Here is a 65277-nt window from a genome sequence, read left to right on the forward strand (position 1 = left end):
CACCCTTTCTCCGTTCCACCTCTCCATGTTCTAAGATTGAAGTTTTAATATCAAAGGGTTCTTAAGTTATGGTTTGGAGGTGTTTTTCTCAATTTGCCTTGAATGAAGAAAGGAGTCAAGGTCAAAATTTTTATGTAAATAACTTCTTTCCATGTTACAAGTTTTGAAATCCTAATGTCAAAGGGAACTCAGGTTAAAACCTGGACTATATTTTGATATAAAGATTGACCTTGAACTTATCAAAAGGCCATGGTCAGAAATGTTTGGTGGCCTAAACTCCACCTCCATACCGCTCTCAATGTTCCAAGTTTGAAGTCTTAATGTCAATGGGTTGTCAAGTTATGGCCAAGACAAAATTTGATTGAAGAACATAACTTACAAAAATAATATGTAGACTACTAAAGTCTACTTGTCGCATCAAAACTGTAGGTGGAGTAGAGTTTTGAAAGAAGAAAAAAAAATTGCTTCTACATGAGGTAATGAAACTTTCACATAAGATTCAACTTTTCTTACCCAGTGGTTCTTGAGAAGAAGATTTTTGAAGATATTTTTTCTTATACAGTAAAACATGCTTATATGCAACACGCTTATCATGAATTGACGCTTACAGCAAACCAATTTTCATTCCCCATGACTTTTAGATACTTTTATATTGAAAACTTACTGGATATGACCGATTACACTTATAACGAAACAAAATCGTCCGTCCCAGACAGTTATAAGTGTTTTTTTTTTTTTTTTTTTTTTTTTTTTTTTTTTTTTTTTTTTTTTTTTACATTCCCGTATTTACAAAACTTTGATCTCCTTTCATGGCCCCAAACTACCCCTGAAGGTCATGATTTGGATAAAGTTGAATCTACACTAAGTAAATAAGTTTCACATAATTTGGAAGTTTTCTGGCCCGGTGGTTTTTTTTAGAAGATTTTGAAATACCCTTTAATTTTCACTCATACTTATCTTCCCTCAAAAGAAGGTTTTGACATTTGTGAACGATTGCTTTACACAAGAAAGAATATTTTTCATAAGAAAAAAAACTCTTTGTGTTTCAGAATATTTCATCACACCTCCATTGTGTTTCTTGTTACATATTAAAGTAACCAAGATGATGATGATTTAATCCTGACTCGTCAATTCTGTACATGTTTATGTCTGATAATTATACCCTGGGGTTATGTTTACCTGTATTCAACAAGTCAGGTGATTGTTCAATGTACCTTTCACAAATTTAGTTTATATCTGCCTATTCAAAACACTTGGACTGTCATGTTTTTCATTCTAATAGATTTGAACTTGCATGATTTTGAAAAATAGGAGTTTCATGTAAAATTGGTAACAAACCGCAAGAAAAGACATATGTAATTAGATGTAGATCAAACACAAGATAGTGAGTAAACTTACATTTTTTTCTATATATATTTTTCGGGAAGATATATTATTCTAGCTGCATTATGAGTATATTAGAGCAAAATTTGATCGATTTAAAAAAAAAAAAAAAAAAAAAAAAACTTCACTTATAATTCAATTTCAGCAGGTCCAGCACAATCTCTTGATTTAGCTATATAGCTTGAAAAAACCTATATACAGTACCGACCAGAAACAACCTAACAGAAAGCGAACCCAGAGCGCACCCCGGGTTCGTTCTCTGGGTTCGCCTCGGGTTCGTTTGGGGTCTGCTAGGGCTGAACCCGGAGCGCACCCGTAGCGAACCCGAAGCGAACCCAGAGCGGACCCAGAGCGAACGGTGAAAGCGAACCCCAAATTCAGTAGCGGTCCCAGAAAGCGATCGCGCGTTCGGTGTTGCGTAACAGAGCTGTCAATCAGGATTAGCAATTACCTCAGTAGATGTACGTCCCCACCCACCCCTCACCCCCCCCCCCTTTGTAAAAAACTTTAAAAATAACAATTTCATTAATTGATGTTTATTGTGAAACCTGTTATACTACATTACGGATATTGTATTTCAGATGCTCAGCTCTAATCACATTTCCGTCAAGGATAAAAGCAGCGAATATGCACATTTTAATGATAAATTGATTTTTTTTTCGGGGGGGGGGGGGGGGGTACAAATTCACAGGTACTTGGGTCTTGGTTTATGAATATGTTTGTGCCTTATTAATATGTAAAAAAAATGTACTTTATACTTTTTTTACATATCAATAAGGTACACACATATTTATAAACCAAGACCCAAGTACCTGACACACACAGGTGTATAAATTAGCTTTTAACGCCCTCTTAATAGGCGGAGAATTTGATACAAAAGACTGTATTCAGAAAAAAAAGTGAAATGCATTGATTAAAGCACAAAATTTTACATCTTTAATTGTATTTGAACAATACCTCATTCATTATTATTTTCTTTTCATGTAATCAAGTTTATTACGAAGTACAAATTGTACTTCGGTTTCTTTGCCACGATGCTCTCAGTAAGGAATATAATACAAATTTTACCGATAAATTTATTAAGGAAACCTACTACATACATGTATGTGTAATAGTCTTTCGATATGTAAATATATTCACAACTTATAGTGTGTTATCAATGATTTACCATTATTTCAATGACCATTCACACAAAAGCTTTTTTTTAATGTTTATGCAGCTATAAAATTTAATCGTCTCGATTTTCTCTTTAATATCGGGCTCGATGCTTTATGATGTTCTAGAAGCTTCCGTCAATATTAAGATCGGTGAATGGTGAGAATAATTTGTACATTTCCCTTTTTAATCGGTTATTACAGCTAATTTCTTTAATATCATTTAAATCAAGTTTTGAATGAATAATTCAGTGATGACGTTTTATGAAATAAATAAACGATTGCTTGTTGTCAGTTTCATTAAATATTGCCAGTAACTTAGATCCGCCAACCGGAAACGCCACCGTACTCACGTTTTTGCTATTTTATGGCTGTTTAAAGAAAATAAAAGTAGACTTTTAATTTAATGTACGATACTTACAATGCGGGTGAAATCTAAATATAGTTTACGGACAACATCTTGTATCCAGTGCATTGTTAGAGGAGTAAGTAAGAACTCTGGTGCACCCGGTTCGGAGTTTATTTGCAATTTTTTTTTAAATTTATAAGTATAGATTCTCCAGACAACAAGCAATATTCAAACATCTATTTTCATTATTTTTTATTTTTAAAATCTATTAATACATTATATATTTTTTTTATTTTCCAGGTAGCACGTTACATGTTTAGTTACATATTTATTTTCTTTATATTTTTAAAATCCATTAATATATAAATATACATTGCGTAATTTATCAGACAATAAGTGCTTTAATTCATAATAGAAAAAAAGAAGATAATAATGGTAATAACAACTGTTACTAAAAAAAAAAAAAAGAATAATGAAAAAAAAAAAAAAAAAAAAAAAACTGGTCTTCGATAAATTATAGAATTTTAATATCTCAAGATACAGTATAAGAACATGTACATGCTTTAATTTAATTATTTTTTTTATTTATTATTTCAATTTACATTCACGTTTTAATTTATCCAGATCAACATCGAAATTATCGATCTTAATAATTGATCATGAAAAAAAAAATGTACATTGTACAGTATATATGTGCATTATATCAATACGTAAATTGGAGGAAAGAAATCATATTTTAAAGAACTCTGATATTTTTTTAAATTAATCTTTTACCAAAATTTAATAAATAGCTTGATTTAAATACATGTATATAGGGAAAGATTATTTTGTCAATTTAATTATCCTACATATAGACCTTACATTGTATGTTTTTGAATTTTTGTAACTACTTGCAAGTCAAAAAAAACAAAAACAAAAACAAAAAAACAAAAACAAAACAAAACAAAACAAAACAAACAAACAAACAAAACAACGCAACAATGCTTACCACAGGTGTACATGTTCACGAACCTCTTACATGTACTACATGTAATTTTCGAAATACTTTATATAGATATAAAAAAAAATAATAATAGACGTGTACGTTTTGTACTTGTGCATGAAAAGTACACGTAATTCCAACATTAGTAAATTTAACTTGCAAAGATTCCTTAATACGAAAACGTACAGATATTAATTCATTACATAAGTACCAGTATTTAAACTTTTATAATTGTCATAATTATTTAATTTTAACACTTAAGTAATTATAGTTTCAAATCGAAGCCAGGGTCATCACGTGTCGGTAATCATCCACCTGTTTCGAAGGTATTACGGGTGCTAAGAGCAACTGCGGAGGGTTTTGTTAATTGACACTTGCTAGCTGGATGTATACTGTCTCCATGGTCACGGTATACCTGACTATATACCCCCCCCCCTCTTACATTCGAACCTTTCATAAACCCTTCATGCCCCTTAAGTTACATGTACCTCACCTGGGCACCTTACAATGAGAAATCCAATTATTATTAATTTTTTTGGTTTGATTTTTGAATTTGGAAACGTCAAAGTTCTTGGGTACGTTTCATGAAGAGGACATGTTTGTGTAATTTGCTGCCACCTGAATGCTGAAAATCAGTAAAATAGCTTTACGAGAGAGAGAGAGAGAACACTGTATATTATTTGAAATTAAAACAGCTACAACCGGCTCAAAGAAAACAATTCGAGTACGGAGAGGGGTGGGTGGCTCATCGAAATGAAAAAAAAAAAATTAAAAATAATAATAATAATAATAATAATAATAATAATCGGGCGTTATTATCTTAATTTCATCTACTTAATTATGGGAGTTTACAGTTTTCGAATTCTTGTTTTGCTTGTTTTCTTTCTTGTTTTTATTTATTTTTAAACATTTAGAATTTTGTTTGTCAACATGCCGCTCCAATATGTACATGTATGTAGTTGGGCGGAGGGGGAGGGGGGGGGGGGGGTTACATCAACCACTAAGGAACACAAACTATTCAAATGATCATTTATTTGAAAACAACTTAAAAAGTAATATATTCTTATCAGTGGACCATTTATTAGTTTTTGTTTGTTTGTTTTGGTTTTTTGATTGTTGTTTTTTTTTTTTATAAGTCTTCCGTTGAACTCGCCTTATAAAACAATGATTTATAGCATGGAAGTAACTTATAAATGATCTGTAAATTGAAACTCAAGTTACACTGTATGAGAATTTTTAGTGATTATCACTACCTACATGTACATGTAATGGACGACAACCTAGCTTAAATGTAAACTGCTAAATATGAAAACTTAATATTTTACGTGTACAGTATGTCTCAGCTATTTCGGAGATAAGATCATAATTCAGTTGTTTGTCTTTTAAACATTTAAATTACGATATAGCAATTGCAATTACAATTGGAAGTTCCAACTGATTATAAAACACATGAATAATGTAAACAAATGAATTTGAAAGCTTTTTTTTTATTAAGATACTCTTATCAATTTCACCCCATCCGATACATTGAAAATAAAACCCACATTATAACAGAAGAAATACCCCCCCCCCCTTTTCCACCAAAAACAAAAATAAATAAATAGAGGTCTTGAATTAGATTAAAAAGTAAGACTGGAAAATATTTTTAATGCTTTAATCATAAATATTTATTTCAGACATCCTACAAATTACACAATTTTTAGCCACCTTCTATACATTATAAGTAGTACTCTGTCAACCATTTACCCAAGACTAGATTCTTTCAGGGGTGGGGGGGGGGTCTGTCCTTCTCTGTACCTGAGCTTGCATTTAGTCCTTTTTCACATTAATTTTGTGAATCTTTCAACTACATGTTTTGCAAAACTATTCCGCATTTAAAATACCCCCACACGTGGACGCATTTCATGTACGTATATATCCTTTAAGCTTCAGGTTCACGTCTGTTAGATCGTGTAAAAAATAAGAATCTTATAAAATGTACTTGCATACAGCGGTTTTATCAAAATTAAAAAACTTTCACTCATATTATGCGACTATCGTCGCAAAAAGAGAGTTTTGTGTATCTTCTTTGGCTATCTGATGCAAGATTCGCTTGTTATTGCATCAGGCCGCTAAGAGATCGTGGAATACACGCAAAACCTGTTGCTTGTGGGGGAATTTATCACTTGTTTAACAGTATTTTGTTTTGCTCTAGCTATAAAGTGTACTAGCCATTTTCTTCGATATAGAAAAAAACATTGAAGCATTTTTGTCTCAAACACTTCAAGAGTAAAGACCTTTTTCCCAGTCCAAACAATCTATGCCCACGTTTTACTTTGTCGTCTAAAAAGTCGAAGATCAGAGCAATCTATAAGTTATAGAGGTCGTGTCATCAGTCAAACACTGATCGGAAAGTGTGCATGAAGAAGCGCACTCTCTTAGAAGAGAGTAATGTGGTTTTGGTTTTGATTATTGTTTAACATCTCTCTTTAGAATTTTCACTTATATGGAGACGCCATCACTTGCCGACAGAGAGCTGCAAATTTTGACCTATGCTATCACTAAGGGCCATTGAGCAGTGAGGGATCTTTTTCTTGCCAGCACCTACTGTGAGATGGGACCTCGGTTTGTACGGTCTCACCCAAAGGACCCGTCTCCACGTCCAACAGTGGGATTTGAACTCCCCACCTACAACTCCTTACTCCTCGACTCTAGAGCAGACGTTCTACCACTGCGCCACGCGGGCGACAGAAAGTAACATGGATTTCGTTAGAACGACTCGTCTAAATATTTTCCCCAGAATTCCAGTCTACGCAAGCGCATTTGCAGTTTCATCATAACGTAATTAGTCAGCCCAGGGGTTGACTAAAAATTATTTACATAATATCACAATCACCCGAAAGACAACTTTCAAGTCTTCTGCCAACTATACAATAACCACTCATGTCGCAAGTCAGAATTCAATCACCACTAGGAAAGAATGTAATCGATTTTTCATAACTTGTCGGAATACGAGGCAGGGATATTCGGACAAGACGCTAGGCAGAGCAATCTACCAATACCAGACTATATACATGTAATAAAGGAAACCTCACTCGCAACACCACACCAAATTCCCTTCCCACACAGTTACAGTGGCAGAATTGATTCATGGTGATCCTCAAGTGGTACCAAGGTCAGGACGTCTGTCCAACACCGACAAAGAGACAGGTAGTGTCTCGGGTGAGTCATACATTTTGCTCTCTCCTGTTGACATTAATACAACAGACAAGTAGTGTCAATTTGAGAGCCCCTCATTTAATACATTCTTGACAACCAACCCGTTTAAACTCCCAGTTTCATCGACCTGATAGGCGTCACTGTCCCTCTTAACTCAAGCAAAACATTTGAGAGGATAATCTTATCAATCTGTCCAGCCTCATGAAATCGTTGCGGAAAAAAAAAACTCACTTAGACACACTGCACTGGAGTAATTTATACGGAAAATGTTTACTATTACATCAGGCAGATATCAGAATTCCGCTTTATACCATATAATGAATTTATTTCGCGATTTTAAACAGTATACAGTAAAACTCGTTAGTACGAACACGGATACAGCAAATTTAAGGATACAGCGAAGTTTTTAGCAATCCCCGGAGAAATTCTTAACAATTCCTTGTAAAATTATACCGTTATAACGAACTCGGATATAGAGAATTTACGGTTATACAGAACTGATTTTGTGTAAACCTAGAAATTAAAAATAACAGAATTTGCATCTTTTATAGGGAATTTTCAAAGATTTACATTTCTAAAATATCAAACTGATATAATTTTGTAGTTATTTATATTTGAAACTCGATTCATTAAAAACTTTTGAACTCCAATGTATATTACGTATTTTGTACCTCCCTAAATACATTTGGTAATCTCATGTGAAGGAAAAAATATCTATGTTACGAATTCGCTATATATACTTTAAGGAATTCGTTATACAGATATAACGAAATACGGATATAGCAAAGTAAATTCGCATGTCACCAGAACTTCGCTATAACCGAGTTTTACTGTACAAGTATTAAACGTACGTACATCAAAACTTTTTACTGCATTCATTTTTGTCGCTACCTAAACCCGATACAACAAGTTTTGATCGCAATGAACTTGTCTACGTGACGTCTTCTTGATATAACTTGACGCATGTTATGTGCAGTGATAGGGGGGTCAATACCAATGCAATTATTTTTAAGAAGGTATTGAAATAGTTGTATAGTGTTGTGTACAGTATTGTCACGTTATCGTAGAGTTGCCTTGATGAATTGCCGTTTCGTAAGGACATACAATAAATAGATTTTAACCATTTTTGGATATAAATAAAGATAACATTCCTTAACTTGAAAAGGAAATAGTTGTAAACTTGAAAAGGTAATCAAGGGAATTACTTAATAAATGGTTAAAATACTTTGTATAGATCACACACAATGTCATATTTCAACTTGAGCTCAATTACTTGAAATTTAAACTTTGTCTAATAAAAAATAGTTTTGTTTAAAGCAGCAACACTTTCGGGAAACTAAAATACATGTAGAAACAATTTATCGCTTAATTTTTAATTTGAACTAGGGCGTGCCCTTGTGATATCAAAATTATGCAATACGCATTATATGTATTCATCATGTGACTGTCTAATTAGGTAACGGAACAAAATTCAATTCAGAATGGGCTACACTTCTTTTATTCAATTTAAATATAATAATAGCTTTACAAAAATACATTCAATTTCAAAAGTTATCTATTTAAACACCTTTATATTCCATTGAAAAGCATAACGATGACAGAAGCCCTTAGATCTGGGAATGGTAAATATAATTTTATGATGTCTAAAGGTACTGTATCTAAGGATGTACGTTTAGTATACCAGATAAATCGTATTACTATTATCTACATATTCATTTATTTTCAATAGGTTCAAATAGCATATGTCAGATCAATCCAAATTGAACATTATATAATTTCACTAAAGATAAAACAAACTCTCTAGATACAGCAGCATTAATATCTTCAAAGTCAATAGTAACTAGAACAGGCCATAAGTGCAGACTACAGTGATATGTTGGAGAGTTCACAAGACATAAAGCCACTACTCAATTAACTAGGTACTGAATATTCATCATTGTATTTCATCTTTGTAACTGTCAATGCCGTGAACTTGTGCCATTAATACCCCAGTTATTTATGCAGTATATGGTATCATTATTATGATATTAAATATGCATCTTTGTTGAATTTAATTAAAAGAATGTGATATGATCTGTGCGAATTGTTTACGGAGACTTACGTTTTATATTTAGTGAATTAGATATGGTAGATTCTGATGTAATTAGAAATGGAATTGAATTAAAATATCTGACCTGCGATCAAGGCAGGGCTTGAAGAGGCAAATTACGACTTTCTTTAAGTTTCTGCATTGCGAAAACTTGACAACCATCATGAACTAATAGCAAGAAGGATCTTGGCATAACAGTATAAAATGTAAACTCATTATCACGCAGCACTGTTAAGGTGTACTACGCAGAAATGAACGGAATATATATACCTTTCAAACTGCATTTATATTTGTAAAGCTATTATATTATGGCATGATTTCAATATTAATTGAAATACCATTGTATACCCCTTTCTGTATTGAATTTCATTTATTCAGGTTATTTGACAGTCATGTGATAAATGCAAACAATGTGCACTGTGTAGGTCATAAACAGGTTTCAATATCGCAAGGGCATACTCTAGTTAAAATAAAAAAAAGTAGGGCATACCCTAGTTAAAATAAAAAAAAAGTAAACAAATTGTTTCTACGTTACTTGCAGTTTCTGGAAAGTACAGCTGCTTTAAATAGAATTCTTATTTTATTAGTCTACTTTTCAGGTTGGCTCTAGTTGAAATATTTGTGACCTGTACCAAGTATTTTATGTATTAATTAAGCAATGCTATCTTTTTCAGGAAAGCAGCAGTACTTTTCAAGTTAAGGAGTATATGCTCCTGCGCTAAGGAGATATAATGATGCACCTCCATGTGAAACATGCCAACCCTGTACACAAAAACACGGTAGAATTAATTCAATATATTCTATCGATGGCTATTCAATAATGGCTATTAAAATGGGTTTCACTTTGGTATAAATTGTATATCAAACGTCTATATATAATATAATATATATAATATAATCTTTAATAATTAAATGCCTTTTTCACTGCGAAAAATTATTCAATCCTGCTCTCACTTCACAAAAAATGCGTCAATGTTTACCATTATGACGCCATGTCCAGAAAATGCATTGCGATCAGTGACCTCTTTATATCTTGCTGTGTCGAATGCAACTAGCGACAAAAATGAATGTAGTAGTAAGTTTTGATGTTGATAATTATTCTTATGCAGTTTAAAATCGCAAATTATTTCATTTTCTGTTATTGTGGAGAATTACTTTTTATGTCCCAGTGAACATTTTATAAATAAGGCCCCGCCTCCCTAATGTAGCCTTCACTGTTCTCCATAAGCTAATATGTATGCTGAAAATTGCTAACCCTTTATGTATACAATACTTATATATCAACTGTTTACATCAACTGAACCTTGCACCCTACATATACTTTATGTTTCATCATTTCTCCGTCGCGGATTCGAGGACACCCAAAGTTTTCGCATTGCAGAATCTTGATGAAACTTGAAGTTTCATTGCTGAAACTTTGCGGAAACTATAAGTTGCGTTGGGTTTACGCAGAGTTTCAGCCACCCGGGTACTTTTTTTTTCATCCAGTGGTTTAATTATAAATATCTTATATTTACTTTAAAAAGCATAATTAATTACAATTAAATGCAATGTATATTATCCCATCCATGCATCATTCCCCTCGATATCTTAGCAATTAAACCTTTTACACATCTCTTCCTTTACGAGGTGCATACATATATACGCATTGGGTAGATACCATTGCACTTTTGAACGTTAGAAAAAGAGCCTTATCATAATAAGGTTAAATATTTAGGTTATGCTTAACGTGTAATTAGGATAGCATAAGTTTACAATTTTGCTTACACTTGTAAATTTCCGTTGAAAGGTATCCAATGGAACAATTTGGTTTGAAATTAGTACAGGGTTCCAAATAGTTGTCTTGGATCACTAGCCCCTTTTCGTCATATTCAATACAATATCCTTAAATAAAATAAATATGTAACATTACAAATTAAATCAGAAAATTCAAAAAATAAATAATTCGCAATCAACTTGGAAAGGATAAAATAGATAGCAAACCTGCACTTCTTCTCACAGGCGCACATACTTCTATGAGTTTTGAAAGATGTGAATCCCGCACACAATGGTACTTAAACTTGTCCTCAGGCACGCAAGTCTGAGATAGAGAAGAACAGTTTTTTGAATCTGCCGAGACCAACCATTCTTCCGTTGTATTTGGACATTTCTCTACGACCTCCACTGTCTTTGAGGAATCATTACACTGTGCATATGCATGAATGATCTGCACAGAACAAACATATTGTATATTGTTGAAATGAATGCCAGCAGCTGTATCTTTGTTAACAATGTAATATATTTTATACACTCATTTTGTTAAACATGTAAAAAGGATTTATTCTAGAGGTTTAATGATATATTAAAAAGTGAGTTTAAGCGTATGTACCATTCTCCGTTAAGGTTATATGCAACGTAGCTTACACTGTACCTTACTCTTCGATAATTTTTCATGATATTCTTAATTAAAAATCACAGTACCAACAAATGTTTTAACATAATTCAGTATACATATTTTTCCGAAATATGTAAAGCAATGAAAATATTCCTGTTATCAAAAAAAAATGCAAATATTACAAACACATCGTTTTTGCAGGATTTCCCTCAAATTTACTTTTAGAAGAGGTGCACAGAATGATAACGCAGGTATGTTAAGGCAGTACCCAGATCATATTTCGGCGAATTTAGACTTTTTTCGTAAAATGCAACATTGATAAATCGTAAAAACCTTAGATAAAACATTTACTATAATTATCCATTGTGTAGACGTCATTGAGTTGTAGGCTAAAAGAAACAAACCACTACGACATCATCACGTGACCTCTATAAATAGAAAAATTGCCTTAATGAAAAAGTGAAAAGTTCAACACTACCCCGGGGATAATTCATTTCTTTTAGTGAAAATAATTATGTAAAAACATCACTGGGCCATGAAAAGTGCTGCTAGAATCCTACTCACCCGACACAGAAAAAAATATTCCAAAGTTTCGCATGAAACCTTACCAAAATTTTTACATTTTATACATACGATCAAGGAATTGTTATGAATTCATGTTAAGGGAGTATGGTACTGACAAGTCCTAATTTCAGAGTAATTAAAACTCTAAAACATCCACATAAAATGAAAGAAGTACCTTTATATATTTCATAAAATATTATAAGAAAAGGTTCTAGTGAGTAAATCTAAAATTATGATGCACTAAAATAAGGGGAGTAACTCTGTATGATAAAGTGATATTTTTATAACCAATTTTTAAAAAATTGAGAACAACAATAAAAACAACATAAAATTTTTTTTTGAAAAAGATGTCATCCACAATATTGAAATTTTAATTTCAAAACAAAATAGTGCAAGAAAAAAGCCAAAAAGACAAATTAATTTTGATTCATTTATATCATGACAATTTATTGGGAAAATGGGTTCATGTATATGTACAACGTATTTTTTAATAATGAAAGAATAATTAAAAGTTTGATATCTTATGCTATATTTATAGTGATTTGCTTGCTTTACAAATTGCTAATAAAACATTATAATGTTAGTGTGTAGTTTTGGAGAAATGTGCTCCCGAATTTCCTGACCCGAATTTCCTCTGCTCAAAAAGCTGTTATAAAATGTTAAAATAATGAGATTGCAATTTATTTACTTGCTTATACTTTCTAACTCTCCTGATTTTGTCGTTTTAAACTCAAATTTTTATTATAGTTATTATTTTTCTCTTGTGACACGGCGGGCAATGCTTTTCACCAGATTTTTGCCGAACAATCTGAAAAGCTTCCGATTTCCCGGTTTGGTTTTGTACATTATCGTGTACACGTCACTTCCAGTTTGCAACTCGTACACAAAATGCCGAATCGGAATCAAAGTTGAAAGTAGACTTGGAGGAGGTGTTTACAATTATCTATGAATTGTTTTGAACAAAAAAAAAAATAGAATTTGAAACTCCGGCTTATAATTTCTAACGTTTTAGTGGAACGGATGAAATAAAGTGAATTGACGAAGACAGAATGCTCGAGGCTTATTGTACATTCGTTCTAGTATATCTGATATGTCTCCATGTTTAATTTTAATCAAAAATAAATCTTTGTCTTGAATGAATATTTTCCATCTTCAGCAATATTGAAAGATTAGATATGATCCAGTAACTATTAATTTACCAGCTATTAAACCCAGGTCCGTAGAATGCGGGGGGGGGGGGGGTCTGAGTAAAGTATATTGTTCTAGTAAATTTTCCCTTAGATGCTAGTTGCTCCAATGTCAAGCACTAGCAAATTCCAGGATTTGGATAGTGAAATTAGGTGTTTTTTTTAATATTTGCTTGTCAGATTTTTGAGAAATATTGCCCCCTTTTTTTGGTCTTTTTTTTCCTTTATCAGATTTTTTTGGGAAGTTGCCCCCCCCCCCTTTTTTTTGAAATTGTTGCTACAAGTCTGACTAAACCATCATACATGCTGTTGAAGCGAGGGAAAATAGTGACACCACCACAATATACTACACTGTACTTTGCTATGCATGTGTACAATATGGTGTAGAGTAACAGCAATATTTAACAAAATCAGATAAAGTTTTAAGAGGTAAAACCACAAAGTACAAAAATAGTCCTTCACTAAAATAGATGAACTTATGTTTTATAATTTGAAGGGTTTTAAACTATTTATCTTAAATATCTTTTTCTAGTTTTCTTTTTATGGTTAAAATAACCTTTGTTTCTCTAATAATAAGTATCATAAGTTTACAAGTCAAGCAGCAGGCTTGTAGCAACGGTTTCAAAAGTTGGGGGGGGGGGCACCTTCCCCAAAAAAAATCTGTCAAGCAAAAAAAAAACTAAACTCACCAAAAATAGGGGGAGGGGCAACTTTCCAAAATAATCTGATGGGCAAAAAAAAACCCAAACTAATTAAATGTCCATTTCGTGGAAATTGACAGTGCTTGACCTTGTAGCAATGGGGGAGCGGCAATCACTATAGCAAACTACTTATACTCGGAAAAAGTAGGTCCCCCAGCATTCTACGGGCTTGAGCAGCTTTGTAATACTGCACCTGACATAACTCTCACACACTGACAGGAGCTTATAAATGAAGATAAAAACATACATTACATGATGTGAGGCAGCTTATTACCTCCTCAATGTAACCATATGCATGAGGGACAGGAGATTATTAATACAAGAAAGTTGTAGGAGATTATACACTCATGACATTGGGTCAGATTATGACACAGATTTGAGTCATAAGCAATTTTTGTGTCTAGTATCAACTACCAATTAGCCTCCATTTGAGAGTAATAGACCAGGTACAAATAATAACCTTTTCTGCCAGAAGCCTTGAACTTGCTGGAATGACCTTGAGTCAAGGTCAGTTACTCAATACACACATGTAACCTTAGGTTATATGCAATATTTATGATCAGTATGAGCATCTCATGTTCTCCATACAAAATACAGGAATTCAATGTTATTCTTAAAATGACATTTAACTTGATAAAAGGATCTTGAGTCAAGGTCATGGCATGCATTTGGGTCATTAGCAGTCCTTGTGTGCCATTTTCATCATTTTTCCAATGGAAAACCTTGTTAAAAATAAGGAAGATGAATTTCCCAGGTTCTACTCTTTTTTTTAACATGCAGTGTATTTAGCATCTGTTCATACAATGATATGGTAATGAAATAATTTTTATAATGAAACGTATTTAATATTGCAAAATTCATGAGAATCAAAATACATTAACATATTGAAAACTTATTTGCTCTATCTACAATTAAAAAAAAAAGAAAAATAATTTGTAATTTGACCAAACTTAAATTAATGAAAACTTATTACATTTAGTACCAAACACTGACATTGTATCTAAAAATGATGCTACAGACATGGCAAATTCTGATAACACCAATAATGTATCCACAACTGATGTCATGGACATTTCAAACAGACTGAAGATATATGACTCTTTTCATATAAAACTCTGGGGTCTTTCAACTGAAAAAGTCTGCATTCTGAGATAGAATCCACTTTACTTTTTATAACGAGTCACACACAGTTTTCAATTCATTTCTTCCATCAATAACTCCATATCGAATTTGTTGATAATGCCAGTTTTAAACTGCATTCGATAATACTGGGACATCATAGGAAATGGTAGTGTATCCAGTGACTACACTTTTCTTGTCGTTACTCAAAACTTTAGTCTAATTCTGATTGTTACAAGAGAAACTTCTATGTTCACTTGTTATTGTACACCTTCATTCCATTTATTTTTAGACCTGTAATTTTGTCTGCCTGTTTATTGATTGTTCTTTGTGGAAAAAGTTGAAAACTTTTCTCGTCTCATTGCTGATATGATCATGATGTTCCCGCTCTCTGTAAGAAACAATAACCTTGTTTTAGTTATTAGTTCAGGTGATAAAATAATTTTCATTTTAATAACAATCAAATGATCTTGTCCACCTGATCTAGTCAATACAGGCTTACAGAATGGCTGTGTGTGTTGGGGGGGGGGGGGGTCTGTCCTCCTAACTTTTTTCTGAGAATAGTATTTGGCTATAGAGTAAATTTTCATTAAGATGTTGGTTGCACACACACACCCCCCTTTTCTTTTTTACTAGAGGTCTGCATCAATAAACTTGTTACATGTATATGGGCAGTTAGTGATTTCACATACCTAAACCTGTTGGCTTTATTTCAAACATGAAATGTTTAATAAGTTAATAACTATGAAACATACAAGTTGTATGTCCCTATGGTACTATCACCAAGATTTTTGAGTTGTCATGGGTGATAATTCTGAAAAAGATGACCAAGGCTCTGAATAAATTTTACGTTCTTTATTGTTGAGTTTCCAGGAAAAAGTGACGCGCTGGGCACTCGAAACAAAAATCGGCCTGGTCAAGGTAGGGCTCCCCAGAGGGATAATCATAAAAACCACACAGGTAAACAAAGATACATATACCCAAATTTCCTCTCGAGGGCCTCTTGAAGAAAACAAACTTAAAAGAGCAGTTTGGACAAAGGATCCTAATCCAATGACATGACACTAATTGAGTCGAGTGGACATCAAAAGAATCACTTAATTGAATTGCATGGCTTTGCGTAAAAGTTATTTGTTGATAAATAAAATGGAATTTCACCTTGCCTAAAAATGTGTGATTATTTACAAAACTTCTTAACTTTATGGCTTGGGGATAAAATAAGTGTAAATGGTTCTTTGCAAAAATGAAGAAAGGATTAAATGAGGAAAGTTCTGTAAGATGTCAAATGGAAATAAATTTATTCTAAAAATATATCAAAGGGTCAATGAGACCTGATGATAGTACTATAAATAAACAATAATTAAGTATGTTTGTATTTATGTATAATTCATAATATTTAATGTCAAAAAATTTAGAGTACCAGTAGGTACTGGTAGGCATATTTTTAATTTTTTTTTTTTTTTTTTTGCGTGGACTTTTTAAAATAAAACAACCAAGTAACACTGATGTCCAGTCTATGCGAAAGTTTTTTGGACCACACAGGACATTGGGTCCTTTGTAATCAATGAACACACAGGACCGAATCAATTTTTGTTGGACCAAAAAACCTAATGTAAAAAAGTGAAACACGTGAAAATGCAGAGTAGTAAGCCTAACACCTTTTCTTTTACAAGGGATTGCTCCCGCATAGTACTGTAGATGGTCCATACAGTTTTAATCACCTTCATTTACGTATTTGGATTTGTGAGAAATTTTTTACTTATAACAAACATTTACATGACTCCCCATCAAAATAATAATGCTCAAAACTGGACATAGACACATCGGACATTCTGGTCCGGTGTAAAAAATGACGCATCGGACCAGAGGCACTGCACATCGGTCAGGTCTGACGGTCCGATGTCTTTTGCATAGACTGGATGTCAAAGAAATAGTGTTTTATTTATGGTGGAAATTTTTTATACATGCTATTATTGGGGAATTTAAAATGAATATTCATATTTTTCTTGAAAAAGCATTTTGAAAAATTAGGGTCAGCTACAAAATAGGGTGGGTTCACTGGGTTGTGAAAGTGGAAACAATTTTGCCTAACAACACCACAGCCTAACATTTTGACAAATGTAAATGTACCTTAATGATAGCTGATGATCCATAAGTTAGGATATCCACAGCATGAAAGAGCTGCTGAAATGGCATGGACATTTTAGAGCATCTGTCATATCACTCCCAGTTCCATAACCCTCCTTCCAAGTTTCCAGATAGCAGATATTAAGGGTTCCAGATCCTGTTCCATCTCAACTTCATGTTCAATGTCCACAATATTAGGGATACCTACATGTATTCAAATAATATACATGTACTACTAAATCTATATAGCTGAGATTTCTTCCCTATCACTGCATATATGTAAATGTAGATGCAGTATATACAAAATGAGTGTTTTATTTTATTTTCATATTGTGTGGTCTACATGATTATGATTGAGTTTCACATACTCTATAATATGTATTGATGCTTTTAGCTTTCATGAACTCAGAAGAAAATTCAATTAAAAAAAATGATTATAGTCAAAATTGCAATTCAGACACTCCACCATCAACATAACTTGGAAATTAATAAGGAAAGAAATAATCTTAATAAAAAGAAAAGTCCTGTTTTAGGCCAAAGAATTTAGTGGTAAGTATCTGGTTTATGGATGATTATCTTCCTTCATACAGAGCAATACTTAGAGCAATGAAAAATAACAACTCATGTGATAATCTCGCTTTACAAGAAAAATCTGTTTATGAAAAAGTACATGCTAGATATTGTAAAACAGTTCTAGGACTCAACAAAACAGCATGCAACATTTCATCATTGTGTGAACTAGGTAGACTTCCAGTTTCTTCTTTTATTAAAACTCAAGTTATGATGTACTTTGTACGACTAAACTCTCAGAATGTAAACCCCATGATTGAAGAATCATATAATATCAATATGTCTTTGCATGAAGAGGGATTTTACTCGTGGCATACCCTCGCACTGTCTATATTTAAAGAAAATAATTTAAATAGCAATGACTACAGGAAAAAAAAAAGATAAATTTGACAACATTCGAAATTCGGTTAAAAAGAAGTTGAAGAAAATAGTACTAGATAATTATAAAGGCAAAACTATGGAAAAAATATCCAAATTCACAGAAAACTCCAAACTGTATTTGTACAGTAAATTAAAACACAATCTTAATATGGAAGAATATCTTATGCTTGAAAATAGTTTCAAGAATAGACAATTACTAACCAAGTTTCGAACAAGTGACCACTGCCTACTGATTGAAACTGGTAGACATAAGAAAATACCACGACAACAAAGATTATGCACTTCATGTAATGCTATTGATGATGAATTTCATTTCTTTTTACAATGTAATTTGAATATACAAGCAAGGAATATACTTATAAAAACCATGTTAGATAATTGTTCCTCATTCTATCTCAAATCACCCATACAGAAACTTGAATATATACTTAGCCCAACAATTGAAGTTATACCGGCTGTTTTCACTTTTATAAAACAATCATTAGAATTAAGAAATAAAAGGTCCACATCGGTGCAATATATAAGGAGTGAATTACTTAAATTGCGCCTATTGTATAAATACATTCATTGTTCTTTGTTTTGTTTTTTTCTTTTCTTATTATGAATTGTATTGCTTGACCCATATGGGTGTATTATGCAATAAAGAATAATAATTATTTTGTGTTGTAGTGTAGTGAATTTTTTATCTAGTATGTTTTGGAAGAAAATATTGTCTAGACAGTGTCCAACACCTTGCATCTGGTTACCTTCATATTTCATTGAGTTATAACTGTGTCTCATATGACTTGACATTTATAATAAATTATTGTTTCTTTTAATATATTTTCTATGTTTGCTAAATTTAAAAGCATCAATGCATACATGTAGACATGATACAGTACATGAAACTCGAAACGTTTTTCCAAAATCAAGCGCAGCTGAATAACATCAATAACTTTTTGAATTTTTATTGATTCACCAACATTCCGGAATGCAATCATGTCACACAATATAAAAATAAATTACAAAACAGAATTGTATATAAATCATGTAAATTACCCCCTCATGTGTGCACTGGTAACCAGTGTTATTGTTTTTATTATAATATAGTGTAGTGCTCTTTATCCCTTTTTCGAATCTATATTGCAAACAACAACTAAGGAAGAATATAACAATTTTTAATCTCAAAATCTCTGTGTGTTTTTTTTTTTTTTTTTTTTTTTTTTTTTTTTTTTTTTTTTTTTAAAAAAAAAACTTTAACATGAATCGTCACTAATTGATAATGTTGTGTGTTCAATCTTCTTCTTCTTCTTCCTTTAAATCACAAGCCACCTTTTGGTGTAATGTCGTGATTGTCACTATGTACACTTGCCCAAAGGGAAACAACGGTCTATTTACAGTACATAAAAACCATTCATGCCCCCAATTCAGAAAAAAGTACCCAGTTCACTCATATATATATATCTTATCTAATACCGGTATTTTGCTGAGCCACAATCACTTTTACTGAATTTCTGAGGTAATGTTAGTTAAATGGTGTCAAATACATGTACTAGAGACAAACCTGGGCAGATCGTTTTTGCTAGGCTAGAGTTCTCATGCGTTTGTGATTCGAATGATGGGTTTAATCTTTGCACAGTAATTTTCAGTCAGACGCAGCTCACCATCGCCTTTTTGAGTCAAAGAAGCCTTGCTGTACCGCTGAATAGATTTGGTTGACGAAAATCCTCGTTTTCTCCGCATTTCATTCTTTTCGAAACATCCGTTTTGTTTACATTACCGAAAAGTAAAATAAGTCGTAAAATTACCTCGACTTGTTGTTAGTTTGAATCCAAAGAAATTTTAGTCACATTTTATATGATTTTATATCAAGTATATCTTTAAAATAAGTTGCATTGTAAATTTTATTTCCAACTCTACTAAAGAGATGAACGACATAAGATTCATTTACGTCATTCGGAGTTGCGCGGTGGATTCAAAATCGTCACTACCATACGTCCTTAAACACACGATTCTAGCAGCACTTTCCAAGTACTATAGACTACAAGCTTTCGATACGAACAAAAATTATGTTTCAAAGTATGTGGCGTAGTGTTGAACTTTTGCATCTTTGTTGTTATAGAACGACAGAAGAAAGGCTGATCGGAATTTATAGCACTGCCTGTGTTCATTATAAGAAAACATGATAAGAATATATCAGCGTACCTGATTCTTAATCTTTAATTCCTTATGAATCACTTATAACATTCACGGTATATGCTTTAAAACTCCCATTTCATCTATTTGTTTACATGAATTATCATCACGTTTAATTTCACTCGGCAAATATTTGATCAATAGTTATGACGTCATGGGTTTGGTATTTAACCCCCGTGCTAAACACTTAGCTATTTATACCACCCAAAAACGACAAGTTTTAGTTTATATTATGTTTTGAATGATTCCATTCATTTCTTGGACCTGAAATTAAACTTTAAATATAGATATAAAGAAATCATTATTTCTAAAGTTCACGTCATACAGCTTACTATGACGTCATATTGTAAAGGCAAGTAGGATATCTCTGGGTGTAGCTTTAACATACCCGCGAAGGCGCTATTGAAAGAAACATATCGGTCCTTCAATAATTGATATTACAGAAAATTGAAAAAAAGTTTAAAAGTACGTTTTGTATATCCTTAGAATAATATACAAATGATTTTACTGTTAACCTACTGAACAGACATGCTCTACAAGTGCATATGCATTCAATATAATATATTGATAATTAAGATAAAAAAGACAAATTTATTTTTATAAGGAATATTTTGGTAAAGTCCACTTTGTGTCAGTGGTCTCCTTTTCTGTTTTTTTTTTTACCATAAAATTTTAATCCTCGAATTATGCAACCGTAAGGATCCTGATCCCTCTTTGTTTTATTTTTTTTAAATCTAGAGGTACTGTGATCTCCGCCATACTATATACATGTACGTCCACATACGAAGCGGAGGGTATAACAGAAAAAAATATATATTTTTGATGTTATAACGTTAAATAAAAGACTTTTTTCGTCTCTTCAATTTTATTCTAACTGTTTTTTTTAAAATCATCATTGTATCTTTTAATTCCAGCTCCCAAATTATATCTATCAACGGTAGGTACTCATTTTTGCACACCAGGAAACTCGGATTCTACGTGGAGACCCTTGTTAATACTGTTTGTATACTAAATGTAATTTGAAGATGATATACATTTCATCAATCTGCAGTAGTGTACAGGACTCTGATTTTATATTTTAAGGGTATTTTTTAAATTTATTTATTGTTTTAAGAGATCTCATCTAGTACGTAATTGTCTGGCCCAGGATTTTAAAAAAGAAGGTTTGAAATAAGTTTTGACGGCAATTGTTAGTACTTGGTCCAATATTGAGCTTTAACCTAACTCAAATATGCTAATCTGAAAACATATGCTGGTCATAGCATTGATTATGTCAATATGACAATTTATAATGGCAAACTGTGAATTTTTAAATACTTGAAGGGTGTATTTCTCAGCCGCTGTACGGAAAATAAAGGAAAACAAACTAATGCTTAGGCTTTAAAATGAATTGAATTATGGCTAATTATTCAATTCCTCCTTTTCAGACTTTGTTTTAAACAACTTAATATGTTTTTAAATGATCCGGATCTAGGAATGATGAGTTTTATAATTTGGACCATTTTTTTATTATCTACTATGACTTCATACTAATTATCTGTATCACTGAGCTTCTTAATATACAAAATATTAATATTATTCAATTATTCCTGTTTTTGATCTCAATACCATGATTTAGATACCCGAGGATAACGATATTCACAGAGCAAGAGTGTTCATAATTAAAAGTATTTTCTGATGATGATTGCAAAAGAACAATAATTGTTCATAAGATAAAGTGAAGCTGCTCGTTCAGTATACATTGTCAAATTAAAAAAAAAATCCAAACGTTGTCTTTTGGTTTCTTTTTTATTTTTTATTTTTTTTTTTTGATTAATTAATTTTTTTTTTTTTTTTTTTTTTTTTTTTTTTGAATTTACAAAATTGGGAAGAGATGATCTATTTCAAATTTTCCTTTGATTTTTTTTAGACGACCTTACACTGTACAAACTAAGCGGGGCAGTGCAGTGCGTACGGAATATCTTGCCGATTGTCACAGGTTTCTTGGAGAGATTAAACAAGGAAATTTCGAGGTGAAGATAAGTCCTGGAAAATTTGAATCCAGATCAAAGTCAAGAAAAGCTGAACACCACCAATAAGAAAGGCGGTGGTATAGTGGGATTCACTAGACCTCAGCAAGTGGTCTTCTTCTACACTTAAACAAATCATATACAAGTTTTCTTACCAGTTATCTAAATGATGTGATTTCAGATGATAAGTCTTTAGAATTCACTTGCTAAAGAGATGAAAACTGACTTTTCTTACGAGGGAAAAAAAATAATCAATGTGATCAAAAGTTGAACACCATCGATCTCTTAGGAACTTTTTAGCTTTACTCAGCGCATTTGACCCAAGACATTTGAATGTTTTGCTTTAGATCGTTTAAATGCAAACAGAGAAGCAGGTATCTTAGAGGTCTTACAAAAGGAAATAGCCAATAAAAATGAACTTAATCGATTATAGTTCTATCTAGGGTGAGACAATTTCTTTTCACTTTTTTTCCGGCATCTTATTTCAGGCCTACAGTATTAATTTTGGACTTATATACTAGAAATATTATACCTTTAGAGGAATTGTCCCACTGAATTAAATGGAACTCTTGTTTAGGTACACATGATGCAACTTCCTGGATGGTGTGTAGGCTGTTTGTCAACATGTGAACCTTCTTGTATTTTAGTGTAGGTATGTTTACGGTCATTTTTTTCTTCTTAAAAGCCGCATCTGGCGTACTTTTTTCTGATCTAAAATATTTTTCCAAGCATTTTCTTTTTCATTAATCATCTGCTGAAAGTGTAGTAAATTAAATAATTCAATTAAAGCTATAAAGCATTATATAATGAAATTATTTCCTTGCTTGAGACCTTAACATTTCCTTTACAGAATTTAATTTTATTTTTTTTTTAAAATAATTTAATTTATTCATATTCATTTTGTTTCATTATTGTTCTGTTAATTAGTGGTTCAGATTTGAATTGAAACAATAAATTGAAATGACTCAATGGAATTTCCTGGATATTGCATCAATAGCGTAATTATTGGACACATTTGTATATATTGAAAAATATTAACGCACGCTTTTTACAGTACATCTTTCAAAATGATGTGTGCGAGTCTATTTAGGAAATACTATGCATGATATTAACAGAAAATGTGAAATGTTTCGTTATAACAAGCTGGACATACCCGCTGTATAAATAAAGCCATCTACGTAGCATTATCTATATTTAGAGATAACTCTTCATGCGTCATGGGTATTTAAATGACCTCGATTTAGGAAATAATCACGAGTTTCTGCAACACCCTCTTTAGGTGGACAGGGATTGGTTCAGGGCTTTCAATACAGTCGTATAATGAAAACATTTGAAAACCCTTTAGCTGAGTTGTTGTCAGGTGTCTTCAGGAAAATATTGTTTTTTTTTTTTTTTTTGTTATGCAAACAAGATGTTTTATTTAATCATTAATGAATTTATACATGTAATCACTTTAATCAGGAGTACAACAAATTGAGGACCAACACTTAGTGGTGTAGTAGAAATAGAAATTGAGGACATAGAAAGACAAAATCAATTATGCTGCCCTGTAATTTGTGGAAATACTTTTCCAACCTCCTATAGGGAAAAACATTACATCCAGTGCGTGTGTATGTATGTATGGGGGAGTGAGTTTCGTGTGCAGAATAATAAAAATGTTGTGAAATTTCTTTGCTTAAGGTAACAAGAATGAATCGGTTCTTCATTCCATACAATGTTCCTGAAAATCCACTTGTCCTCTACATGTAATTATCTTATATCGAAGTCTCATTCTTACTACTATATAATCAATGTTACAAGAAGTAAACAGAGAGTTGTGGGTTGTAGCTGGCATCTATTTAAAGCTTGCAATTATCTCTTTTTATGTAGTGAAAAGTTCGTTACACTCATACATTAACATGATGTAACACCTGGTGCATATCAATAAAATCTTCGTTGAAGGTGTACAGAGACAACTGGACAGCTATGCGTTTATAGAGGATTAACAAGAGGGAAAATAACTGATTTAAAAAGAAAAGAATCAAAGAATGTAAAAAATTGTCTTAAAGCTGTTTTACTAAGACACCATGTCCCCTAACGTGCTTCGAAAATATTTAATAAATCAAACATCCTTGAAAATATGCCTCCAAGTAATGATGCGCTCCGTATGCGTTGTGAGCGAGCAAAAAACATGTATTGGTATTAGTAAGTTCTCTAGGACCACATTACGTCAAACAAAATGGGATAAAAGTTGAACAATGTTTTTTGCTGGAACTTTATGATAAGCAATAGGCCTTAAGATGGGTTTACCTAGATTTGATAACCTAAAACTGCACATCAATGTTGAATATTGATTTTTTGATGGAAACATGCCAATCTGTAGTGTATATACATTTTCAGAGGTTAAATCCTGCACATTTAAATTGTTAAAATGATATATTTATATTGTAACAAACAGGAAGAAATCGAATTTTTGGACAAACAGCAACAAATTATGAAATAAGTGAATTTATAAAGAAAGTGTACCATTTTTAACTAAATTATTGTCTGTGAAATTGTTCAATTTTTTTCGTCTAAACAGCATTAGGAGAGAATTATAAAAATTAATCTCCGCCATTCTGAGTGGCAATTTTGTCCCAATTAATGCCGTATTCATGAGGCAGGGTATATTATCGGACTAAGCATACTCAAATAAGATTACAAAAACATGTTGGACAAAATGGTTTTTTCCCTAAGAAGTATTTTCCTGTAAATGGGACCAGGCTATAAAGTGTTGAAAACAGACAGAATGACCGAAAAACCGACAGACGGAAAGACGTTTTGCGAAAACGGGGACAATGATCTATACTTTCTGATGTACATTAGAGCGGAAATCTAATTCTTTGCTATAGCAGAGTGTATTTTATTACCATTATTTTATTTTTTCTTAACAAAGGCTTATGTCCCTGCAAATCTTAAATCGATTAAATCGAGATTATTTCCTTATCACTTCTTTGTACACCGTGAATATTGCAGGTCCTTTCTTTCATTTTCTTTCTTTTCTTTTTTGTTTGAAAAATCAATTTCAGTATCACATTGTAGCGAGAGAAAAAAAATGTATCAAGTGCAAACAGTTATATCGTTCTAGTTATACGCATCAGTTTTTAAACGAAACTCTCCCGCATACCAAACACTATATCACAGGCGCATGAAGAATGGCACTTGTGCCTTTCCTATTGATGTTTTATTGTTGCAGTTATTGATTCCTTCTTTCTTTTTCCTGTTATTTTTTTTTCTTACATCGTGAACTATTGGGGATAGATCTTTTAAAACATTTGAAGAACAGTTTTTTTTTTTTTTTTTTTTTTTTTTTTTTTTGAAATCCCTTTCCATTAATTGAATGCAATGACAAACGTATGATATTATCGCTGTAGTGATTCGTTCTGGGAAAGAAACTTTTTTTTTCAATTAATGTTGAGGTACTAAAAACAGATAGGCCAAAATGTTCTTCAAATTAATGTTTTTGGAAACGTTTTTACTAATGTAAACTTTTTTGTGTTATGCAAAAGAAATTTAACCAAACATTTTTTGTACACATAGTTTAAAATCATAACATACCATTGTTAGAAGAGAGGGAATTAGACATTCATCATTTGAATGTCTCTTGTTTAAGAATCGCCATTTGAAATGTACATACGATTTAGAAATTTGTGTGATGCTGTTCTTAAGAATATTGTTATACAACAAGAGGCCCAAGGTCGTTAACGGTCACCTGAGTATAATACAACAATTTAGAAGTTAAATACACTGACAGATGAAGCTTTGTTGCCCTAAAGCAAGAGAAGTAGGAAGATCAGGATCACCAAAATAATTAGTCTAGTATTCAGTATCAACTCAAAACTTAAGTTCTAATCTGTCCCCCACTTAATATTATCACCATGCAGACTATTAACAAACTATTAGTGCTTCTGTACTATTTTTAAACCCATCATAAGACCTCTAGCATTGACCTCTCTTATGGTCTTTGAAGAACTTTTAATAAGATAAGTTATTTTTGTCTCGTTTTTATTTATCTATTACTTACAGGTCTACCTGATTATTAAAACTAAGAAAGTACTTTTTGAATTATACAATAAACATTCTTGCATAATTATCTTATTCTATTAACCTTTCAAAAACATTATTTACAGTGATTAATTATCAAAGATGAATGGAAAAGGGGAATAACTTCTCTCAGTAGAATACAAATTAATAGAGCCCTGCCCAGGACCAGAATGCTTAGACGAATTGTCCAGATGTTCAAAAATCTGGTAGAAATACGCTTACTTATATAATCTAAACTTTTACTCAGTTTGCTTTCGATATGCCCAGAAGCAGAGAAGAATTTCACAGGTACAATGCATTTTCACTACAGATTCAACAAAGCCTTACCCTAACACCAGAACCCAAGACCAAAGGTCAAGAAATTTACAAATTTGGAAGAGTTACCCTCATCATCATCACTATGGACTTCAAAGAATTAACACTTTTCCACTACATTATCAAAAGCCCCCCCCCCCTTCCTCGTTATGCCAGAACCCCTGACCCTAGGACCACAAGATTTAAAAATTCTGTTCGAAGCTCCCATCTTCATCATAGCTAAGCAATTTATTTATCAGCTCAACACTAGGGAGCATACAGGATTAGTTAATGATTAATTAATAGAATTAATGCATTTTCACTATATAATCAATAGAGCCCCCCTCCCCCCCCCCTCCTCAAGAACCCCAAAAACTGAGGCCATGTATTTAAAAATTTTGGAAGAGGCATCCTTGCCTATCATAATCATGCACTTAGTTTGTTAAAATAATCTCCAGTAGCAAAGAAGAAGATTTTCATAGAATCAATGCATTTTCACTATATAATCAATAGAGCCCCGCCCTAACACCGGAACCCCTGACCCTGGGGCCATGAAATTCACAATTTTTAAAAAGGCACCCTTATGCATCATAACCATGCACTTAGTTTGTTTAAATAATCTCCAGTAGCAGAGAAGAAGATTTTCAAAGAATCAATGCATTTTCACTATATAATCAATAGAGCCCCACCCTAACACCAGAACCCCTGACCCTGGGGCCATGAATTTCACAATTTTGAAAAGGCATCCTTATGCATCATAACCATGCACTTAGTTTGTTTAAATAATACCCAGGAGCAGAAAAGAAGATTTTCAAAGAATTAATGCATTTTCACTATATAATCAATAGAGCCCTGCCCTAACACCAGAACCCCTGACCCTGGGGCCATGAATTTCACAATTTTGAAAGAGGCAATCTTCCTCATCATAACTATGTACTTAGTTACTTTATTTAATACCCAGGAGCAGAGAGGAAGATTTTCAAAGAATTAATGCATTTTCACTATATAATCGATAGAGCCCCGCCCTAACACCAGAACCCCTAACCCCGGGGCCATGAATTTCACAATTTTTGAAGAGACACTCTTGCTCATCATAACTATGTACTAAGTTACCTTATTTAATACCCAGGAGCAGAGAAGAAGATTTTCAAAGAAATAATGCACTTTCACTATATGATTTATATAGCCCCACCCTGGGGCCAGAACCCCTGACCCTGGGGCCATGAATTTCACAATTTTGAAAGAGGCACTCTTGCTCATCATAACTATGTACTTATTTACTTTATTTAATACCAAGGAGCAGAGGAGAAGATTTTCAAAGAATTAATGCACTTTCACTATATGATCTATATAGCCCCACCCTGGGGCCAGAACCCCTGACCCTGGGGCCATGAATTTCACAATTTTGAAAAAGGCACTCTTCCTCATCATAAATATGTACTTAGTTACTTTATTTAATACCCAGGAGCAGAGAAGAAGATTTTCAAAGAATAAATCCATTTTCACTATATAATCTATAGAGCCCCGCCCTAACACCAAAACCCCTGACCCTGGGGCCATGAAATTCACAATTTTGGAAGAGGCACTCTCGCTCTTCATAACTATGTACTTAATTACCTTATTTAATACCCAGGAGCAGAGAAGAAGATTTTCAAAGAAATAATGCACTTTCACTATATGATCTATATAGCCCCACCCTTGGGCCAGAACCCCTGACCCTGGGGCCATGAATTTCACAATTTTGGTAGAGGGCTCAATGCTTATTACAATGATGCCAACAGTTTGACTGCTTGATGTCCAGGAGTAAAGAAGAAGATTTTTAAAGATTGCATTATTTTTGGTGGTTTTAGCCCCACTCCTCAGGCCCCAGCTGGGCAGGGACCATGAAATTCACAATTTTTGTTCCCCTTCACCCATAGATGCTATATGCCAAATTTGGTTGAAATTGGTTAAGCAGTTTCAGAGAAGAAGCTAAAAATGTTCAAATGTTAACGCACGACGCACGCCGACGGACGAGAACGGATAGTAATAGGTCACCTGAGTGACTCAGGTGACCTAAAAATCGAACATATATAGCCCGAAATTAGCAAAGTCAAATGGAAATATGTTATAATTTAAGATCTCTTTGAAGAAATTAACATAAAGAAGAAAAAAATTACGAGAATGATTGACAAAGAACGAAGATTGAAGTATGTTAAAATGAGGAAAGTCGAACAAGGAGTTTCACATATTACTGGAGATTTGAAGAATATCAATAAAAAATGAATTAAAAAAACTGAACAATTGTACAGAAGGCGTCATTATATTTGATCTTTGACCTCTAAATTTGACCTTGACCTTTTTTTTTCATTAAGCATGGGTATTCCATTTTAAATGCATGTCCAAATATCATGTTAAAAAAATAAAGGAATCAAAAGTTACCCTTTGTTCAAAAACAGACGGTTTAATATCATGTAGATGAATAAAAGCATTCTAAATGTAAATGTCTCCATTTTGTTTTACTGAATAGGGTAACAACTGTCATAATTTATAATTCTTTTTCTTTCAAAGATAATTTTTTTATTTACATTAGACTGATTTTTCTCTTGTGTTTTAAAAGAAATAGGTAAAACTGACTTCCAGATATTTTGTACCAACTTTAAAGAACTTTTTTTTTTCTCCAGAAGAAAATGAATGATTGTGTTTATATTGGAAAAGATCATTTATCGTAAATGAATCAGCATATACACTGAATTTCACATAAAAGGTAACTGCATATAAAATGGATGGTGAAGAGGGAATAGTTATGACTTACTTTTCTTGCCTCTACGATTCCATTAATTTTATATATATGTTATCACATTTAAACATTTAATTTTAAAAGAAATCTTGCTTTTGGAATCTATTTATTTATTTTATTCAAGAGGTGGGGGGGGGGGGGGGGCGTATTTGGCAGATAAGTTATGGTATGCGTGGGGCAACAAATAAACCAAATAGGCAAAAAGTAAAACCAGAAAGGATCTTCCATCTGAAAAATTCTTATTGAATTAACAAATCAAACGTCTAGACTGTAAACATAATTAACGTTTCTCCTATCAAGTGTTCTTAATTATGTAAACAGAATTGGTTTAACACTTATTTGTTTGTTTTGTTTTGTTTTTTCTTTAGAGTTCTACTGTACATGTTTTTTAAATGTTACGAAGTAGCACCATTGCACTACAAATCCAAAAGGTATTTATTAATTTAAATGTCAACTATCTTTAATTGTCAATCACTATTAAACAAACAGTTTTCATAAAGTTGCATAATTGTAGATTGAAACAGGAGTTACAAAAATGATAATCTAATGCTTCTGGTGCATCAAAATTGGTACCGTATATGATTTACATCGTAACAAAAGATTGCAAGGTGGACTTACCATAATTAATATAAAAAGAAGAATTTGTACAGTCATAGTTCTTGAAAAAGGCATCACAGTAAAAACTTTCATAGAAACCTGCAAAACAATATATGATTGATTGTATGTTGTTTAACGTCCCATTCGAGAATTTTTTCACTCATAGAGCGTCACCGTATGCAAAACTATATACCGTAAGGAGGAGAAGGACCTTGAACAAAAAAAAAATACTTGTCATTCAATTTTTTTCATATTTTGTATATTTCTAATTTAGTATGTCCCACATATCTTAAAGCAGTTATATCATTAGGTTTCTTACCTTATTTTGGAGATATTGATGGACAAATACTATGCCCTACAGTCTCTAAGTGGAGTTATAATTCTCCATGTTTCCGGGCTCATAACTCTGTCCGTAATCGGATTTTTAAAGGATATATAAAAAATATCAAAGTGGACATGTATCTTTTAAGATATTTCAGAGTATAACTAGGATTTAAAATTCGGAAATGCAAGTTTTGTCTTTCACACTGCATCTGGATAGGGAAAATTACGCACTTATTAAGACAACTTAAACAATAAAAAACGTAATTTACAAAAAATTCTATCATTCAATATTTTTTAATTTATGTTGAAATGCAAATCCTTCAAATTATTGATTAACTGTAAAAATTTCGAATGATGAAGCTGACCTCATTATTTCACAGGACATCGTTAAAGAGGACATAAGCACGACAAAAACGTGTTATTGCATAGCTACATGTACGGTACGGTTGGGACTGGTCCATCGGATGAGACAATATAAATCGCAGTGTTGGCACGAAAAAAAAAAAAAAAATCCCACCCCCTTCGCAAAGGTTAGGTGCTAAGTAGAAGTAGAAGTCTAATTTTGCAGCCCTTTAGCACTCAATATGAATGAAAAGTTCTCGAAGGGATGTTAAAGAAAGAAATAAATTTACGGGAATGTGAGCTGATCCCACCTACATGTCAGAATACATGTTTTTCTTTTCTTCGCCCCTGACATCTTAGATTTTTGATGGTTAAATCATTATGTTACTGAATTTATAGTTGATCTATTGGCAAAAGTTGTTATTTATTTTGTGGTTGCAGTTGTTCTTGAATAAGTTTCTTTTGCGTTGTTTAAGTGTATGGTTAAAATCCTTCATAATAGTCAGGTAGTTTTAGACCACGATTGGGAATATCTTGCCTTTATAGGCAGAGGTTCTTAAGGGATGTTACTTCTACGCGTTGAGGCTTTGTGTGGACGCGGGTTGAGGACAAAGGTACATGTACCAGGGCAGAAAGGACTATTTCCTTGGAGGGGGTCCACTGTTTTCCCCGGCAAGAGCTACAAATCTAGTGGATCTGAGTGGAGGTAATGGTTGTGGCAGAGTGCTGGCTACATCCCAAATTCAAAGGTGGAAAGGGGGGGAGGAGGAGAGTTAGGGGAGGATAGGCAACAAAGCTATTCTACCAGTCTACCGGAGGGACAACGGAGTTTGGCAGGCGTTTGGTTTGGTAGGCGTCTCACTGCATAGGTACGGTAGACCAGACGTCAGAGTATATTCTTACTAAAATCTTGCTTTTTCTAACAGCTCACGAGGTTCATGGAGAAGCAGTTTCCTCTTAGAACCGAAGACAAGATGCATGGTCTGTAAACTTCGAAATTTTGCACTATCGGATGGATATATTACCCTTGCTGAATTGTAAGTTTCAGTGACACAGCGCAAATCTTAAATATAAAATTTGCTTCATTTTCTGTTTCTATTTTTGCCCAAAGTTGATCCTTAAGTCAGAGGGGATGGGGGAGGAATCTTGTTCTTTATATTTTACTACTTCGGTAGAATATATTAACGACTATTTAGCACATCATGTCTAACTTTCATTGTTTAGTGACCTTGACGCTGTGTTCATGAGTTAAAATTTATCATCGCTAATAAAAGCTTTTTTTTTCCTATACCTTTGTATAATATGGCGAATAATTCTGCTATCATTTCAAAAATCTTATACCGTAAAATAATTTGAAAGCTTTTTTCTCATAGTCAAATAGTCGACGAACTATTCACTAGCAGCTTTTGATTTTCCCCGCGTTTCATCTAGGAACTTTCCTGTTTATCCGCAACGTGACGTGGCAAAAGAAAAGTTGATTCTGTATAATAAAATACTAATTCACTCGGTATGAGGACAAAAAACAAGTTTATTGTCACCGAAGACAGCAATTTTTTTTTTCAATCGGCTGCGCTTCGGGAATTAAATAGTTGTTCTCTTGGGGCACATTAAAATTGTAATTGTCCTCATAGCCTTGTAATTTCTTTATAGCGAGTAGATAGAAGTGATTTTTCAAAAAAAATTAAGAAAAAAGTCTGGATATATTGTAATGATGCATCAAAAAATCTTTGAAATTGGTCGACTAGTTTCCGAGAAATCCCTTGTAGTATGAAAAGGGAATTAAAATAATAATAGAAAACAGAAGGAAAACAGTAGGGTCTTCCGAAGGAAGTCGAAAGACCCTAATAAAAGTGAAAAAAAAAAAAACCTAAGAATAACAAGAAGGTGTTCCGCCTTAATGATAAAGCAAAAAATAATGTTATCGTCACTCAATTACAAAGCTTGAGCTGGGATTGTGCCAAGTTATTTGCTTTCTGCAAAAACTTTTTGTTCGAGGTGTGAGATAGAGAGTATAACGAAAGGTATTCATTGCTTTTTAGTCGGGCAATCTTTTTGAAAAGCTATAATTACTAGTAAAATAATCATATGCTGTCTCAAGACAGCTCGTCGGAGAATTACCGAACCGATCCATAACGATTTTGGAGGAAACAAGTGATCTTTACATCTAAACTTATCACCATTATGTGAAGTGTACATGTATAATGCTTTCCGACCCAAAAAGTGTTTTCATATAAAGAGAAAATAAAGCAATTAAAAAAAAAAATATTTACGGTTTTTACATTTGAAACGCTTTGCATTGTTCAAAGCGTACAAGTAAATGATCTGTTCCTGCTTTTTAAATTTTTTTTAGACATGGAACGAATTCTATCGGATACACTGGGTCCATAAAGGACATAGTATTATATCTTATATAGCTCATCTCGAGTGTTTGTATACGCTATTCTGGGCATTTATATACATTCTTCTGTGTTGACTGACAACAAGATAAGTTGAAACCTTTGTTTACCATACATCTTATCATTTATGGGGAAAAAGGTACACTCCAAGGTGTCAAAGGTATCGTGATTCTACTTATAAACGCCCCCTTTAATAAAATACTGTAGACTTTTATCAATATCACGATGAAATCATGCAAAATGTGTCATTTTAAAAAAAATATTTTCACGGAAATGAACGAAAGTGTTTGGAGAGAATATTAAGAGAAAACAATTTGGAAAAATACAACAGAAATATATGCTACCTCATTGTGCTTTACCCGTAGAATAGCCGAATATTTTCCTGGCATTTAACTGATCCAGCCAACCCCGAGGAGACAATATGTAAAATATTTACATGATTATAATTTAAATATTATACACTGAACTATGCATTCTGATAGTGTACGACAAAACTTTTCTATACTTACGGTTTAGGACATTTTCTTTTTCAAACCGAAACTACAAATTCCGAGAACTCTTACGTAAGATATCGAGATATGATATACCTATTTTTATCTGTGTTGAATGGCGTTCAGTGGAATGCATTTAATTTTTTGCTCCGTTGAAATGCAATCTATGTTTGAATAGTCAATATCGCCGTTACTCGCTGGTAAACATTTTCTTTAACGGGTTTATTTCAGATTGTGATAGTATGGAGCGCCATTTTTTTTTTAATAGTTTTAGACGAACAAAATAGTTTACTTCTGTTATCCAGTCAAGAAGATGAAAGGACAAGGTATTGTAAGCCGAATTTTGATCAGAAAACAGCTAGAATAGTAATAGTTTGCAATTAAAAAAACTTTAATGAGGCTTGTTTTGAATTCGGCATTTTTTTTTTCATATAAAAATTTGAATCATACAAGGAGGCTACAAAAGGGTGACAAAGTAGAACAGTTACCTTTTATTGAATTTCCTCCACTCTGATATAATATCATATTTAGGCCATGTTATTAATATTGATAAAATTTGAACGTCATGAAACGTATAGGCTATATATTTCAGAAATTATATATAATGAAATAGGTTTAACATTAATTTATATGAAAATATTTTATGATCTACGTATTTCTTAACGAAAATCTTTCAAAGTTGCACAAGATGAAGTCAAATAGAAGACGGAAAATTTCCGTGTGTAATTCAAATAATTTTCCTTCTTACATGTACCATGCGTCCATCAGACCTAAGTTCGGAGTATTTACTGAATTACATTAGGCTATTTCGAGACTGCTTCAGGTACTTCTCAATATATACTACTGAAAAGGAAAAATTTAATATTTCGGAAATATTTCTTGCTTGATTTTGTGCTTGCTTAATATAAATGTAAATGTTAATTTTCACTAAAAGAAATTTTAAGTATAGGGTGAATTCACCATGCATCGGACACCCTCGCACTTCAGCAAGTTCTAGCGATATCGCTACCAACCGAATATTATCAAAATGGAACTTAACATGTAGTATGTGGTTAAAATATAAATTTTTGACACAATCGTGTGCTATTTATAGAGAAAATATCATTAAAACCCGATTTTTTCGAAATAAGTCAGAATTCACCATGGATCGAACAATAATCACCATGCATCGAACATACGGTATTTAAACCAGAAAAATATCATACCTTGATCTCGGTGCTTTAAAATTAGTGATATCGAAACATTTTTATCTTTTATTAAAAAATTAAACTTCTAGTTAAATTTGAATGACTATTTTGATCCACAGATGTGAAGAGATTTTAGGTGCATCACATCGCCTTAGAAAGGCTTTACAATGCAAGTAATATGGCAACTCGCGCCTTTGTCTCGTGGGTTATCATCATCTAGTTTAAGGAAATAAATTGAGTCCACTTCTAGTCGTCATATATCGATATTTTGTATTTCACTTAGAATTTAGAGTTTTTATTTTCTATTTCCGCAAAAAATAGCTGTCATTTGGGTTTTATATGAAAATGGAAGTGATCACCCATGCATCGGAAAGTGTCCGATGCATGGTTAATTTGTGTCCGATGTACGGTGAAATAAACATACTTGTTAAAAACAACTCTAACAAATATTATACAAACATTGAAGTAAAATTTTTGAAAATTTCTGAAAAATTATCAATTATTGATAAATTTTACCTAGGTCCGACCCGTTCCGTTGACGTCTATTTAAAAGAACGACAACTCTAAAAATTGCAAAATCGTAAATTTCTGGTTACTCCCCTTTGATGATGCAAAATATGACGTAATTTCAAGGCCATTCTTGTGGTATTTTTATCACAACATGAAAATAAAAATCGGCATCATTAAAAAGTTTAAATCTTTACCTTTAAGACAGAAACAAGTAAAAACACGGGGAGACTCAGGTTCAATGAAAGTTTATTGCTTCAAGTTGTCCGAAGCAAGGTATGTGTCCGATGCATGGTTAACTCACCCTATTTGAAAATTAATTATATGTGGTAAACCAAACACGTTTCTCAAATAATGGAAGTGAAAGGTCATCTGGGGCCACATCGAATATGACGGTGGCTGCAGAATGAATGCATCGAATTTTAGAATGACATGGTAAAGAGTTTGACGGGACATTTTTAATATTTACAAATGTGTTGCGCCCTTTTGTTGTGTCTTTAAGTTGAGACCTCGAAATACAGACCGGAGAAAGAATATTTGCAAGGAATTTATATCACGGAGTTTCTGAGGAAATTGCAAGTTGATGTCACCTACCTAAAAAAAATCAAGATGGCTGTTATGTGTACCTTGTGAATTATTAGGTAGGGTGTATAAATATTTTTTTTTTTATTAAAGGAAAAAAAAGCACCGTCAGGTGCCTGTGGATTAAAGGTGGTTATTTATTTTTTCCGAGAAACTATATCATGAAATTGTGACTAAAAGCTACTTTAATTTTTTGCGGGATTTGAAATTTCATATGCTGATTTTTAATAGCAAACTTTAGGCCTCTTCACATCAGACACTAAAGTATTTCATTTAAATATGATAAATCTGTGTAATGATGCATTGTTTTACACTAAAAAGATTTATTGTTTGAAGTTTTATTTGTGTTTAAAGTTTAATTATTAAATGACACTGGGTTACTACAAAACGACGCTTCTCTACGGAATTTTGAGACAATCCTCGTAGTCCATGTCTCCTGGTACCTCAATCAATTTAAGTGTTTGCACATTTGACCCTTGTGCAATGGGTTCCACCTGAATCGGTTGTTTTTCAATGAAGTAGTCTTCCTGTTGTTCATTTCTTGCTTGTTGTGTTTATGTAAATATTGGTCTTATAAGGACTAAGTCTACATTGAAATTTGAATTTAAATGTGGAGGAATGCAAGAAATTGAACATCATACTGATATAAACAACAAAAAATAAAGAGAGTAGTGGATGATTATCACACAGTAGATTATTGAAATTTGGCAAACGCAGCACACTTACGGCTGCAGTAAGGAGGCGGGGCCTAATTTATACGGAAAATGTTTACTATGACATCACACAAAAATATAAGTTCTTCAAATTACCACAAAATGAAATGATTTGCCATTTTAAACTGTTGAATAGCTTTAAACTACATCAATACTAACTAGTGCATGCATTATTGGCGTTGGTTAAATCCCACACCACAATATATAAACAATTCACTGATCGCAATGCACTTGTCAATGTGACGTCATATCGTAAAATTTGACGCAGTTTGTATGCAGTGAGAGGCGGATCAAGTTATATTTATACAATGAAAAATGTATTTTGTAATTAAGTAAAATATAAACCGTAGATATATAAGAGGCCATTAACTTGGATGCGATGTCTATTTTATGATTTTATTCATATACTTCCCGTACATTCCCTAGACAAGCGATACTGTCGTATATTTGTATGCAGATTCATTGAAGGGTAAAAGAAGAATAAATCGATATATTGCAAGGGCATACCCTCAATGAATTATGACAAGCTTTTACACATAAACTCAAGAAGTATGAAGATTTTTGAAAAGTGCTGCGAACCTGTTGAAATTTTGCAAATGAATAACATGTAATTATATCTATATTTCATGTACTTGACCAGCAAAATATTCAACATACCGTCGAACAAATGTAATTTTAGCAATTAAATAGTAGAATCTATATAGTTTCGCAGCACTTTTCACAAAGTACAAAGAGTGTTGAAAATAATTATATGTTAAACTTAGAATTTTAACTTGGTTATGCCCTTGCAATATTAGAATTTATAGATGACCTCAATACTTCAGGTATATTTGCTAAAATCACGTGACTGCCACATCACGTGACAAGTCTAAATAAGAAATCTAATCATCCTCAACACGTAGTTTTCAACCACATTGCATTTGTCCGATAATAGTAAAGTCCTAAAAAGAAACGCCCATCTTTGTAAAGAATGTATTTTCTTTCTAAAAAATTCGCCGATATTTCCATTTGGCACCTTAACCATACTGCGAAAAGAATAAATTATTATTTCTTTGATAAGTAGGACAATTATGCAATCTTAAGTGTGTACATCTACATAACACAAGTACGAGGGTTGTTCGAAAAGTTCGTGGACGATGTCAATCTTTTTTATACTACTTCCAAGAAATTTTAAATAAGCACAATATCATGTGTAAAAATATTTGTTTTGTTGATCTATGAAATTTCATTCCATTCGATTTGATAGAAATTAATTTATTTCATTTTAAAACCAACATGTTTTGTAACCACTGCGCACACTTAAAAGCAATGTAACCTCAAAAACATAGCGCCAAGAGTTTCTTAAAAATTCTATCCCTATACTTTCACACAGTATAGTCCAATACCCACCTATTAAAAACCTTTTTCAATCACTTGGCATTTATTTTTCTAACAATTGTTCTCGTTTTATAATGTCCTTTGTTAATGTTTAATTTCTTTTACCGCTTAACTGTGCTTTTACAAGATCAGCAACTCTGAAGCTCCTATGTCTTTCCATGACGTCCCAACTTTTAAAAGTTTTTGTTCAGATTTTTACAGTTAAACCGTTTCTTCACAGATTGACCTCGTCTGATACAGAGTCTCTGACACTCAAATACCGCCTCTACCATTTACACACACATGCACGACTCGCTTGTGGCATATTTTCTGATTCCTCCAACATTTTAGCGTTTATTCAGGAATATTTACATTTCCAATAAATTTCTTATATTTTTTATTTTATATATTATTATACTGTTGGTACTGAGAATTTCTGATATTTGCTGATATTTTTTACTGTTGTTACTGATAATTGCTGTTGTTTCTGATAATTACTGATATTTACTGTCGTTTTTACTGTGGGTTCTGATAATTACTAATATTTGCTGAGAGTTACCGTTGGTACTGAGAATTGCTGATAGTTACTGAGATTATTATCTAAGGTCATGAGATGTAAAAAGAAACTGGGGGATGGATGGATTTAAAAAAAAATAAATTTAACAAATTAATTTAATCTAATAATTTATTTTTTATAACTTTTTTTAAAGCTATAGTTATTTAGACTTTATAACTTTAGTGACAGCAAGGAAAGTATACATTTTCTCATAAAAATTATTTTTAAGTAATTATATATTTGAAAAAAAAAAAAAAAAAAAAAAAAAAAACTTGAATATCTCTTTCTGTAAACCCCCCCCCCCCCTCCCTTCATCCTGTTCCGTAGTTCGTGAGGACTTACTTGTATTATTTTAATCGTTGAAGTAGGCCTAAAAAAGACGTAATAAATCAGTTTCAACAAAACCAATTTAAAAAAAACTGGATTCATATTAAATCTATACATATGGTGCGGTGATATTGGACATGGAGATCGGTCCTTCGGATGGGACTGTATAAACCGCGGTCTTTTGTCACACTAGGTGCTGGGACAAAAACAGTAATCAAATAATGCAGAATCACGAGAAAAATCCCTCTCTGCTCACTGTTTTTATGTGCAGATCGAAATTTGCAGTAGAATGATTGCTCATAGGTTATAAATGCCGCCGAGTACATGTCAAAAGTTGAGTACGGAAGATCCTGCCACAGATTTATGGACATATACATGTAACATGTAAGTGCAGAGTACAGGTTGAAATTCGCAGCTTTCAACAGGCAAATAATGGGGTCCAAATATGAGTGAAAAGTTATCTAAAGAAAACATTAAAAAAAAAAAAAAAAAAAAAAAATTAAAACCGTTCAATTCCAATGCCATACAAAGTACTGTAGTTCTTTGTTTTATAAAATGCTTGATCCGCCGCACCTAAGTATTATAAGAGATTGGATCAAAGTAAGTCAACATGTAAGGTCAAGGTCAATACACCACCAGTCCGTTGAAACATTGTAATATGTTTTGAACATTTTCTACAGGATTACAGATTTTCATTGGAAACATGTATAAATAGTTCGAAACTTTTACTTGTTAAAACACATACAGTATAATGTTTCTCGAATACATTGACCATGATTCTATTTTTGTCGACAAAAATATTTATAAAAAATAGAGATTTTTCATGGACTGTCTGTGAAAACAATCAATAGGAAAAATAAATGTTCGAAACACATAAGAAAAACAGCGTAATTATCTTTAGAGAAATTAACACAATTCAAATATCATTTTGACTGTAACATGTCCATGGACATGTTACAGTATTGTCCTTAAAATAAATAAAATTAATTCTAATGCTAAAATTTTACATGTTTTAGTTGTTGGATATCTTAAAATGGGCTAATTACACGAATATACTTCACCTTAAGTTTGTAGCAAAAAAGTTTTGTTTTTGTTTTTGTTTTTTAAAGGGGGGGGGGGGGGGGGCATGCTCAATCTAAAAACATCCTGACAATGACGTATTAGGACTTTTTCCAATAGAAAAATTTTGCTAATATCTCTTCCTTCATCTATGATGCGTCTTATTTAGGGCAGTCTCTTCAGTGGAAAAATATTTCGATGATTTTAGCAGAAGGGTAGACATTTACATGTGTAAATGGTGACATATTGTATAAGTAAAATGCACACGGAAGTATAGTTGATTTGTAAAGGAAAACAACAGATCTGAAATTAATATTTTTATACAAAGTTTATTCAAAGTTCGGCGTCTTGTTGGAGTTAATTGAAACAAGCCAAGGATAAAAAAAATCATTATGCAAGGATTTGACGTCAAATAAAATTATAAATCTTGAAAATGAAATCATATTTTCACAAGGTGATAGAGAATCAGTATGTTAGATATCAGTATGAATTATTTCTAACTTAATTCGCAATCTATCCCCCATTAACAGTTACTGTGTTATTTTCTTGTTGTAGTTAGCTGATTTAATTTATCAAAATGTTAAAATATGATTTGGTTTACATGAAAAAATTCGAAATCCTGTTTGATTTACCACAAAAATATTATTCATCCCAAATGTTACAAGTATGCTTTGTCTGATTACTGTCGAACACAGTGACGGGGTCCAAAGATTTTATCGGTATTGTACACAAACGGAAGCGCTGTGATGTACACAGTACAGTAGCGAGAAAATAACACAATAGGTGTCCCTGCTGTATATATATTCCTGTATATATATATATATATATATATATATATATATATATATATATATATATATATATATATATATATATATATATATATATATATATATATACATGTATGACACGGCGAGTGGAGAAGGGCACTCGGTGGCCGATACTCGCCGGACATCACAATCAGTCAGTTACGTAACAATGAAGTGACAGGTGGATTCAAAAATGTATCTCTCTCTGATATATTTCATTTTCGTTCATGTGGAAAAGAACAGAAAGACAACAATTACATGAAAAATAATTAAAGAATTTAAATGTATCCAAATATGTTATCAACACGATGCTTGTAAACTGGAACGTTTAAACTAAAATTTGAGAAAAAAAGAAAAAGAATTTAATTAGTTCTATTTTTATATTTCCGGCTAAGATTGATGAGTAAAACTCATAATTAAGAACGCCTCTTTTCAGAAGAAATAAATATAGATAGATATAGATAAATGAATGAAAAAAAAATGTTTAACCGTGTGAAGATCTACTTCGGGGTATAGGGGAAATAATTTAGTTTTAACTTAACAAGGGCCCGGGATGTATAAAAAAATGCAGTGTCAAGCTTCATATTACGGTGGTTTTAATCCTTTTATTTTCCTCGATGTTGGGTTTATGTTATTGAGCATGCTACATCTTAGGCTTAAAAAAGAGGGTGTATAATATTCAGATTCTTAAAGGACTTATCGCATACTTTCAAAATCTTTCAAATTAGATCAATTTTAACTTCTTTGTATCAATAATAATTAAATCGGTTCATTTTGGTGCCGATAATTAGCGAATATTTAGCAAATTAGTAGGTTTAATTATACCCCTTCGCTCGATCGATCTCCAGTTAATTCGGTAGGGTGTCACGTGGTACCGTGAAGTCATAGAAGCCCTTTCAATCAGCTGATTCTATACAGTAAGAGATCGATACTGTCAAAATTTATTGCAATGGACAACGAATATGCCGATATTGATGATGTTCCTGGTAATATTAACATTCAACCCTACATGTTTGAGCCACCTTCACGTCCGAATGTCCAGGAAAGCAGCGAGGAAAGCGATTATGGCGATGAGCATGATCATTGAGATCGCCGACTAAATACATTTTGGTCAGTATTAAAGTAGCATCGTTAATTTATTTTATAGTGTTCGTGACAATTTTGCATTGTTTAGTTAATCTACAAATATTTTATCTTATTTAACACAACGAAACTAGTTTATATATCGCTTAATTCAACAGTAAATGATCCGATATCTAAGAACTGTTGTAAAACTTGCGCACAACATGTCTTATCCCCGGTTTTCAATTTAACACATATTCTTTCTTATTTTTAAACATTTAAAACAATAAAAAAATTAATGTCTCATTTATTTTTGATAAATGTATAAGATCATACCAAATTTGCTAGCGATTTTGCTCCCCTTCAAATTGTGGATGGAGGGGTGGGGTGGGGGGGGGGTGTTCAATGAATGGTACAGTGTTAGATGTCATACCAAGTTTTTAATTTCAAGTTTGAATCAAGTTTTTTGAAAAAGTATGGCTTTTTGCAAATCACTGCAAATTCTAAATTTTGTTTTCATTGCTTAGGTGCGAGTGTGGATCCTGTCAGCAAATGGGAACAATAACTGAAAGCGTTTGTTGTGTGGAGCTGCCAGCCATAAACAGTTTTCGGGAGTCAAGTGACCTAGAATGCATCACTCATCATCAGACATTCATAGACAATTGTTTAAATGTCAGAGTCCTTGAGGTTAGCCTTCACGACTTCATTCAGAGAGAAGGGCCCCTAGATGATAACGAACCAATTAATGAGTAAGAAAATAAGAAACTTTATATTCAATCTTTAATCAAGATAGTATTGAAAACATTATCATGAATAATTAATTGTTGAAATATTTACAGCAACATTTTTAAAATCATAACAATAACAAATGATAAATACTTCATATCAATAACTTATCAATAACAGTAAACAAAAACAGGAACAAATAAAATTTAACATATATACATCTAAACAAATTACAATAGAGCATTTATTTTTTTTTTCAGAGTTTATCGACATATCGCCTTTCGACGATTTGTGCTATGGATATGGCACAGACTTGGAAAGGGCAATCGAAAGTTCTTCCGGCATGTGTGGTTTCCAGGATAAGTCACACGTTCCCATCTGAGACCTATGTTGGATTTCATTACCCTCGCCCCGATTCCTAACGCTGTCGAGCAAATCTGGTACGGCGGGTGGTGACCAACTCTTGCTTGTCAACTGCAGTGTACGCTGATGTTAGGGATGGTGGCTGATATCCAAGGATGGCCTTTCCATCTGCTGTGGCTGCAGGGAATGATGGAAGTTGCAACCGTCGTTCCACAAGGTTCAGCCGCAAGAAGTCCACATAGTCTGTGAAAAGTGACAAGAAAATGACTATATTTTCAGTATGCAAATCATTCAAAACATGTTCATTTTATAATCTTATATGTATATATTTTTAAATGATTTTCAAGTTTCTGTTTTAACTTTCAAGTATAATGCCTCTAGGAACAAATAAAATTAAATTTTGTACATAGAGTTATGTGTTTACATTGTTTTGAAAGCTTAAAATTTATGTCCTTACTTTAGTTTACAATGTGTCTTACCATAAGTAATGGGAGTCTTGTGTGGCTTGACAACAGTATGTTCCCCCTTTTTTCCTTTGGGATAGTTAAGCTGCCACTGTAACTCCCCAGCCCTGGTCACAGCTTGATGACGCTGTCCATTCTCGTTAAAATGTAGAGCTGCCACACTCAGTCTGTACAGAATAAAAAGATATGTTGATTACTATTAAATGAATTTACTGCATTGAGAATGTATGTAATAACAAGACGCCCATGGGCCACATCGCTCACCTGAGCACATTGGCTAGGCAAAAATACAAATCAGTTCAGCATTGAAAAGATTATTTTGGGGGGGGGGGGGGGGCTTGAATTTTAAACTGCCTATACCTTCCATGTCAATTTAACAAATAGCTTTGTTGTACTTGAAAAGATTTTTAAAAATTTTTCCCATATATTCCTTTGTAAAAATTTGATCCCCCATTGTGGCTCCTCCCTATCCCAGGGGTCATCATTTGAACAAACTTGAATCTACACTACCTGAGGATGCTTCCATATCAGTATGACTAAACATTGTTTTTCTGTTCTTGAGAAGAAATATTTTTTCTATATGTTCTTATGTAAAACTTTCGATCCCCCATTGAGCCCCACCCTACCCCTGCAAAGGCGGATCCAGGGCTGGCAGGCTGGGCGTGCGCCCCCCGTTTTAATTTTTTTATGTAGAACTTATGTGTCCATTATCCTGAAATCAAGGAAAAAACATTTCTTCCTTGTAAGAATTCATCAGCTTCCCGGACCCCCACCATGGCCTTGCTCTAGACCCACTGGGGGCTTCAACGCAGACCCCAGACCTAATGCCTCTACTGCCCCCCCCCCTTTACGAAATTCCTGGATACACCACTGCCCCTGGGGTCATCATTTGAACAAAATTGAATTTACACTACCTGAGGATGCTTTCATATCAAAATGACTAACCATGATTTTCAGTTCTTGATAAGAAGATAATATCCTATATGTTCCTATGTAAAATTTTCAATCCCCCATTGGGCCCCACCCTACCCCCGGGGGTCATCATTCGAACAAAATTGAAATTTTACTATACCTGAGGATGCTTCCATATCAAAATGACTTGACATGACTTTGCAGTTCTTCAGAAGAAGATATTTTCCTAAATATTTCTATTTAAGACTTTGATCCTCCATTGTGGCCCCACCCTACCCCCCAGGGATCATGATTTGAACAAAATACAATCTACACTACCTGAGGATGCTTCCACATAAATATGATCAATCAGGGCTTTGCTCTTCTTGAGATTTTGAAAAAAAAATTCCTGTATATTTCTATGTAAAACTTTGATCCTCCATTGTGGCCCCACCCTACCCCCGGGGGTCATAATTTGAATAAATTTGAATAAACACTACCTGATGATGCTTCCATATAAATATGACCAAACAGGGCTTTCCTGTTCCTAAAAAGATTTTTTTTTTAATTTTTCCTAAATATTTCAATATAAAAATTTGATAGTCCATTGTGGCCTTCCCCTTCCCCCGGGGGTCATGATTTGAACAAATTTGAATCTACACTACCTGAGGATGCTTCCATATAAATATGACTTATCGTGGCTTTGCTGTTCTTGAGAAGAAGATTTTTAAAGATTTTTCCTATATATTTCTATGTAAAACTTTGATCCTCCATTGTGGCCCTGCCCTACCCCGGGGGGTCATGGTTTGAACAAACTTGAATCTACACTACCTGAGGATGCTTCCATATAAATATGACTTAACATGGCTTTGGTGTTCTTGAGAAGAAGATTTTTAAAGATTTTTCCTATATATTTCTAAGTAAAACTTTTATCCTCCATTGTGGCCCCACCCTACCTCCGGGAGTCATGATTTGAACAAATTTGAATCTACACTACCTGAAGATGCTTCCATATAAATATAACTCATCATGACTTTGCTGTTCTTGAGAAGAAGATTTTTTAAAGGTTTTTCCTATATATTGCTATGTAAAACTTTGATCCTCCATTGTGGCCCCGCCCTACCCCCGGGGGTTTGAATCTGAACAAATTTGAATCCACACTACCTGAGGATGCTTCCATATAAATATGACTCATCATGGCTTTGCTGTTCTTGAGAAGAAGATTTTTAAAGGTTTTTCCTATACATTTCTATGTAAAACTTTGATCCTCCATTGTGGCCCTGCCCTACCCCCAGGGGTCATGATTTGAACTAACTTGACTCTACACTACCTAAGGATGCTTCTGCATGAGTTTCATCTTTCCTGGCCCTGTGGTTCTAGAGAAGAAGATTTTTAAAAGATGCTATTAATTTTTCACAAATTCTCTATTATCTCCCCTTGAAAGAGGATGTGGCCTTTCATTTGAACAAACTTTAATCCCCTTCACCCATGGATGCTTTGTGGCAAGTTTGGTTGAAATTGGCCCAGTAGTTCTGGAGAAGAAGATGAAAATGTGAAAAGTTTACGACAACGCCAACAACAACGACAACGACGACGACAGACAACGGACAGATTTTGATCAGAAAAGCTCACCTGAGCCGAAGGCTCAAGTGAGCAAAAAAGTGAACCTCAAATACTGCATGGAAATGTTTGCTCGACAACTTTAGGAAATGTTTAAAATTACCTGGCCAACATTCCAGGGTAGAAAAAATGTGTCGTCTTGGGTGCAAAGCTGTTCACAACACTGTAAAACACCTCCAGGCCATATGTCTGGTGCAGGGGAGATAACTTTCCAATGTCATTTATTAGGAACTTGCTTTTGACCACTTCAATCAAAAGCTTGTGGGCTCTGGAACCTGTAAAATATCAAAGATTAAATGTTAGCCAGTAGCCACGTAGTTATTAATATTTCAATAACCATTCTTGGTTGGCCATGAGATTTGAACCTTAGTTAAGTATATTACATGCATCAAAATTATTTTTGTGATCATTCAAAAAGTACATTCAACATTACCTTCTCTAAGCCATTGTCTGTCCTCATTCAACACACCATGATGACAGCTGTCATGTCTGTCAGTGACATGTTCCACCAAAGATGACCATTTCTGTTCCTTCATCTCCCCATCATCCCCACTGGAGGCTGCCACCCAGTAACATTGGTTGACTGAACTCTTCACCCAGAGTCGAATGTCCTCACAGTCTCGCTTCTTGGCTGCCGATTCCAGTTTCTTTGAAACACCTGTATAATAAATACTTAATTAATAAACTACTTAAAAGATATTTCATATAAGCTTTAATGATATATATTGCTAATGCAAATATTTACAACTCAACCTGTTAAATAAATATCATGAATACTTTGCAGATATAACATCTTTTTTTTTTTTTTTTTTATCTCAGAACTTATTTTATTACATTGACACAATTTTAGATAAAATACCTTTGGCGAAGTGCCAGACATCAAAGTAGTGTTTCTTGTCTGCATGCTCAGTCCTCATGTACTTCTTAACCATCCCATGCCTGTCTGTTACAAGGGCCTGGACATTGATGCCTGCCTCCTCCACTCTTCTTAGTCCCCTCTTCAAGCCTTCTAACTCCATATGAGTTGAACCAGCAACCTCGTTACTCTGTAAATTATAAAAAAAGAACATTAAGATAGGTACTGCGCAAGTGTATGAATAAAGAATGTTTACACAAAACTGCTGTATTTACAAATTTTCATTCATTTCATTCACCTTAATTCAGATTAAGATTTTTATGAACTTTTTAATGGCTCTCAAGTTATAATTCATTATTCAACAAGTTATACAGTGTAATTAAACAATCTAAATCTTTACTTAAACCAAAAATATTTCTCTATCTATTCATTATAACATTGTTAGGAACAATCTACCGTGAATACCACAGTGACATGTATATGTACCTGAACTAATTGGAAGTCCAACACTTTTCCATTCTCTAAGTCCATTAGGGTGTAGGATCCGAACTTGGCGATTTACCTGGAGAATCCCATCTCGCATCACCACCCAGAGTCAGAATTCTATCCCGATACATGTCCAACAGCTCAGCTTGATGGAAATCCCATGTGAATAGGACTGCTGGCACTACATATGCTGACTGAATCCTGTTGAATGTTGACGAGGAAATGGCTGGCACTTTCAGGTGTTGGAGAAACCTAAGACATTTTGATGCATTGAGGCCACTGAACACAATTGAGCCGGCTAAGAGTAGGTTGGACCAAGGCATCCCATGATGACTTCTTTGGCTTTCCCACTGAGAAGAATGTCCATCTGAGCACACAGAAAGAGTCCCAATCATTGTTCCCCTAGTAAACTGGACAGATGTCTCGCACAGCTTACCACAGTCTGCACAGTGCTGCAACAGCTTGGCCAGAGATGTCTCGGAAACCAAGAAGTGCCGTTCCTCTTCAGGTGGGGCATTGACCCTCAACGGATAACCACCAATGGCTCCTCATTTGCCTCCTCATCGGACTCGCTGTCCTCTGCCTCATCCAATGGATCGAAATTTGGGTCAGGTTAATGAGCAGGTGGATCATCATCCTCACCATCATTATCAACAGCAAGCTGTCTCGGTGCTGGTTCAGGAGCCACCAAGCCAGCAGCTACTTTAAGTGGGACCCCATCTGAAAGGTTCGAACACTGGACTGCAGTGGAAACTGTCTGCACGGTAGAGGTGGATGGCAGCGACACTTGAATCCGCCTTGTCCTTTGTGGGGGTCGCAAGGATGCCTGGGTGCCTCTGGACATCTCGAAGGGTGGTACAACATGGGTGCTGGAATCTCTTTTGTTGGAAACATTTTCCAGTACTGTTTCATCCTCTGAGGTGGTTGGCAAGTCTGGAGGGTTAGAGTTCTCCTGCACATTTGGTTCATGAATCTCTGGGGTGGCTGGTGTACCCTTGGGCTCAGGATCTTCCTGGTCAGTTGGTGGTGGGCCTGAATCCTCCACAACATTCCTTGGTTCCATTTCCTGCAGAATTTGCCGAATGACCTGAAATTAAGGGGGAAACATAAGCATTTATAATCGGTCAATTTAACAACAAAAAGATTAAAGAAAAAAAAAATGGACAGCCCCCTCCTTACTGTTATTGTCTGTTATGTACAATGTACTTATCTAGTAGTAAATTTCATGCATACAAGAAGCATACCTTAAATATGATAACCATGATAACATACTCTGGATATCACAAGTATTTCAGATAAACTTAATTGGCAGGTATTTCAAAATTTTAAAGTGTCAGAACAATTAGGCCTATGTGTGTCAAAATTTTACAGGCACGTGCAGTTTTATATAATTATGCTCAAGTCCGTTACAGAATGCCTATACTTATATTTTATATCAGAAATAGGGACCTTTTTTTTGAATCTAATTATTAAATATCTTACGATAATACATATGACTTAATTCGGCTTTCTGGCGTTTCGGAAAAGCGCCTCTTGGCTTTCTTGACGGGAGGGAAATGGTGGCATTTTCGTCCTGGGACTTCTGTAGGGTAAGAGGGTTGTCCGGAACTGCTTCGTCTCGCAGGCGAATTCTGGCTCCTAAGTACCCGATCTCCTTTAGTTTTTCTGGGTCTCTATCTAACTGGGACTTCGAAAAGTGCAGGGAACACAAGCGGTTGTTCTCTGTTGGCACAAAGTTCTCACGGCGACAGTAAATTGTCCAGGTCTTTCTTCTATCCGCATCCTTAGGAAATCTGAAAAAGCTCAGGCCGGATTCCTTCCTCTGTCTACTGTTACACCCAAAGGCGGCACAATAAGGCATTATCACACTATTATCGATTGCTTTCACTAATCTGATAATTGATTTTTAACGGTTGTTTGCGGATAAGATAACAAGATGGCCGATGGCTATTTTCACCTCCTCGATCGAAAGGGCTCCTCTGACGTCACAGGCAATGGCGCGGAAAATCGTAAGAAAAATATGCATATCGCGGAATTTGAATTTCGTTGTCTATAATCTTGCAAAATAAGCTTTGTTTCAATTTTAAATTATTTTGGTTTTATTATATAACATACATAGAAGTCATTTTCACTCAAATTTTTTAAACTCTACATGCATGTGATAAGGCCTTTAAAATGAATATTTATTATTACAGGGTGACGGGATTTTTTTCTTTTGGTTTTCAAATACTTATTAATATGATTTATCATAACATCCAAGAAATGTTTTATTAGACGTACTTTCTTTAGATCAAGATATAGACTCAATGAAAACGTAGTTTAAGAATAATATGCCGGGACCAGTACACACCTGTTGCATGTAATGGACTAATTGGAAGGAAACAGAATTCTATTTTGAAAACAATTTACATCAGGCACCGTTTTGATTAGTGAAAATAGATACTTATCATTTGTATTTATTATTCTTCTTAGACTTGGAAATAGTCCTGAATATCTTCAGAATGAAAAGAAAAATAGATCGGAATATTGTCTTTTTCTCTAAATTCATTTCTGTAATCATCTCTCTTTCAATTGTAAGCATTAGATATAAATAGCACCCTCTGCTCCTTGTTCGAATTTTAAAAATGTTTAACACGCCCGTGGGAAGCGAAAAGTAATCTTACTGCAGTACTTCCATCAGGCTCAATTACAGTAATGCGTGTATTTTCTAAAAACGTCCTGTAAACTGTTTTCTTTTTGTATTTATTGTTTTTATTTTTTTTATTATTAAGTAATTTATTTATTTATTTATTTATTTATTTATTTATTTATTTATTTATTTATTTATTTATTTATTTTTTTTTTTGCTTGTCAAAAAATTCTGAAACTGCTTTCAACAGAACTTTTTTTCATGTGTAACAACTACTTTATTTAAAAATCAATTGAGGACAAGTTTTAAAGGATTAAATTTTAATTATAACTATTATTGAAACAGCTAGAGTTTTAAAAAAAAATCTTTAAAATGTTTCATCTACCAATTATTTTTCTTTTTCTGAGATAATTTATTAAAATAAGAATGATTCTTAACGATTTTATACGAATTTTCTTTCCTCAGTCTTCCTTTCAGCCAATTCCCGTCACTTTCCAACCAGTGTTAGGCATGTTTTTACATCTTCTGGGTTCAAAGAAATAAATAAATCTCAGTAATTATCAGCAATTCTCAGTACCAACAGTAACTCTCTGCAAATATCAGTAATTATCAGAACCCACAGTAAAAACGACAGTAAATATCAGTAATTATCAGAAACAACAGCAATTATCAGTAACAACAGTAAAAATATCAGCAAATATGAGAAATTCTCAGTACCAACAGTATAATATCAGTAAATATCAGAAATTATCAGTAAAAAGTGGCACTATCAGTAATTATTTAGGCCAGTAGTGCTTCTTTGATCATTCTTTCTTTTCCTTGCAAGTGGCTATAATGGTATCAGCCTCTTCACCGTTACTTATCTCAAATTTTGCCACATGTCTAATCTTTGCGAATTTGGCCATTAGGAATCGTGAACTTGAAAGTGGTCTAATACTTGACATATCTTCTATTTCAGAAATGGTCTTGTGGACCATCCTAAAATGAAAGGAAAGATAACTATCTAATGAGATAATTTAAGAACTGTTTGTATAGTGGCAATTCATACAGTGTGAAGACTAACTGCATGACTAGATCAAAATATGCTTTTAACTCATAAGTTGCCTATATTGTGTAACAAAATAATCCTAACCTATCTTAGTCTAAGAATCCACATTTCACAGGTATATAATTTACGCAAAAAATCCTGTATTTACAAGTGAAAGCAAATCAGTTCTGTTGCAAAATATCTTGAGCTTAAATTGATTGAATTAAATATCTCATCAATAAAAAAGGACTCATAAAATAAAAATTTCATTCTGAAAGAGTCAAACTGCTGTGTATCTTAGAATTTGTAATTCAAGTTTTGATTTACTGGTATACAAAACAAAGAATGCATTGTGCGGGCGCCTACACTTAAAGATTGTGTGCAACTTTTCCTGTTGGTGCGCACAGAACTGCTTCCATTTCACCTAAACATTGAGATAAACTCTAAACATGATATAGTGTTATTGCTTGGAAAAGGTTAGTAGTCAAAACACTTTTAACAACACGTACACCACCAGTTAATAGATTTTGTGCAAAACATGAGAAAAATAAATTTTCTTCTTTTCATTCAGAGATCTAACTAATTTCGAATACCCATCATGACCGATTGATTTCACTTCTATTCACACTGAACGATTTGTTGGTTTGTTTGTTTGGTTTTTGGTTTTTTTTTTTTTTTTTTTTGTTTGTTTGTTTGTTTTTGTTTTTGTTTTTGGTTACATGTATGCCGAAATCACGACCCCAATCATAATCATGACCCATTTTCCTAGGGTTGAAACAGGAATGGAGAATGAATTTGTATGAAATATCTAAGTCGATCTCATAAAAATCTACAAACAAAACAAATTTGTGAACAGGGCATCAAACACGGACCGAAGGAAATTTCAGAGGTGGGATCAGGTGAATAAGAGAAGTAAGGATCCCCTTTTGACCGGTCACACCGGCAGTCAGCCCTTTGTATAGATCAGGTAGAATGAACTTTCTGCAGTCAAACCCAGTAATGAAAACAAAGGCCTAATCGGTATGAAACACGTCAGCCAACATACGGCCCAATGACAGGTTGTATTTGTTAAAAGTCATTGAAGCGACCATAAAATTTACGAAATACTGACATTAAATGAGGTTGTTGAAATCGTTGATACATCAGCAGTAGCCTGTCCCGGTTTAAAAATTGATCGTGCTTGGAGCATGCTCGTTAGTATCGAATAAGCTGGGAGATGTAAACACTATATGCAGGTGATAGTGGGATACTGCTGCATACATGTAAATAAGGAAAGTTGACGAAGAAGAAGCTGAAAACATCTCGTTTGTCATACAATTTAGTTGTTAGTCTGCCTTTATCGTCTATAGTCAATCTCATTTATCTCATGTTCACTGGAATATATCGAGTCGACATATGAATAGAAGTAACTATTGTTAATTGATAATGCGTCGTCGATATATCTAATTGTCGAGTTGAAGGCCACAGCCAATGTTTCCTTCTTCTTATGTAGACGTTTTTGAATGCATTCTGCTTCATAGGCATATAAAAACAAGTCGGCTAATAAAGGAGCACAATTAGTGCTCAACAGAATTCCAACAATTTGTTAGAAGACCTGGCCACGAGACCATAAACTGAGAATAAACTTAGGTCAAAATTTATATTAAGAATATTTCCGTTTTAATTCAAAAAATTCAAAAAGTTTCAGGTTTTTGTAATGTCAAAATACACACAAATCATAAAAAAAATTTCTTTATTCATTAATTTATTTTAAGAAGTGTACTTATTTGAATTTTTTACTTAAGTCTATTCTTAGTTGATGGTCTTGAGGCCTGGTCTCCGAAGACCACATACAGGGTGTTTCATAACGTATGTTCTACTTTGAATCTAAAATTTGACAATCTGAAGAGAAAGGTACAGACAAATATCTTCATTTTGATGCATGTATCCTTTAGATTCATTATAATTAAGTACAATTACCAACTAAAATGTTGAAGTCTAGCCGAAAACTCAAACTTTAATGAAAATTAGCAAAATTTCAAAATTTATGTCATTTTTGTTACGTTGAATTTCAAAACGTCAAAACTCACTTTAGGCTATCCGCTCCTAAGCCAGAAAGAACAAATCTTTAGTTTATTATTTAATTCAAAAGTCTCAAAATAAAGCTGGAAACTGAATTTTTTCATACATCAATTTTCATTTCATGCATCTCAATGTGATTCAAGGTTCTTTAAAGTCTTAGAAATCGTCTTATAAAAAGTGAATATTTATACCCGATAAGATATTTAAAAACTTTTAAAGAAATCAATTTTCCTTTAATTCAACCTTAGAACCCAAACTTATCTAGTATAATATGAAATTATAATTAATTTGTGTTTTTTGCAAGGATTGGAACTGCTTTATACGCTGTGCATTATAATATAATTGAAGTTAAGTACCAACCAGACCCAACCTGACAGAAAGCAGTCCCAGAGCAGTCCCACACAGTCCCAGAGCAGTCTTACAGCTGTCTCATCAGTCCCAGCAGTCCCAGTAGGCGGGGTTAAAAATTTAATGGGCGGAGCTTAGTCATAACAGAAGTTATTGATTGATTGTACATGTATGTTGTTTTACGTCCCATTCGAGAATTTTTCACTCATATAGAGATGTCACCATATACCGGTGAAGGGCTTCAAATTTTGACCTTTATAAGGCTTTTATGTCTCTGATATTTATTAAAACAAGAGTTTTGCAGTCTGAAGAACGAAATGAATGGCATTGTTGACCAGCATAGTCTGTGGTGTGTAACACTGATACACAAATAACACGCGTGCACTGTCTGCTATTCATGTCCAAAGGCGATGGAAACCTTAGCCAGGTGTTGACACATTATACTCACCGTGTATGGCTTTTAATCGGTCAGACAATGCAGTTGTTACATGCATGTGTATCTTGTTTTTCCTCAAACGTACACAAAAAGAAATAAGAAATAGAACAAAAATGTTGATATTTTCAGCAATATTTATTTTAAGATATAATTTTACATATTTTGTAAAACTTATTTATAAATTAAGAAATAATCCTGAAAAAAAATGCCCACGTTGTTTATATGACAGGAGAATGTCAGATGAATTTATTTCATAGAAAAAGATTGTCTTTATTTGAATGAATTATTTGGTTTTATTTCGAAGTGATAAAAAAAAGAAAAAAATAAACAAACAAACAACAAAAGGCATTGATTTATTGTCGTGATAGCGGCCTTTACTGTTAAGAAATAATCACCTTCCAGTGCAGCAAGTAGCATTGAATATTTTTTAAAACCTTAATGACGGGAATGCCTACTTCTTAAGGGCATAGAATAATGTAAACTTAGAGTATGTAATTTAACAACTTTAATTAATTAGATAAATTGTTAGTTTCAAACACCTGCGTTTACGTTAAAGACACGGATTAAAACGTCATTTTCCGACTTCCGTTTTTTTTTTTTTTTTTCAACTGGCAGACAACTTTTTTTTATAATAACCAACATTTGATTTTTTTTTCTAATTGATTTTATACAGCAATGGTACGGAATCGGCGATTGACGTACATGTATACTTAAATCACATTTTTCTTCAGACACTAACTGTACTAGTTATTTTTTTGGAAAATCCTTGTTGATTTTTCTTTAATTTACAACTTTTATGCTCCCAGGAAACAAAACTACTGTACAAAATGAAACCTGCAAATTAAGAATACACAAGGGGCGGGGCTTTCTTTTCACTCAGAATCATTTTCACGATTGGGTAAAGAAAGCTGTCCCACAAAGCAGTCCCAGGGACTGCTGGAACTGCTTTCTAAAGCAGTTCCACAGCAGTCCCAGAGCAATCCCAGAGCAGTCCCACAGCAGTCCAGGAGACTGCTTTTTGGGACTGCATGTGTGTCAGGTTGGGTCTGGTTGGTACTGTCAATAGAAGAGATCTAGACTTAAGTACCAGTATAAGACTTAGTTTAAAAATCAGGCAATTTTCTTCAAATGACTGGAAACCTATAACTTTCTATCCTAAAATATATTTGTTGATCAATTTTCAATTAGAAAATTTAAAGTAGTTGTGTTTATTCGCATTTCTTGAAAATTAATTTGTGATTTACTAATTCTCCCTATATCATATGATTAGCTTTAATGATGAAGTTCAAAGAATTACCGTGGGTAAATACACAGCTTTGAGATTTCAGATACATTTTTGGAGCATTTTCAATTATTCTACGTCTGATTTTCAGAACTTGAGGATCGGACTACCTTAACATAATCAAAATGATATCTGCCTATTTCAGTCTTGATTTCTTTTAAAATAAATTTGTCATACATTTTTGCTTAGACATTCCTCATCTAAAGCATTATGTTCTTTTTGAGATTCTCTATCTACACAAGATTCCTTGCGATTAATATTGAAAATAAAAACACTTTACAATTCAGCGAAATGTTTTATGTCCATTTCAAAAAATATTCAAGTTATGACATTGGCGCTTATGACACAATTAAACATGAAAATACCATGATTTCCTAGACTTATGTGTAGGATCAGAGTGTTTTTTAACAAATTAATTTTGTTGATGAACTGTCACAAGGTACGAAGATTTTCGACTTCCGTTTCTATCAAGTTGACATTTCCCTTTGAGAATTTGACATGTATGATACAATATATGCAGCACGTGCATTAGCATCCAAAATAAACTGAACATCAATGTTTGCTTTCCAACTTTTAAGCATCAACTTATTTTAGGAATTCACTATAATTTATAAATCTGTAGTTTGACCAGGAACGGCATTGGGTGATTTGATTTGAATTTTTTTGACAATGGGTAGATATTTTCAAAGGACTTTGAAATTTCTGAAAACTTTTCTTTGTCAATGTGTCAAAATGGTTAAAATATTCGAGTTTTGAACATTGGAAGAAGGGGAAAATTAAATCGGCATCCCCCCCCCCCCCGTTTTCGATAAGTTCTGGCATGTTTATGTTAATCATCATTAGGGTACATTCCTCTATTTGTTTTTAGAATCGGTAGGGGAAGAAAATATTTCACTAAAACGAAATAGTTCCTTAACTTGCAAGCAGTATATATAATATGTAGGTCATCTGAACCAAAAATGCTTGATATATATGAAAGAAGATAAAATCCCACGTTCAGTACCATTTTCATTTTTGTGTTATCTCTGAAAAGAAAGAAATTGAATTGTTTAATATGTGCATACCCGGACTTTAGAAATTACCCTACTTTTGCTTTCATTTATGAATTCAAAGGTGAGGGGTGATCAAATTTTTGTGGAAAAATACATCGATTTATTAAAATAAGTGAAATGGACCCATATAGGTGCTTGGTTATGCGTTTGCTTGATGCATTTAACGTTATGAAAGAGAATAAATTAAAATAGTATATATAGATAAATACGCTAACAAATGACTTAAAATTTGGGTGCAGTTGTAGCTAGATGGAAGCATTTTTAAAAGTTATTGCATATAGAACTGTGCATGCTATACAATCTTTATTAACAATTGAGTTTTCTTGAAACTTGGCATGAAGTCTCTATATAGACTCTAGTATTACATACGATGTAAAGTGTTGTAAAATTTAGAAAATACTTTTTCATTTTGTGTACATTCCTCTAATTATTTTTAGAATCGGTCTAGAATTATTAAATTCATTTTCAGTTGTTTTTTTCAAACATGTGCATTTTGGCGGAAAAACAAATTTGACAGGCCACCTTGAGATTTTAACCAGTTAGAGAAAAATTGACGAGTTTTTATTTGAAGGGTGTCCCAAACTTCAACCCACATTATGGGAAAAGCTGTGAGAGAAAACGTTAATATTGTCGCCTATGGAAAATGTATTAGTGGACACTCCCTTTTAACAACTCTGGTATTTTCATCATTTATTTGGCAACAACAATGTTTGTCTATAAAATCTGCCATGGACTTTTCTTCACTTTCTCAATATCCAAGACAACTTTATTATTTGTTCATTACTAAATTCTGATTTTTTTTTTTTTTACATAGAACGAGATACGGTTTATCAAAACAGGCCCTGTATTTTTTCCTAAAATATGAAAAGGTGTAAGAAACTAAAACACATGCTTTCTGAATCGTTTAAAGTCCATACAGAAAGAACATACAAATAGTCATTCTCAAATGACCTTTTAAATGCTAATTCTTGCTAATTGTCAATGAACTTGTGCATTTTCCTGTATTTTCTCAAAAAGTTGCAGAAGGCATCAATTTTCAGTGAAAATTTCTCTCAGAAATACATAGCGCATGCATCGCCCCGAATGATTTTAAGGAATATAATTTTTCAAAGGATTTTACACGATATATCCGGAAATTGAAGTGGGCGACACCCGTGGACTCTAGTTTCTTTAGGAAAATAACTCAGAAATGAGTCATTTTAAGGTTTTTTTTCTGCTTAAAGCTTACAAATGTACAAAATTTGTTGGGTTTTTTTTTTTTTCATATTGCCAGAATGGCTTTCCTTCATGCCATTTTCTTCCATGATTTATCACATTCAGATATTCAACTCATAAGCAATTTTCATAATTTTTTTAACATTTAAATTTTAGGGCACAATAAAGCCCAAACCCTACTTTCTTCTTTCCCCAGAACTCTAATCAAGTCACTCCACCCCCTCTCCGCAGCTGACAAGGAACAAAATCAAGTTGGAAACCTAACTTATCTTATTTGCAGACATATCTTTTTTAGCATTGTCGTATAAGTAGGTGAGCTTCTTAGCTTTCTAAACACTGGGAGTCCTTCATTAAGTCTGACAATAGAATTCAACTGGTTAAGAATTGTCCAACTGTAACTCTTTTCCCCTCAGTTTGACACTTCCTTATAACTAAACAAACAAAATAAATACAAGCTTGTTGCTCAGATTCAATGTTCCACTCAATATTGACTATCAATACAAACCCCTTCTCTTTGAAAAAAAGACTGTTTTGTAAAATGACATTGCATAGCTTTGATGCATTAATTGGTCGTTTTGCTTCATGAAAATCTGTGTGCTTGAAACTTTTTTTTTTCTTTTCAGATTATTTTGAAAGATTTCACTATCACCCAGTGTTTTATGTAGAGCTGTAACCATTTCACTTACATCTGACCGTACATTCATAATATTTCCACGACGAATTTTTGTGACCCCATCTTGTTTTTTTCAACAAGCTGCATAGAAGATATCCTGGAAATAACCAACTTTTCTTCAAGTTCAGTAATAAGCAACTCTGAAGGTCTTTAAAAAAAAACATTCAGTTTTCTAGCACTAAATCTGAAACTTCCCCTCTTTTAATATGTTTGCAAAATGTTCTACATACCCATATTTATAATTTACACTCTTTAACACTATCAAACATTACTTGGCCGAATTTGGTTTTGAGTAACTGAGTTGCAGTCACTACACTTTTCCTGAATAATGTCTGAGTACAGCTTGAACAAATGTATAGAGGACCCTGATACCCTTTTGCTTCAAACTCAGGATTTTTTGGGGGCTTCAAAGGCAGACCTACACTAATCAAGTATTTGTTCTTCATTTACATGTTTGTAATGATTATATGTTAGTAGAGAGTCACAAGTAGGTTCTTCAGATTAAAACGGTTCTTTTTTTCTCATTTTGTGTACAGGACCTGTTATTTTCTGATAAATGAATTTGTGAAAATAAATCGGAATTTGATAAACAATCAGGCGAGGGAAGAACATGCATATTGGTAATGTAATCATTAAGATCAATATCCCTGTTGAGAGCACCACTTCTTTGGAAGGACTAAAGCGCACACATTGATATGAAACGATGCCTAAGAAATGAAGAAATACTCTGCAATGAATGAAAGAATGACACTATTGCTGTTCCATCAGGAGTACAGAGTTCATCTTCTCCTCTACTTTGTGAATCAAAAACAAATAAAGTATCGACCAGAGTGAGAATGGTATTTGAAAGCATCTACTGCAGAATTGAAAATTATGATTCATGCATGTTGATGCCTAGACATTGCAAAAATGGTATTTAAGCTGAATTCCAATTGGATCAAAAGGCCACCTTTGCCACCTTCAAGACATGCATGCAGAACTTCTTTTTTTTTATCCTATTTATAGTAAAACAATTACCATCATAAACAATAAAATCAGGCAATTCTTCACAATGCAATAGACAATTAATTTGATCTTCTGTATACGCTTTCCTATACAGTATGTCACCTTTTATAAATATTGTATTCGTGTCAATTCTACTCAATTCATTGATACTCTTTAGTAAGGTTTTTATCATGAATATTATGAAATTTGTAACACACTACCTTACTCTTGAACTATTAGAAAACTTCGACAAAAATCTTCACTGACAAAATTTTCGTTATAACATGTATATTAACAGTCACGGCAGTTTATTCGGTTGAGTGCTCGCTCCATGATTTTAAGTTCCTGGATTCAGGCCTCGGTCGCGACTAACCGATCATTGACCGACTGAAGTCGATTGAAATATGTAGCCAAGTTCTCGGCACTTTGGAGTGAAAGTTGTGGGTCTTACGGATGAAACCTTAAAAACTGAGACCCAGTGTCACAACAGACGTTGGAACGATAAAGATCCCTCGCTGCTCAGTTTTACTGAGTACCGAGTATAGGTCAAAATTTGAAGCCCTTCACCGGTATATAGTGACCTCTCTATGTTAGTAGAAATTCTCGAACAGGGCGTTAAACAACATACAATCAATCAATCAGTCGTTATTATAGGTACTGTACATTAGACATAACTACAAGTAATTAAATATTGATCAAATATGAAATTGTTTGCTTGAACACTAACATATATGGGGTATTTAATACACGATACATGTCAAGTAAATCTGCAAGTACTGTTATTGATAAATAGTTTACGGCAAATGTAACCGTATGAGAACTTTTAATAACATTGCTCTTTATATCAGTCTTTTGAGTGCCACTGTTTAATATTTACATTCCCAAATGTTTTTTCTTAAGATTCTTTGCAAATAAGAAAAAGTTCAAGATCTCGTGAACTACCGTGGGATGAGTAAGAATATTTCCAATGTGATGTGATTAAATTCAAAAAATTGTGCAAACATTTTTTTTTTTTTTTTTTTTTTTTTCCAAAAATTATCATTGAATAAAAAACCTATGGCAAGTCATCAAAAAATAGTGTAAATATAAGATATGAATTTAATTTTTGAAAATTTATGAGGTACACGAACTACAACACTTTACATCTGCATATTTATTAGGAAGTGATAGCGCGCTTCATGAAATATGCAGGCGTGAACCGTCTCTTAAATTCTCAACAAGGTTGACATAATTCTTTTTACAACATCGAATGATTCTCAAATATACTCAGTTAATGTTGTCTCAAAGCATGTTCTGAATAATTTCAATAGTTCCTCATAAAACTTTTAAAATGTTCTAAAAATATTATGTAAGTTTATGTAAATATTCTCATGAATTTATCATGTTTATTCTCAATTTTCTTTTTAATGTTTACTGCATTTTTTCTTTGATATATTGAACTAGTTTCTGAAAATATTTTCAATGGTTCTCATAAATATTCTCAGTTGTGCTAAAATATATTCTCAGTAGTTTTAATAAATATTCTCAATTACATCGAACTTTCAAAAAGTTATTCTATTTTCTCATAAAGATATTCTCATTATTTTTTTTTTCAAGGTTTCAATTAAATACATGTATATCTCAAAAGAGAATCTTAACAATTTCTCGAAATCGAAATATTTTCAATATATATTCTCAGTTGTTCTCAGAAAAGCTCAATCAATGGCTTGCTGAAAAGAAAGTATCTCAGGATCTTTAAGAATAAAATACTCACCTAGTATACTAGATAAACTAAATATAAATGTTAGCAAAACAAAATTACTTAAGATCATCGGCATATTTCATCAATAAATTATAGAAAAAGACGTAGACATTTTTCTAAGCAGCATAGAACTACAAACGATAGTATTATTCTGCCGCGTACCTTTGGATTTTTAAAAGTTAATATGTTTGAATGATTTTTCATTATTAGAGATAAGTTTTTAATTCTGGTAATTTTTTTTCTCTATAAGTTTACAGAAAAAAGCAGCAGTGTATTGCAATTTTATTTTTTCAACTTTGGAAAGTCTTAACAAAGCTGCAAATGTACCTACACCAAAAAAAAGACCTTCTACGCATGTTAAAATTTTGCACTGAACAAAGATAAGCAGGTTTTTTTAATAATGAAAGTTAAAAAACGTCCCCTTACAATACAATAGCGTTTAAAGGATATTTCAATAGAAAGAAAAGTTAACAGAGCATAACTATTTTCAATATTCGCTAGATCTAGGTCTGTGTGAGATCCTTTTTTCACCAAGAAAGCAAGGAAACAAAGGAAGACTTTACACAATTTCAGATACAGTAAAACTCGTTTAGTACAAACATGGATATAGCGGATACACCGATATAGCGAAGTTTTTGGGTGTCCCCGGAAAATTCTTAACAATTCTTAGTAAACTTTTAAGGTTATAACAAACTCTGATATAACGAATTTACGGATATAGCGAACTGATTTTGAGTCCCATAGAGGTTAAAAATAACGAAATTTTCATCTTTTATAATGAATTTTCTCAAAATTAAATGCATTGAACTGACTTTATTTTTGGTAAGTATTTGTATATAATTCAATTCATAATAAAACCTTAGTTATCCAAGATATGTTTTGTAATAATTGCTTCCGTAACATATTCGGTAGTATAACTTGACGAAAAACGTGTATGTTGCGAAATTGCTATATAGTTATACAAATTCGCTGTACGGATATAACGAAATACGGATAAAGCGAATAAAATTCAAAGGTCCCCATGACTTTGTTGTAACCGAGTTTTACTGTATATCATCGAGAGCGCTATCAAGCATTGTCTGTTGAGCTTATGGGTATGCCAAGATGTTCTGAACATGGGTACAGAGCCCTTTGTCATGTATAAAGGTCAACATGTAATACGTTAAGGGATTAAAAAAAATGTATATTTTTAGAAAACCGTTTGCATTACTTTTGAACGACTCTCGTTAAATTTCACTGCAACAGCCTAGAGTTCTTCTTTTTTTTCTTTTTTTTTTAAGATATTACTTAAAAACGAAAGTGCTACACCGACAGAATGTGTGTCTTTGACTTTTGACCTCAAAATTAATAGGAGTCTTTGTAAGGCCAAAGGGAGTTGTAAGATAAAAATGTCTTTGCAAAAGCTCAGAGGGATTTTGAGAAATTACATACCAAAATTTACATTATTCCTTACTTTCTGTACAAACGTGGGAAAATAAAACTAGAGACACAGTGAGCACTGAGCTCCCAAACTGAAAACCCAACTGCCTATGTGTATAATGGCAAAGTGTATTTCTTTGCAGTATATGCATAAGAACTTTAAGTTCAATTGATTTATGTTCAGGGGATAAATTAGGAGGAGTTGCATTCGCAAAGTCAGAACCCCGTTTATAGAATCTCATGGCAAAGTCCATGTTTCGCTTTCGGAAACCCATAATGTCTGTCCGTTCAAAAGATATAATAGCAGATGCGCAATGGCTTTATAAAACAAAGACTTTGTAAAAGTCTCTTTAATTTTTATTTCATGGTATAGGAGGAGTTGCGGAGAAGAAATGCGAATCCGAATTTTAAAAAGAAAAAATGGCTAAGTCAATTTTTTGCTATCGGAAAGTCTAAATATGTCTCTGGTGGAAATAAAAATACGAAGTACACCAGAACTGTCCAAAATGGACAATACCCCCCCCCCCCCCCCCCCCCGCTGGGTTTTTCAGAGAAGGTGCCAAGTCACTAATACTAGTATTTGATGGATCTAAGAAGTGTTCAAAATTTGTTTAAACATTTGCAGGAAAACTTACCGGTAATTGCTCATTATATTTTTTTAATGAATGAAACTACATGTAAGGTGCAGCCTAGTAAAAAATCAATACTACTAATAAAATTGTTTTGTATTACACTGAAAAAATGAATAACATTTTTTTCATTTATTTCTCTCTTGGAAATTATGAATGCATTATTCTTTTTCCACAGTGACTATCGGTCAAGATCATGACACACACTCAGGTCATGATTGATTGATTGATTGATTGTATGTTGTTTTACGTCCCATTTGAGAAGTTTTCACTCATATAGAGACGTCACCATGTACCGGTGAATGGCTTCAAATTCAGACCTTTACTCGGCACTCAGGGCAATTGAGCAGTGAGGGTTCTTTATCGTGCCAACGCCTACCGTCACACGGGGTCTCGGTTTTTAAGGTCTCATCCGAAGGACCTGCAACTTTCACTTCAAAGTGCCGAACGCTTGGCGAAGAAACAGTTGCTACATATATTTTATCGACTTAGGTCAGTCGCGGTCGTGATTCGAACACACGACCTTCCGATCGAGGAGCACTCAAGTCATAAGCAATCTTTGTGTGAAGTGATTGATTGATTATATGCTGTTTTTACGTCCCATTCGAGAATTTTTCACTCATATAGAGACGTCACCATATACCGGTGATGGGCTTCAAATTTTGACCTTTACTCGGCACTCAGGGCCATTGAGCAGTGGGGGATCTTTATCGTGCCAACGCCTACCGTGACACGGGGCATCGGTTTTTAAGGTCTCATCCGAACGACCCGCAACTTTCACTTCAAAGTGCCGAGCGCATGGCGAAGGAACAGTTGCTACACATTTTTTATTGACTTAGGTCAGTCACGGCCGAGATTCGAACTCACCACCTTCCGATCACGAAGCGAGCGCTCTACCGACTGAGCTGCCGTGAACGGTTTGTGTGAAGTGAAAAACTCCAAACATTTCCCAAGATCTCGATTTTATTCTCCATCTGAACGATACAGACTGGACCATTATGAAATTTTTCTGTCAATGACCTAGAACCTGCCCAAATGACCTTAAGTCAAGGTCATTACACACCCTCAGGTTTTGTACAATCTTCGTGTGAAATGGGAACTCACCAAGCTTATCTATAAGAAAAATATGGATCAGATACAAAGCATCAACTTTTTCTGTCAGTGACCTTGCCCTACTGACTCTGGTTTAAGGTCAGGACACACCCTTAGGTCATAAGAAATCTGCGTAAAATGGAAACTAACCAAATTATCCATAAGGAGGATACGGACAGGACATTAATTATGAACTTTTTTTCTCTCAGTGAAATTAAACATGCCCAAGTGACCTTAGGTCAAGGTCATGTCACACCCTTGGGTCAAATGACATTGGGTTAAAGTCACAACACACTCTCAGGTCATAACCAATCTTTGTGTAAAATGGGAACTCACTAAATTTATCCATAAGAAAGATAAGGAACTGACACGAATCATGAACTTTTTTCTTTCAGTGACCTTGAACTTGCACAAATGACCTTGGTTCAAGGTCATGACACACCCTCAGGTCATGAACAATCTATGTGTGAAGTAGTAGATTTTAATGCTCTTCCGTAAGAAAGATATGGACCGGACAGGTTTTCAAAGACAGCTAGACAGACAGCTAGACGAACAGACGGACAAGGTGATTCATATATATCCCCCAAACTTCATTTAAGTATGGATTGCTTGAAAACGATTTAAGTGAATTAAACCAAATTCACATGACTGATTACATATAATAAGCTGTCTATTTTGCACCTTAAAGAGTTTTAGAAGAGTAATATGTCCTTGATGAAAAGAAGGTAATTTTGATTTTGTCAAAATATTTGAGGTAAATGATTCATTGTTTTCATATTTTAATATGGAGAGATTGTATGCATATTTTCACCAAAAGATTTGTATGAATTTCTTATTACTTTTTACAATATTTTAATATCACATGCAAAGCCCATAGACTTCAAATTAAAATACAACGTGCAATTGGGCAAAATCAAAATTTTGTCAAAGTATTTGAGGTAAATGATTCATTTTATTTAATATTTTTGTATAGAAATAGTGTATGCATATTTTCACCCAAAGATTTGTATGAATTTCTTATTACTTTTTACAATATCTTAAAAAGACACTGATGCCCCCGTATGGCAACTCGTAACAAAGGTTAAACTTTCTCAAATGAAAATCAAATATGTTGATACCCAAAGTAAGGTCTTGTTTCGAGGAATATACCTGTGAAATATGAAAACCCTAGCAGCAAACATTGAATAGATATGGAAAAGGTTAAAGTTTTTCAAAAGTGAGTCAAACATCAAGGACTAGTTCAAATGGTCAAATTTAATGGTGCCCAAGGAAAGGCCTTCTCAAAAAAATACACATGTGAAATATGAAAGCCTTATCACCAACTGTTCAAAAGTAATGGCAGAAGTTAAAGTCTTTCAAAAGTAGGTCAAATTCCAAGGTCAAAGGGTCAAAGCTGTTGGTACCAAAACGAAGGCCTTGCCACAAGAATTACAAATATGAAGTATGAAAGCCCTATCACCAACTGTTCAAAAGTTATG

The 65277-nt window shown here is 33.3% G+C and overlaps 1 long non-coding RNA gene and 2 pseudogenes across 1 annotated transcript; 1 reads left to right on the top strand and 2 right to left on the bottom strand.

The window, feature by feature from the left end:
* Positions 1-14885: 14885 nt before the first annotated feature.
* LOC133176272 (uncharacterized) lies at positions 14886-19873 on the bottom strand. The gene is made up of 3 exons (XR_009719416.1): positions 19722-19873; positions 17231-17431; positions 14886-15491 (listed from the first exon to the last, which is right to left on the bottom strand). It is a non-coding gene; the product is annotated as an uncharacterized LOC133176272 (long non-coding RNA).
* Positions 19874-41692: 21819 nt separating this feature from the next.
* On the top strand, positions 41693-42953 carry LOC133176232 (P2X purinoceptor 7-like; annotated as a pseudogene).
* On the bottom strand, positions 42950-49072 carry LOC133176233 (uncharacterized; annotated as a pseudogene).
* Positions 49073-65277: the final 16205 nt, after the last annotated feature.

This window comes from Saccostrea echinata, unplaced genomic scaffold (assembly GCF_033153115.1).
Source record: "Saccostrea echinata isolate AGI-Se365-2 ecotype Australia unplaced genomic scaffold, CSIRO_AGI_Sech_v1 ptg000072l, whole genome shotgun sequence".
NCBI lineage: Eukaryota > Metazoa > Mollusca > Bivalvia > Ostreida > Ostreidae > Saccostrea > Saccostrea echinata.